Source organism: Triticum urartu, chromosome 5A, assembly GCF_056163025.1.
Source record: "Triticum urartu cultivar PI428250 chromosome 5A, HENAU_Tu73, whole genome shotgun sequence".
Classification (NCBI taxonomy): domain Eukaryota; kingdom Viridiplantae; phylum Streptophyta; class Magnoliopsida; order Poales; family Poaceae; genus Triticum; species Triticum urartu.
Genome location: NC_141877.1, coordinates 635,415,232 through 635,487,320, shown reverse-complemented (window position 1 = coordinate 635,487,320; position 72,089 = coordinate 635,415,232). Strand labels below are relative to the sequence as shown.

The window sequence follows — 72,089 nt, the reverse complement described above, 5'->3', positions numbered from 1 at the left end:
GCCACTTGGAAAATCTCGGTCCATTCCGAGAAAGTTTAACACCCACACAAGAAAAAAGACAAAAGGGGGCGCCGGAGAACGTAGGAGGGTCGGATCGCAAAACGGACAATGGAAAAAATGGTCGGATACATGAGACGAACATGTATGCAAATGCGATGCATATGATGACATGATATAAAATGCAGAGCATGGACAAAAAGCAAAATAAAGACAAAACCCAACCACGAGGGAATATCATAACTTAGAGCCGAAAATGGCAAGAATTAAAGTACAAATATGATAAGTTACATCCGGAATGTTATGCACACACATTGAGGGAGAGGGAGAGGCAGGGACGAAGCGAGCGATGTCGTGCTCGCACAGTCAAGAGATAATGTAATATACATTTTTGTGAAAATCTAGAGATGGTACTCAGTGTCTGTCAAATATTTAGCCACGTTGTTTCCTGTGGATGTCAAAGTTTTCGAGGGATCAGCATCTAAAACAAGGGCCTGATCTCAGCGTGCGGTCGCAAGTCGATGCGGCGCCGGCTGCCACTTTGCTTCTTTGGCGATGACAAGGCCCCGTCCGTCCTCCAGCTCCTGCATTGGATGGGTGTAAGTTTATATGCCGGTATCTTTTTTAGATCTTTTACGGTACATCAAAACAATATGAGCCGTCCATTCTCGATCATTCAATGGACTGGATCGATTAATACTACCGAACAAGATGAGCAGTATTTTTTGATTAAGGGGTAAAATCGGAAGACAAACAAAACAAATACCAAATCAGTACAGGCAAAATCGATCAGACGCGCTTGTGTTTTCTTCTCGACACTGTTCATCCATTCCAAGACTTTTGGCGCATGCCCGATCCGTGAGTACTTTCCAATATATACAGTGAAGATGCGATTCCTTGCCGGTCGGTGCCTTCTGCCGAGGAGGTCACCACGTACAAAGCTAGCTAGCCAAGCTAGCCTCCTTGATTGATCGATATACATGAGCAGCCGATTGCTTCCCGGCGATCACGTGTCGTACACACAAACCAGTGGCTGCACGCACACAATGCCAATCTAATATCGTTGGAACACTGGACAGATGGATAACGGTGGCGGCAGCCGGCCGGCACCCCGACCGGCGACCGCAACGAAGAGGACGGGCAACGGTGGCCACGCCAAATGAGCGAGCACGCAGGGAGTAAATGACGGACGAGTCCTACCGTACTGTATAGACGGATGCCGCACATGACCGACGACGGCAACGTCGTGGTCCGGCGAGTTTGGTCATGACGAGGGATGCTACAAATAACCTAGAAAATGACAAAACTACCCATCTAATAAACGGCTACGATGATTTAATACTACTTGATCTTAAGAGTAGTATGATGTACCGTAAAAAATATTTATTTATTTTACATGTGTATCTTACCGGTCAACATGTGACTTCCGCCTACAAATAACCTGCACACACTCCATGTCCTGTGCATGGCGATTCTCACCTGGTGGCGTACGTCGTAAAAAAAAGCCATTCCTGTTGTTGACAGCAAGGCTTTCCGTTGGTTTCTGTGGAGAGCAAATCATATCTCATATCTGGCGAGAGCAAAGGCGCTAGCTGACGGGCGTGACGCGGAGAGGTCCCGGGCGCTACAAGGCTCCCTTTGTCCTTTGCTCCCACCACCCACTCATTTCTATGACTCACCATACCAGCACTTATCATCGATGCAAATGTGTTGCTCATACGCACAAATCTGTAGTTTTCATCTTTGATTTCCTTTGCTAGCTTCTACGGCCTCGCAATTATATTTGGGCACGTTTGGCTGCTCATGCATGCTCCATGCTGTGCTGAAATCAGTGGTATGTATAATCTAACAATGACATGCATGATCGAGGACTTATCACATGTGTTGCTATGCGCTTAGAGACAAAGGGGAAGAGTTTACAGTGGAAACAAGATGTGCTAGCTGGGGCTGGGGCTGGGGCTAATATGGACCATCCCCTGTGGCTACGGTTTTCTCACCGCCGCGGCTTACTAAACATGGTATTTTTGTGTTTTTGATAAAATGCCTTAAATGAAGTATGTTGTAGTTTTTTTCTTCTTTTTTTTCTTTTTTTGCGGGAAGAGTATGTTGCTAGGTGTTGGCGTAACCAGGAGTGCTCTGCTGTCCGTGTCTCTGTCATTGCCCCGCTGCTCCGAGATTCTATATAACTTGCCTTGGATTCTTGGCCTGTTTTCGTATATAGCAGAACCATATCTTCCTCTCTAACGTGAGCACAAACGTACGGCTCTTCTTGCTCTGCAGTCTGCATGCACACACACCAAGAGCTCAAGTAAGCATTAGAAGTTGTCCTTAGTAATTCTGTTTCAGTTGGAAGGCTACCTTACTTTGTTTGCTCGCCTGCGCATGCAATGCATATGCAGGAAACAGCTAGCTAGTGTGGTAATCAATGGCGCTATCGGCTGCTGCTCCCGGCCAGCAGGAACCGCCGTCAGGGAAGCAGTTGAGCTACCAGCTCGCCGCTGCTGTGAGGAGCATCAACTGGACTTACGCCATTTTCTGGTCCATGTCCACCGGCCTGCGCCCACCTGGGTAATAAACCAGCTACATAGTACCTATTTATACACATCCATACAGAGTACATTCATGTATACATAGCTGGTCACAAGTTTGTACTTTCTTGCGTGAAGCAAATTCGAAAAGTTCCTACTTTTCATGTCCGAAACCTGTCGGTTTGTTTTTGTAGAGTTCTGACATGGAAGAACGGGTTCTATAACGGCGAGGTAAAGACTAGGAAGATCATTAGCTCCACCACGACGGAGCTTACCGCCGACGACCTCGTCCTACAGAGAAGCGAGCAACTGAGGGAGCTCTACCAGTCGCTCTTGTCCGGCAAGGCGGACCACCGTGCCAAGCGTCCCGCCGCCTCGCTGTCGCCGGAGGATCTCGGGGAAGCCGAGTGGTACTACACGCTAAGCATGACTTATGCCTTCCAGCCTGGTCAAGGGTACGTACGTATGCAACTACTCCTATATGCACAAGAGAAAAGTTTTTTCTACTATACGCGCGCCCTAGCTAGTTTAATTGTATTGGAGATGCGTGCATTCAGTTTTGCAGATACATGGTGAAACATTACGGTACACTCTTAATAAGACTAAAAAGAAACCTGACGAACCTACATAAAAACACGACGATACAACTTCCTTTTACTCCGACATGCTGTAAATTTTGGACCCGCCTAGAACAGGAAGAAAAACCGACGAAACATTACTCTAAACAAGTCAAGTTAGTCTCTTGTACTTCTTTTGACTGTAGAGTGAAAATGCTTCAATATGGAATATATACTATGTATATAGGCATATTTTAGAGGTCACTTATTTTGCTTCGCATGTAGTTCGTATTGGAATCTCTAAAAAGACTTATATTTAGAAACAGAGGGAGCACTTACTTAGTTACATTCAGGTTGCCAGGCAAGAGCTTTGCGAGCAATCAACATGTTTGGTTATACAACGCTCAATACGCAGACACCAAAACTTTCCAGCGCGCTCTCTTAGCAAAGGTATCGTACATATTTATCTCAAGCTATGTATACATCTTTCGGCCGTTAACTAACATCATGATGCTTGTCCACGCTACCGGACGGTTAAATCAGACCGCGCCTATTCAGGTCAGCACATTACCTCTTTATTACTTCACATGCTTCGATCGCCATATATGCATCTGTCATACATTTTTCTTAAGTACGTGTGTGCCTTCTAGATCTCTGATCTCCAGCTGGATCACATTTTTCAGACAGTTGTTTGCATTCCCTTCATGGGTGGCGTGCTCGAGCTCGGGACATTGGATTTGGTGAGGGCATTTCATTTTTGCTTTAAGTTTTGTGTGTGAATATTTTCACTTTATTTTTTGAGTAACTATCAACATATTATTTCCTTTAGTTTTGCCGACGGGTGCACGCAAACTTTTTTATTAGTGACGGTTTCAATTTCCCGTACTCCCCACCCCTCCCAAATTAGCTTGTATAGTTTTTTCTTTCAAAATCAATTTTTATAATCAAGTTTATAGAGAAAAACATTAACAGTATTAATATTAAATAGTATTATATAAACCCAAAATCCTACATCTACTAACAGCTACGAACGTGCCCCCCCCCCCTCCGCTGAATTTCAGGTTGGGGGGGGGGGGGGCTCCTTCTTCCTCCATCTCCAATCACAAGTTGCCATCTGCATAATCACGCAAGACTTATGTAGACTCCTTCGTAAGTGTAGCATTGCTCTATATAAAAATATATTTTGCACATGACATGATTAGTTGAGGGTCAAAAATTACACTATCTAAATCTGGATGATTCCATCAATGTGGGTGTCAGTTTGAGACTAGAATATGACGGGACACTAGGCTCGAATGAAGGGTTGTTGTTAGCTTTGTAGGAGCGACAGGGTCATCACAGGTATGTGACTCACTTCACCTGTCAATGATGATACCTCAAGTGGATGATGTTTGAAAGCTCGTATGCAATATATCTTACTACCGTATATCAAGCACATTGATGTTTTTACCCGTCAGCAAACACAGATCAACACCTGCCTATAACATACTACTTCCTCTGCAAACAAATATAAGACCGTTTAGATCACTACTCTAGGGAGTACATGTTTTTCTCCCCATGCATATGAGATACATGTTATTCTGAAATATCATGACACTTGTCAACAATTATCCTTCACAGGTACTTTACTTTGTAGAGTATTACTAAGGTTCATTTTTTTCATGTCATGACCGGTGTAAAAAATATTTATGTGTTTTGTGCACAAGGTTAAGAAAGCTACCTCGTCAATTGTAGGACACAATTCCCCCCTTTATCCACATTAATGAAGTGCTACTAACAAAGATATATCAATGGATTTGCTAGGTATTGGAGGATCCGAACATGGTGAACCAGATTGGCACATCTTTCTGGGAGCTACCCTTTTTGGCATGCTCGGAGTCTGAGCTGCCAAGCTCCAATCCATCAACAGACGAAGCAGGGAATGGGGAGGTAGACATCGTCGTGTTAGAAGACCTCGATCACAATGTCGCCAAGGGGATGATCTCTGAGCTTGGGGAGGTCGAGTGCATGTCCGACGTCAACCTTGATCATGTCACCGAGGAGGTGGACGAGTTCTATGGCCTCATCGAGGAGTTGGATGTGCGTTCTCTTGAGGACAACTGGGTCATGGAAAGGTCATTTGAGTACATGTCTTCCTTGGAAATGGCACCAGACATGGACACACGGAGCATTGATGATGCCATCATCACTTTAAGTAGCTTTGTTAAAGGCTCCCGTCCATCCTGCTTTACGGTGTGGAAGAGGTCATCTGACTGTGAAGACGTGGTTGCGCGGGTCACCGGGGAGTCACAAAAGTTGTTGAAGAAAGCTATAGCCGGCGGTGCATGGACAGCGAGACCTCAAGAAAGTAACATCAAGACGCATGTCCTGTCGGAAAGGAGGCGCCGAGAGAAGCTCAATGATATGTTCCTAGTTCTCAAGTCAATGGTCCCGTCCATTAACAAGGTAGTAATATCTAACACCCATTTCTTGTTAGCAAATTACATACATTGTTTTTCATAGCTTTATTTTTTCTGGTTTCCAGATGGACAAAGCATCCATCCTAGCTGAAACTATAACCTATCTCAGAGAGCTAGAACAAAGGGTAGAAGAGCTAGAAACTAGCAGGGCACTGTCATCGCACCCAAATGAAGCAATGGGACGGGGGCTCCATGAGGTTGTCGGCAGGAAGAAGATCAAGCTATCAACTGGATCAAAGAGGAAGGTGCTAGAGACGGAGAGGGAGGACAATGATTGCCCAAGCAACATTGTTAATGTGACCGTGATGGACAAGGAGGTGCTCTTGGAGGTGCAGTGCCGATGGAAGGAGTTGTTGATGACACGGGTGTTCGACGCTATCAAGAGCCTCCGCCTGGACATCGTCTCTGTGCACGCATCCACACCGGAAGGTCTTCTTGATCTCAAGATACGAGCTACTCAGCAGGCCTCGATCGCACCAACTTCTAAGGTTGGTCCGATAATATAGATAATGCAGTGTTAATTAAGGCTCCATGTTATTGTTTTATTTACCAATCATTGTTGGATTATTGCAGCTTGCAGTAGGTTCTGCTGCCATTGCACCTGGGATGATCACTGAAGCGCTTCAGAAAGCTATATGCATCCGCTGAAATAATTAATATCAACAACATGACCTAACATTGGTACTTATATTCCCAGCTAATCTTTATGCCATGTGGACACAGTTGTTGGTCCTTGAAGGGCAAGGGTTTGCGGTACAAGTATTTCTTATAGTGAAGAACCAATCTTATCAATCTGATGGAGCACTTGTCTACAGTCCATGAACGTCACCTACACACAATTAGATAACTTCTTCTTGGTCCAAAACTTAGAAAGTGAGATTGTGAGTCTCACTAGCCTTGCCAGTTACAAGGATTAACAAATAGTGTGGTTGGAATTGATGATTGAAAGAAAGTAAACAAAATGGTTCAGATTGTAAAAACAAAAAAAAACAAAAAAAAGAGTTTGATCGAGGTTGTGATTATGAGGAATAAAGGACCGGGATCCATAACTTCACTAGTGGCATCTCTCTAGAAAACATAGCATAGGTGTTGTGAACAAGTTACAATTGTGCAATTAAATTGAAGTTTTTGTAATTGATTATATATGGAATTATTGCAGACAGGCATTCCGTCCTTGTATCATAGACTCTTATCCAATTACATCTATATCTAAAACTCCACCGAGACAACTATCCATCATGCATATCCAAGTATTAAGTAAACCAGAGCATTTTCACTAAGCAAACTGAGATACTATAGTGAATTTATTCTCTTTACCTCTAGCTCATCACCGAGACAACTGAGAAACTATCTTTATATCCTAAGACCTTTTCTACTTTCAGCAGTGGGGTAGATTAGTTGCAAGGTTAAACCCAACTAACATATGCAAGCCCCTCTTGGACATAATTCATCTAAACATGACTGGTGCTAGATTAGTAAATTAGATAGTATATGTGTCCATAAAACATGCAACAAAGCACTCATAAGAATTCATTATAAATCATATATAGATATGATCATAAAGTAACAGTACATCACACCACAACAAATACACCAATAGTTACATAAGATGGATCACAATCATGTTAGGCAGCTCAAGTGATCTTTGTATAGAAGAACATGAGAGAGAAGATGTCATCGAGCTACTGTTATGGATGCATAGTCCAAGAAGGACTACTCACACATGGACATGGTGGAAGCAAGGTTGATGAACATACCTCTGGCGACGATTCCCCCGTCTGGCGGAGTACCGAATAAGTCCTCCACGTTGGAGTGTCACAGAAAAGGAGGTCGCGGCGGTATAAAAAATCCTTGATAAATAAAAATAGGGGTTTTGAAGCATTACAAATGGAGATAAAGAAAGAGGCAGTGGAGAGTCACTCTGTGGGACCCACGGGCCTCCACCTCGCACCCTAGCCATATGCCACGAGTCAGGGCTGTGTGGGGCTCACAAGGTCCTTCCCTTCTAGATCTTGTGGGCTTTGGCTTCATCCTGATCCAAAACTTCGTGAAGTATTTTGTCTTATTTTTTCTATCCATGAAATAATGTTTTATGAAAATTAAAAACATGTAGAAAATAACTAGCACTAGGCAATGGTTTAATAGATTAGTACAATATATTCTTTAGAAGCATGCCAAAATTATGCAATAATGATATAAAATTAGAATGATCATAGCAAAAGTTATAGATATATTTGAGACGTATCAACACCCCAAGGTTAGTCCCCGCTTGTCCTTGACTAGTTAGATGATAAACAAATAAGTTTCGATTGTGAATCCTACCTCAACATGAACACGGTTATGTGATGGAGTCTCATAGTATGTTAACCCATTAGAATAGCGGTGCTCAACAATTGTATATAGTTTATAGTATTGTATATAATTTATAGTTGATAGCAATCATGAAACATTAGGACATAAACATAAACATGCCCTTACTTTTCCTGAAGCAAGGCTTTAAAATTAACACTCTAGTTACCAAAGGTTCAGAAAGAATGTCAATATTATATTGGGAACTCAACATTACTAATATCTTTCTCGTTATCTAATGGCAATCATATCATAAACCAACCCTAGGCCGACCAAGTCACAACAATCACACAATCTTTCTGCATTATCCACATAACACCCGTGTAATATGTGAGCGTGAGTATAGGCGGAAAGGAGAATAATGATGAGGGTTAATGAGAAGTAAAAAAGGAATATAATCTTGCATAATTGATTGTACGACATGATGGTGGGAGCCATATGATTGTACGACATGATGGAGATAGCAACAATTATAGTGCAAGTACATGGTGGTGACAATTTTCGCAGCGATGGACCTTAATGCAAAAAAAAAAAACCTTATGTGTAGAAGGAGTGCCCCGTGAAGAAAAGATGAAAAACAGGCCATGGCAGAAAGGTTCTGCTAGACAACAAAAGGGTTGCCATGGCAACGTTTTCTGCTACCACGATAGAGTTTTAGAAATTGATGCCATAGCAGCAAAAACGGTTGCCACATCACATGTATTTTGAATTGTATATGATTTTAATCCCTTTTATGCACCATGCTTGATATGCGATAGTCATGTTTTATACGGGGATCCCTCACACAGAAATATCAAGTAGTTAGTGTCCTCCCAAGTGTAGCACCGTCTGGAATATATGTCATTTTGACATGTGCCATGTAACACGGGTACGATAGACTTCTTGTGTATGAAGTGGGTGCCAACGGTTTGCGCAATAAGGCACTTGCTTGTCTTAATGAGCACACAAGATGGTCTTGAGTTCAGAACTTGTCCATCAAAAGATGAAGAAGTGTCACATGAGATGTGATCGATAAGTTGGCCCACTGGTCTAATTCTTCGTCATGAGCGATATAACATCAATGACAAAGAATTGAGCCACAAGTTTTGAATCACTTAAAATCAATTATGAGGAGTGTTGCTTTTAGTGGAAGCACACTCTAAAATTAAATTGCTAATTAAAGTGTAATTAATTATGAATAATGTCCAAGTGAATTTGCATGTTTCATTGTAGATAAGATGGCGCACAACACCACCTTTAACTTAGTTCGGATGCTTGAGAAAGAGAAGTTAATTGTATCTAGCAGTAACTATGCATACTGAGACTGTAGCCCAAGAATTGTCCTTAGCAGCGCTCAGAAAGATTATAGTCTAGAAGTAGATCTTCCAGAAGCTTCGGGCACTGAAGCCACGGAGGATGACAGAAATGTGGATTAGACCGATATTCATGATGTTACCACGGTACAATGTATAATTCTTACTTGTATTGACCCAGAGCTGGAGAAAGTTTTGAGAATTTTAGCACCTTCGATATGATCGTAGGGCTGAATGCTATATACTATACAAGTCGCGAAGACTGACAAGGAATGAGGTGCAGATGTGTGTTGGGAACAGTATTCAAGTTGCTGCTCAAGCCGTCAGCATTATGCCCTTACATCTTCCTTCAAAATTCATATTAGGGATGAATAATTTTTATTTGGTTCCAACATTATGTGGAAACATTATATCAGGATCTTTTTTGTTACGTGATGGATATTACTTTAGAACAGATAACAACGGTTATTCCACATATTTGAAGAATATGTTTTATGGTTTTGCACCCATTAAGAATGGGTTGTTCATTAGATCTTGAATGCATTAATGTCGTCTTTACGTTGATGCTAAATGTCTTCAAAAGATCGATGAGACAAAAACCAAATTTTTGTTGCAGTGTCATCTTGGCCATATTTGAAAGAAACACATGAAGAAGCTCCGTAATGATTGAGTATTGTAGTCTTTGATTTTGAATTTGACAATTTTGAGGCTTATCTAATGGAAAAAATGACTAAGACACTGTTCACCCGCCATGCGTGACGGGCAAGGGACTTGTTCGAAATAATAAATACTGTTGTATCGGCCCAATGAGTATACTAGCGCGTGGTGGATATCTCTATGTCATAACTTTTATGATGACCTAGATATCACTAAAAATGGATGGCTTTTAGTGACAGTTCACTTGTGTCATGGAAAACCAATTTTCTTCATCGAAAGTGCATGGTGACGGTTTCCGATCGTCATGCTGTCTGTCACAAAAAATCTTGGTGGTATAACTTTTTTATCACGTTAGTATACCACCTTCACATCATGGTAAGGGATAGTAGAGAGACTGCAGAAGGGATCAAGAAAGGAAAGTAAAAAGTTAATGAATTGTTAATGTTGGTTGTTAGAAAGACCATGAGAGTGCTCATCTGATCTCATCTGGTCACAGTAGGCATCAATTTCCTACTATTCCAAGCCGAGGCCGGTCACCAATTTGTCTCCACAGTCTGTCGACCAGAGAGGATTCAATCAGACTGCGATGACCTGATTGGAACTGACACGGTTGGAGTATGATGAGAGACGCATCCAAAGGAGGCCATGGGTCCCATGACGTTAGGTTCCAGCGGCACGAGGGTCAAGCATTGGTAAGGGGAGCTATGTGCCACCGCCATCGTGGGTTCCTCTGCAAGCTAGTGAATGCGCAACACACGCTAGGACCTCATGGCATTCACGCGAATAACCTAAGCCATCTTCGGCCATTAGGACCCATCAACATGCATGGGGCATCAACGGTAGGTGAGGGAAGGCCAGTTGCGGCGCTGGCCTTACTATCACCAGTCGATGTTGAAGGCAGCCTGAGTGTGCCAAGTGCACGACCTTGACGATGGTGCACGTGGTAGCGGCTGCCGAGCGCTCCATGTAATGTCCCACATGAACCATGTGGTGGGACAAATTCGCTCCCTAGCAAAACTCCATGAGGTGTTTAAGGGACAAAACTATTGCTCAATTTCTTTTGTGGAGAAGTCGAACAACCATGAGATTGTGTTTGCCTTTTTGCAAGGAGATTATGCGAGAGATTAAGTGGCCGCTGATTTCAGGAAGAAGATTAAGACTACAAATATGTAGATGGACTTCTTGTGCTTGCGGGACTAAATAGAAGATGAGCCACATAGTGATATGGTTGGTAACTGAAGGCAAGAAAAATAATTTTATAGGGAGAGATAGAAGCAAAGAGACCTGTACCAAACTGTAGTTGTTAGTGAGGTGACCGAATTGATGAGGTTGACAGACTGCATATTTAGAAAATAGTGGTAGCGGGCATAATCTCTTATGTATAAATGATTCGTTCATCTAGTGCCATAAAAAAGGTTTTTGTTTCAGAGACCAAAAACATATGAAATCTACACAGACCTCACCATATAATCCGCGGTGCTTGGCCTCAGCAAACAACTAAGAAATTCTCAAGCGACTAGGAATTCACAAAACCATAGTTTGTATGAAATTACCCAATGGTTTGTATGTCGAAGATATAAATGTTAGGCATGGTAAAAGAAAACTTGCATATGTATGCTACCACAAAAAGTGGTAAGTGTATTTTTTGGTCCTTGAAGAACTATTGACATGGTGTAACTTCCTTCCTTGTTTGCCTTTGGTGTACGCTTCATCTCTAACTTCCAATATTGTGTAATTTTGATTCCTGAAAGTGGTCAACCAGGGTCAATACCAATTTTGTGCTAAGCTGGTGTTGTCGTAATGGAACTTTGGCAACGTAATTTATCCTAGGTGGTACCAATACCATACAGGAAATTTCTCACCAAATGTCCTATATAGACCCAAGTGTCATTGAGGATCTCTCTCTCTCTCTCTCTCTCTCTCTCTCTGATTGTCTGTCCAATATCTGGCTATCAACATTTTGGAGGACCAGTATCCAAAACAAAGGCCGTATTCAACCAGTGATAAGCCCCTGATCTCACCTTGAGTTCACTTGTCGTTGCTCCGGCGATGATAAGGCCCCATCCGTCCTCCAGCACCACCGCCTGTCCCACTTTTTTTTTGTCCGTGCTCTCTGATGGATTTCTTACGCCTACCTACAACGTACGTTCAAAGAAAATACAAGAAAGAAAGAAAATAAACACATATTTTTGGTAGTATAAAAGACAAGTGTTGTTGTGGTCCATGAAATACTAGCATCATCGTCGGAAAACGAGTGTTACTGTTACCCACGCTGTCACTTGGTGGCGTACGTCGTAAAAAAGCCATTTCTGTTGTTGACAGCAAGGCTTTCCGTTTCTGTGGAGAGCAAACGCAGCGGTACCAGCCGGATCGTGATTCTCTATTTGTCTTTTGCCTCCCACCAGACTCGTTTCTTCGATGACTCACCACCATACACCCCAATTATTATCGATGCATATTATTGCTTACAGATCCGTCGTTTTTCATTGGAATTTTATGCAGTGTGTCCTCAGTCCTCACATGCATGCTGTGCTGAAATCAGTAAAATATTCTAAACAAATCCACGACTTATGAGCCTGGCCTCACGTATGTGTACTTACTGTACTTAGAGACGAAGGAGAAAAGTTTACGATGGAAACAAGAGGTTATGTGGCCTGGCTACGGTTTTCTTACTGCTGGGGCTTACTAAAAATGGTGTTTTCGTGTTTCCAAGTAAGAGTGTATATGTTGCTGTTGGTGTAACCAGCAAGCAGGAGCGCTTTGCTGTCTGTGTCCCTGTCAATTCATTTGCCCGGCTGCTCCAAGATCTATCTATACAACACATGCATGCCTTGGATTCTTGGCCCGTATACATATTTGCATATATAGCTGCTCCAACTTCCTCTCCAAAGGCAAATTGTCAATTGGTCTGCGCACACACAGTATAAAAATATTTCTACTGTGCTTGAGCAGAGTATACAGTACTTCTTTGGACAAACATTTCTACTGTACACAGTAGAGAAGGAGAGGGAGAGAGAGAGAGAGAGAGAGAGAGAGAGAGAGAGGGAGGGGCCACGTTAGTGACATCGTGTACCTGACGAGTGTCTAGCCGCCCTGTTTCTTGTGGCTGTCAAAGTTATCTCATCATGTGGTCACCGGCGATGATCCGTCCTCCAGCACCACCGCCTGCCCCACTAATTGGTATTTTGTCTGCGCCTCTATGGATCATTCAAGCGTCACCGTCAGAAAACGAGTGTTACTGTTACCCAGACTGTCACTTCCTTGTCTGTGCATCAGTGCATGGGATTCTCACCTGGTGGTCATGGACATCCTTGTGGCGCATCTTGCAGACCAGAGTTCAACTCCTGTCGAAGGCGAATTTTCATGATCACATCGGGTGAGCTTCTTCTTAAAAAAAGGTACCGTCTTAGGTGCTAGTGCCCATGAATCTCTACTCCTAATGGAGCAGTTGGTAGTCTCCGCCGGTCAATTTTCGTCCCACCTCCCCTGGTTTTTTTTGGTACTTCGTCCCACCTCCGGCTTTCCACCGTTCCCCCGCATCTTACCTCCCAACCGATAAAAAAAACGTCAAGATACAACTACGCCCATTCTGAACCGCGCCGGTTCACAGCTAGAAAAAACCCCTACAACGATCAATCACGGTTAACCTACGAAATGACGGGCTGATCGATCTGATCGTCTTGACCTCGATCCCATTGCGAGCCGCGGTCATTCGTCCCCGCCCCTCAAACCCTTCGCCGCCGTCACAAACCCTGAAACCCTTGTCCGCCGCCACAAGCGCTCATACCCTAGGTCTCTTTCACAGCGTGCAGTCTTATCCCGCGACGACGCCGTCCGGGTGCAAAGACAGGCTCACGTCCCCGATCCGTCGCTCTTCAGCGGACCTGCGTGCGATCCAGTCGCCGCCGGAGTGGCCATTGCAAAATCAGGTGTCAGGTGTGGCGTTTACATATTCCTACCTTTACAATTACTACTCTTACAAATCTGCATCTCTGATCGGTTCCGTGGATCCAGTCGCCGCCGGAGTGGCGATTGCAAAATCAGGTGTCAGGTGTGGCGTTTACATATTCCTACCTTTACAATTACTACTTTTACAAATCTGCATCTCTGATCGGTTCCGTGGTCGTACTGGCATTGTGATCTCGGTTCAACATCCTCAACTGTGCCATACCTCTTGCTCTCATTTTATCAGCCCTAAATTGAATCATCTCGTTGCAAGGAACTCAGTTTTCGTGCACATAACTGACAGGAGTTTGGGCCTGGTGCCGGCCCCAGGGTGGGGTGTCATCATCAGCAGCATCTGGAGGTTAGTTGACACAAACATAAGGTAGGTAAGAGGCTTGACTCTAATTGGTGACATGCAAAAGTTAAGGTTTCTATGCCAACAGGAAATAGTCAGATGGTTGAAAATGATTGAGTGCAGGTAGATGCTGGATGAACAAAATCGTTCAGAGTGGGAAATAATGTCATCCTCCCATATGAACTACCGTTTTGAATGGGAAATGTTTGTCACTATTTGACAGCCATACCTGTTTATCACTATTTGACAGCCCCAAATGCTTGCAGGTGGTGAATCATCAAGTGGCAACAGGCATCGGTGACGGTGTCATCGAGTTTGCATCTCACAACTGCAGAGGATCTCCATTTTCCATCCTCGAAACATCATCACATGCAAAAAGTGTCACAAACATAAGGTAGTTATAACACTTTAATCTAATAGGTTCCATGCAATAGTAAACAATCTAGGTTTCTATGCCATCTGAAAAAAGTCAAGGGTCTTATGCCAATGTGAGCATCAGGTGGTTGAAATTGATTTAGTCCAAATACGACTCCGTAACCAACAATCCATGTTACATTGATGGGAGACCATAATTGTTTTTGCATAGCTAACATTAATTTCCCATCAGAATTCACTTGCCTTTTCGAACTACTAGCAAAACCACCGTTTTTTATATATTTGGTCCAGTATGTGCACACAACCTGTTCTGGTGCCAATTAAATATACTCATGCCAGCTTACAGTATATTCTCATTGCCAATACAGCAGTTAAGTGATGTATAGCAATTAATTTCATAGGTACACATGGGTAATTCAAGAAGCAGGGCGGTTGAAAAGCATTATGCATTAATTATGTGAATACGAAAAGTGCACATAACTCATGCGTAGCAGATTATGATAGGTTAAAGCATGCCCGTAGAATTAACTTCAACAGTTATCACGCTATGAAAGCTTGCGAATGTTCGTTAACACATGTGTAGTACTTTCTCATGGAAATGCTGCATACCTGTAGAAATGTCCTCTTCTGGTAGCTGATCAACCGCCCTGCTTCTTGAATTACCCATGTGTACCTATGAAATTAATTGCTATACATCAGTTAACTGCTGTATTGGCAATGAGAATATACTGTAAGCTGGCATGAATAGGTACATGCTGGATGAATAAAATCGTTCAGAGTGGGAAATAATGCAATCCTCCCATATGAACCACCGTTTTGAATGGGAAATGTTTGTCACTATTTGACAGCCATACCTGTTTATCACTATTTGACAGTATGTGCACACAGGTGGTGAATCATCAAGTGGCAACAGACATCGGGGACGGTGTCATCGAGTTTGCATCTCACAACTTCAGAAGATCTCCATTTTCCATCCTCAAAACAGCATCACATGCAAAAAGTGACACAAACATAAGGCAGTTATAACACTTTAATCTAATAGGTTCCATGCAATAGTAAACAATCTAGCAGTCTATGCCATCTGAAAAAAGTCAAGTGTCTTATGCCAATGTGAGCATCAGGTGGTTGAAATTGATTTAGTCCAAATACGACTCCGTAACCAACATTCCATGTTACATTGATGGGAGACCATAATTGTATTTGCATAGCTAACATTAATTTCCCATCAGAATTCACTTGCCTTTTCGAACTACTAGCAAAACCACCGTTTTTTATATATCTGGTCCAGTATGTGCACACAACCTGTTTTGGTGCTAATTAAATATACTCATGCCAGCTTACAGTATATTCTCATTGCCAATACAGCATTTAACTGATGTATAGCAATTAATTTCATAGGTACACATGGGTAATTCAAGAAGCAGGGCGGTTGATCAGCTACCAGAAGAGGACGTTTCTACAGGTATGCATCATTTCTATGAGAAATTACTACACATGTGTTAACGAACATTCGCAAGCTTTCATAGCGTGATAACTGTTGAAGTTAAATCTACGGGCATGCTTTAACCTATCATAATCTGCTACGCATGAGTTATGTGCACTTTTCGTATTCACATAATTAATGCATAATGCTTTTCAGTCCTTACAAGATGTACAATAGTTGAAGATAACAATGCAAGCATCTTACCCATAGCGGAGACTGGTGTGGACAATTCAGCTACTGTTACAAGTATAGAGCTTGTGTGACTATTGTTGGGAATGTTGCCATGTAGATACGACGTTTATAACATTGTCCTTATATTCATGTTGGTTGTCATCCTACAGATGGAGAGCATAAAGAGGATTCATTCACAGCTCCGAATACCAATGATTTGGATTTTAGTTTAGATGAATATGGTACTCTCTCAGCCTCATTACAAATGTCAAGATTGTTATAACCATATTTTTGTAGTGTATATTTCATTGATTTTTTGTTATTTACTGGGTATCACTATACAGGTGGAACAAGTTCACCACGGATTAAAGACCTTCATGATGGTTCGTTGTTGGGTTCCAACCATCTAATTCCTGATAGTCACCCTACTATTGGTCATTTTCATTAACAACATGTGCCTATGCTGCATATATTGGTGTTCTACAGAGGGTGAACCTCCAAACGAATATATCAACGGTGGGACAAATCTATCAGGTACTCCCACGGATGCTTGTCTAACATCGAATATGACCTTATGTACAGATGTTGTGAAAAAGCATTACCATCTTTCTGTTTGATATTTTTGACATGCTGCAGACGAAATCAGATGCGGGAATCAAAGTCATATATCAAAGGAACCTGACAACACACAAATGCTTTCAGCTAAGGATATAAAAAAAATCCAAGATGTCGTGTTACAAATAGAGGATCAACAGCGCTGCTTGTCGAAATCTGGTAATTTGTGAAGGCATTTAACTTGTGGACATGTTTTCAGGTATTTTGCTATATGCAATGGCTGTTTTTATTCACTAACTACCGTATGTTTAATATGCGTTGTAGACCCTAAGGAACTTAACAAAGCCTTGAGGCGGGAAACTTATCGCATTAGCAAAAAACAGGGTTTGAAAATACAACAAGTCGATGGCCACATCATTCAACGTCGTGCCCTAGGTGATATCACGAATGTTCGTCAACCTAAGCTTGTGACATCAGGTACATCAGGTAGTCATTGTTTATCTATTTGTATGCGTGGCTTCCCCTTGGTATACCATCGTATAATACTGACCCATCGTTCTGAATCAGATGACTTCAATGTCATAAAAGATAATGCTGCACTAACGGAAGAAGAACGCAAAAGAGCCCATAGAAACGCCCTGAGGAGAGCTTCTTATCGTAGGAAAAAAGAACTTGCTCTTGAAGAAGATAAACTCCGCGCCATTAATTTGTCTGGTAAGAATCAAGTGTTCTAACCATTACCAATTAATTTTTGTGTAACATTTATTAACCATGTTCAACCAGACAACGCAACTAGCTCTGCCTATACAACATTATTATCGCATCCTGATTCAGCATATACTGCTACATCGACAGAGACATATGGTCTGGTTAACGACAATGATCAAAATGGTAATTGACTTCTTAATAATGGATTCATCAATGTGGGAATATTATTTTTTACTTTCTACATTTAAAGTATGGTTTTAATGACACCAGACATTGACGAGAATATACTTGAAGAAACATGTCTGGTAACCGAGGAAGATCGCAAAAGAGATCATATAAATGCACTTAGGAGGGCAGCTTATCGGAGGAGAAAGGATAAGTTAGAATCAAGTGAAAATCTACGGATGCTATCTAATTCAGGTAAATATTTATGTTACTAATTCACGGCGTTTAAGAACATAACTTAATGTAGTCGATGCAAATACCCTAGCGTCATATGCTTGATCTTAATGCAAATTTATCATTGTTGGGTCCGAGAAGAATGTTCTGGTATTCATTTCTCACTAAAACAATATTTTCCAATTACAATATTACTGCCTCACTAATGATGCTTGCACACATTATTTTAAAAATTCCACGGCTGATATCCCTAAATATACAGACACATTCCACGATGATGCAACATTACCCCCTCCGTCATTAGACGCGTCCGGTGTTACCCATGACAACGAGGGATCTAAGAGGATACAGAGAAACTCTCGTAGCCGAGCATTTTATCACAAGAAAAATGAGGAACTAACGGTTGATGATAGAGATGATTTGAATGAAAAGATACGAGGGAAGCGCGTGCAGCGCCGCAAAAGCAGGTCGGATATTGAGAAGGGGCAGTCAAGTGCTCAAAGGAAGGCCTGTTATGCTAAAAGGAAAAATACCCCGTGCAAAGAATCTCTCGCACTCCCTCGTCCAGACATTACTAACTCAACAGCTGATAGTCTCGCGATCCCCCTCTCTCGGGCTGCCGACGATGATTCATCGGATGGCGACCCTCCCCAGTCATGCCGAATTATGGTGTTTGCACCCCTGGTATGTAATCGATTTTCTTCTGTTCTGATGCAACTTCTCAGCAACCTTATACTGACCAAATCAGGTCTTTGTCCCTGACTGTTCAACTATAATGCAGACGACATCAATGTGTTCCCAGAGCCCATCATGGGCGATGAGCCGACACCAGCCGAAATGATGGATGAGGAGTACTACTTGTATCGTGACCAAGGTATGGTCAAGTCTGTTTTAGGAAGGCTAGGATCTTCATTGTAGTTGTATATATATGTCAATATTATTTTCATGATCATGTTTCAACGAATGCCTATAGGATCCGATAATGACGCATTCGAGGATGACGAGGAAGCTAGCATGACGTCTTTTATATCTGGCGAGGTTGATCCATTAGACTGTGTGTACACAAACATACCAGACCACACCCACATCCTGAAGCTCGACACAAACTGCAAACACTGCAAGGCCATAAAGTTTGTTTCTGAGACTGACGGATTCTGCTGTCGCAATGGACAGATCGAGCTTAAACAACCGGAACCAATCCCAGAGCTTATGAGGCTATGGTCCAGCATGGATGCAGATTCCAGACATTTTCGTGAGAACATACGGTTCTTCAATGGGCATTTCGCCTTCACAACCCTTGGCGTCAGCCTTGATGAGAACTACACGAACATGAAGTCTGGGGTATACACATTCCGGGTACACGGAACCATCTATCACAATGTGCATTCGTTCGGGCCTAGCTCACGTCCAGAACATCTGCAGTTGTACTTCTATGATGACTACCCAACCATAACCCATCGTAAGGCGGCCACAAATCAATTAGATCAAGAGGTCGTGAAGAAGTTAGTAGACATACTTAAAGAGAACCCTTACTCCCAGCAATTTAGGAGTTTGGGTGCACACAAGGGGAACCTTGATGATTATAGGATAGACCTAAACACCGATAAGAGGCTTGATCAAAGAAAATATAATAGACCTTTGTCATCTGAGGTTGCTACAATTTGGGTTGAGGGCAGCGACCTGGCAAAAAGGTTTGACCGTAGGATAACACTTTATGGTAACAACAACGAAAGGCATAGCATACACGTGTCATCCGGAGCATATGACCCGTTGTCTTATCCCCTATTCTATCCAAGGGGCGAACTAGGTTGGCATCCGAACTACCTAAACGTAATGTTCCTTGGGAGGCTGTACTACATCCTCAACTTGTCCAAGATGATGATGAGGATGCAGGTATGACATCTGTGTACCTTTTTGTTTCAATACATGAATTATTTCTAAAGGTAAGCATTGTTTTGATCATATACTATCGTGTGCAGAGGGAAATAGCAGGTTGTGCGTCTCCGTCAGAGACTACTACTGTTATATGCTGCAGACACAGCCTGCAATCTTCAATCCCATACTCTGTGGAGCACGACTGCTGCAACAATGGGCTGTTGACATGTACGTTAAGATTGAGAGCTGTCGATTGAGGTGGTACAGGAAGAACCAGACGCAGATTTGTGCCGACTTGTATAAAGGAGTGGTTGATGCCATCACTTCAGGGGAGACACGGGCAAGCGCTGTTGGGGTTAGAATAGTGCTCCCTGGTACATACCCTGGTGGCGACCGCGACATGAAGAAGAGACATATGGATGCCATGGCAATTGTCCATACATACGGGAAGCCAGACATCTTCCTCACCATGACTTGCAATCCTAAATGGGACGAGATAACAAACGAGTTGCTGCCTGGTCAGACGGCGCAAGACCGACCTGATATTGTGGCTCGTGTGTTCTATGGCAAACTAGAGCACATGAAGTACATGTTGTTCAAGAAGCATATCCTGGGTGTTGTAGTTGCTTACGTATACGTAGTCGAGTTCCAAAAAAGGGGCCTCCCCCACGCACATTTTTTGTTGATCATGGACTCAACATATAAGCTTATCGTCCCGGAACAGTATGACCGACTCATTTCCGCGGAGCTCCCAGACAAGCATAAGTATCCGGAATTGTATGCAATGGTGGTAAAGCATATGATGCACGGACCATGTGGTGCTCTCAACCCGAAGAATGTTTGCATGCAAGAAAACGGTTGCAAGTGCAGATATCCACGGGCGTTCAATGAGAACACAGCACAGGGGAAGGACTCATACCCAGTGTATCGACGGAGAGACGATGGAAGACGTGCTAAGGTCAGAGGGAAGATGCTGGACAACAGATGGGTTGTGCCTTATAACCCATACCTACTGCGGATGTTCAATTGCCACATCAACGTTGAGGTCTGCTCTAGCATTAAGGCTGTGAAATATCTTTACAAGTACATTTACAAGGGCCATGATAAGGCTTCTTTCAGCATCGATCAGCCCGACGCTGATGGTAACATTGATGAGATCAAGAGGTACATTGACGCTAGGTGGGTCACACCTCCGGAGGCTATGTGGAGGATATTTGGCTTCCCACTTTGCGCCAATTACCCGCCTGTCTTGCAGTTGCCCCTTCATCTCCCTAATATGCACAGGGTTGCGTTCAATGCGCAGGCTGACTTGAAGAATGTTGTAGCCTCCGAAAATGCTTCAAAATCCATGTTAATGGAGTATTTCAAGGCTAACCTGGAACACCCTTGGGCTAGGCATATATTGTACAAGGATTTTCCCGGAAGCTTTACGTGGCAGAAGAAAATTAAGTATTGGAAGCCACAGGTCGAGCGTTTTCAAATTGGGCGCATAGTGTCTGCCAATCCTGCCGAGGGGGAGCGATACTACCTGCGGGTGTTGCTTAACCATGTTACGGGCAAAACATCCTTCGACGACTTGCTCACCGTGGATGGCGTGCTATGTGGGAGCTTTAGAGAGGCTGCTGAAAGGTTGGGACTCATCGAGGCAGACAACACGCTCGACGACTGTCTTAATGAGGCTGAGCAGTGGGCGATGCCATGTTCACTTAGGAGGCTCTTCGCAACCATCTTGGTTCACTGCGAGCCAGGCGATGTGCGTGGATTATGGGATCGGCACTTCGAGGCTATGTCGGATGACTATCGTCGATCACGCACGTCCACTGACGAGGTGGAGCAGATGGTGTTGCTTGACATTAGGGGAGTGTTGCAGTCAATGGGTAAAGACATTGTTGATTTCGCTCTTCCAAACATAGATGATGCGTTTGACCCTACAGAGGGCGAGGCAAGAGAGGTTATCGAGGAATCAACCATTGAGTTTGACATGGATGACACAAAATTGGCATCTTCACTCAACATGGAGCAGAGGGCCGCATACGATGAGATACTAGGGGCTGTTGAACGCGGTGATGGGGGTGTTTTCTTTGTTGATGGCCCTGGAGGTACAGGTAAGACCTTCCTATATAGGGCGATGCTTGCCAAGGTGAGAAGTCAGGGCAAGATTGGTATTGCTACCGCGACGTCCGGCATCGCCGCTTCTATCATGCCTGGCGGTAGGACTGCCCACTCCAGGTTCAAGATCCCATTGAGTTGCGAGGATGGAGCCTCGTGCAGCTTCACCAAGCAGAGTGGGACCGCCAAGCTGCTACGGATGGCCTCCTTGATCATATGGGACGAGGCCAGCATGACAAAGCAACAAGCGGTTGAGGCATTGGATAATAGCATGCGCGACAGGGAATACGCGACCGACCCTTTGGAGGAAAGACTGTTGTTTTTGGCGGGGACTTTAGGCAGGTTCTTCCGGTCGTCAGAAGGGGGTCGCGGGGCCAGATAATTGATGCAACCCTCCGAAGCTCTCATCTATGGAAGGGCATGCGTCAGCTTCGGCTCATCACCAACATGAGGGCTCATAATGACACGTGGTTTGCCGATTACTTGCTAAGGGTCGGCAATGGCACTGAGGAAGTTGATGATCAAGGCAACATAGTACTCCCTGAAGATATTTGTCTGCTGTCTACAGGCGAGGTTGACGACCTGGATAAGCTTATTGAGCATGTATTTCCGAGTCTAGAGGACAACATGGCTGATTTGAGTTACATGACATCTCGAGCAATCCTTTCCACAACTAACGACAATGTAGACAAAATAAACATCCGCATGATAGAGCGTTTTCATGGAGATGAAGTAATCTACCATAGTTTTGATAGTGCGGAGGATGACCCATATGGGTACTATGCTCAGGAGTTTCTTAATGGATTGACTCCTAACGGGCTTCCTCCGCATGCTCTAAAACTAAAGCTGAACTGCCCTATGATACTTCTAAGGAACATTGATCCAGCTAATGGGCTTTGTAATGGCACTAGGCTTGTTGTTAGAGGTTTTGAGAGGAACACCATTGATGCAGAAATCGTGATTGGACAACACGCTGGCAGGAGGGTCTTCTTTCCTCGAATACCTCTCTGCCCATCTGAAAATGATATGTTTCCGTTCAAGTTTAAGAGAAAACAATTTCCTATAAGGCTTAGCTTTTCTATGACCATTAACAAGGCTCAAGGGCAGACCATCCCGATTGTTGGTGTCTACCTACCCAATCCCGTGTTCTCACATGGTCAGCTCTATGTTGCTTTGTCTCGAGCCACCGTGAAGAGAAACATAAAGATACTCATTCAGAAGGAGAAGCCGAAGGAGAAGACCAACAAGCATAAGGACAATCCAAAAAAGCGTAAAAGAACTAGCGTGTCCATACTGACCTCGATGAAGAACATCGTCTACAAGGAAGTCCTTACAGGTTGAAGACCCGTTAATATCAAGGCAGGTTTTGTAATGACAGAGCAATTACTCATGCGATTGTCTAGACATGATGTAATTTGTTTTTCTACATGTATTTTTTAATATGTTATTTTGATAGCTGGAGGTATATTCGATCATCGCAAGATACGCACTGCAGTTCAATAATCAGCCATCATATTGTCACCATCATCGCTGTTATGTTTTTTCTACTATTGTTGTTTTTATGTCAGTGTACATGTCACACAGCATACTATTTAGTGTGTTAGCTGTAATCCAGATTTAATGATTGGCCTGCTAAATTCATTGCACATGCAAAGGGTCTTTTTTAATTAAGGCAAGTTATCGTACCTGTTCTTATTTATTTTGGTTATTTGATACTATGCTTGACTGTAAATTTACATATTATTCTGATATGTCACAACTAAAAGATTCAGAACGGTTTGAATTATAAGACCAACACACGAATAAGGGAAGTTTGTCCAACTTTTGAAATTATATTTTGCATATGTACTTTTAATAATTAATAAAGTGCGTGTAATCCCATTTTCTAATAAGTTTAAATACCCATTAGACTCTGTAGTTTGTGGCAATGCAAATGTCTGTTTGCTGAAGTGTGCAATTTTTGTCAAAAGTTATATTACCAGTACTTTCACCCAGCTATACTAATTAACTAACATTTCAATTCAAGTTACATATTATCCTTTAGGAATCTCTTTATAGCTTTTGATGAGAGCATGCACTAGATTTATATGGAGCTCCAAGTCCATGATAAATAATTAAACCGCAGCAACATGAAACTATGAAAGAAATTATTATAGTTATTTATATAAAGCCTAAAGGATAACATTGGAGGACTTTTTGATGGATTTTTTATGTTGCTAATACTTTGTGACCTGTTATTTAGCATGCAGGTTATTTTTTATTGGCATGTTTAAAACATAGCCTCAAACCAAAATTATAAATAAATTAATTTTACAAGACGCAGACTTATTAATATATATCCAAAATATAAGATGCCGATGTCTAGATATAATTTCTGGAAACAAATAATATATTATCGGCATACTTAGTATTAATTACGGCATGTGATCATATCCGGTCTTTACAAAATGGCATGTTTAATATTTTTCATTGTAATCTAATACTTGGTTGATCACGCAGAATCACAAACATGATTCCAGTGAATATATAGTAATTGTAATCATATGAGTGAAGGAAATATGCCCTAGAGGCAATAATAAAGTTATTATTTATTTCCTTATAATCATGATAAATGTTTATTATTCATGCTAGAAGTGTATTAACCGGAAACGTAATACATGTGTGAATACATAGACAAACAAAGTGTCACTAGTATGCCTCTACTTGACTAGCTCGTTAATCAAAGATGGTTATGTTTCCTAACCATGAACAATGAGTTGTTATTTGATTAACGAGGTCACATCATTAGTTGAATGATCTGATTGACATGACCCATTCCATTCTTAGCACCCGATCGTTTAGTATGTTGCTATTGCTTTTCTTCATGACTTATACATGTTCCTATGACTATGAGATTATGCAACTCCCATTTGCCGGAGGAACACTTTGGGTGCTACCAAACGTCACAACGTAACTGGGTGATTATAAAGGAGCATTACAGGTGTCTCCAAAGGTAGATGTTGGGTTGGCGTATTTCGAGATTAGGATTTGTCACTCCGATTGTCGGAGAGGTATCTCTGGGCCCTCTCGGTAATACACATCACATAAGCCTTGCAAGCATTACAACTAATATGTTAGTTGTGAGATGATGTATTACGGGACGAGTAAAGAGACTTGCCAGTAAAGAGATTGAACTAGGTATTGGATACCGACGATTGAATCTCGGACAAGTAACATACCGATGACAAAGGGAACAACGTATGTTGTTATGCGGTCTGACCGATAAAGATCTTCGTAGAATATGTAGGAGCCAATATGGGCATCCAAGTCCCGCTATTGGTTATTGACCGGAGACGTATCTCGGTCATGTCTACATTGTTCTCGAACCCGTAGGGTCCGCACGCTTAAGGTTACGATGAAGTTATATTATGAGTTTATACATTTTGATGTACCGAAGGTTGTTCGGAGTCCCGGATGTGATCACGGACATGACGAGGAGTCTCGAAATGGTCGAGACGTAAAGATTGATATATTGGAAGCCTATGTTTGGATATCGGAAGTGTTCCGGGTGAAATCGGGATTTTACTGGAATACCGGGAGGGTTACCGGAACCCCCCGGGAGCTATATGGGCCATAGTGGGCCTTAGTGGAAAAGAGAAGGGGCTGCCCTAGATGGGCTGCGCGCCTCCCCCTTCCCCTAGTCCTATTAGGACTAGGAGAGGTGGCCGGCCCCTCCTCCTCTTTTCCCCCTCCGAGGAATCCTAGTTGGACAAGGATTGGGGGGGGGGGAATCCTACTCCCAGAGGGAGTAGGACTCTCCTGCGCCCTCCTCCTTGGCCGGCCAGCCCTCCCCCTTGGCTCCTTTATATACGGAGGCAGGGGACACCTCTAGACACACAAGTTGATCCACGTGATCTATTCCTTAGCCGTGTGCGGTGCCCCCTGCCACCATATTCCTCGATAATACTGTAGCGGAGTTTAGGCGAAGCCCTGCTGCTGTAGTTCATCAAGATCGTCACCACGCTGTCGTGCTGACTGAACTCTTCCCCGACACTTTGCTGGATCGGAGTCCGGGGATCGTCATCGAGCTGAACGTGTGCTCGAACTCGGAGGTACCGTAGTTTCGGTGCTTGATCGGTTGGATCGTGAAGACGTACGACTACTTCCTCTACGTCGTGTCAGCGCTTCCGCAGTCGGTCTGCGTTGGGTACGTAGACAACACTCTCCCATCTTGTTGCTATGCATCACATGATCTTGCGTGTGCGTAGGAAATTTTTTGAAGTTACTACGTTCCCCAACAGTGGCATCCGAGCCTAGGTTATTTATGTTGATGTTATATGCACGAGTAGAACACAAGTGAGTTGTGGACGATACAAGTCATACTTCCTACCAGCATGTCATACTTTGGTTCGGCGGTATTGTTGGACGAGACGACCCGGACCAACCTTACGCGTACGCTTACGCGAGACCGGTTCCCTCGACGTGCTTTGCACATAGATGGCTTGCGGGCGACTGTCTCTCCAACTTTAGTTGAACCAAGTATGGCTACGCCCGGTCCTTGCGAAGGTTAAAACGGAGTCTATTTGACAAACTATCATTGTGGTTTTGATGCGTAGGTGAGATTGGTTCTTGCTTAAAGCCCGTAGCAGCCACGTAAAACTTGCAACAACAAAGTAGAGGACGTCTAACTTGTTTTTGCAGGGCATGTTGTGATGTGATATGGTCAAGGCATGATGCTAAATTTTATTGTATGAGATGATCATGTTTTGTAACCAAGTTATCGGCAACTGGCAGGAGCCATATGGTTGTCGCTTTATTGTATGCAATGCAATCGCGATGTAATGCTTTACTTTATTACTAAGCGGTAGTGATAGTCGTAGAAGCATAAGATTGGCGAGACGACAACGATGCTACGATGGAGATCAAGGTGTCGCGCCGGTGACGATGGTGATCATGACGGTGCTTCGGAGATGGAGATCACAGGCACAAGAAGATGATGGCCATATCATATCACTTATATTGATTGCATGTGATGTTTATCTTTTATGCATCTTATCTTGCTTTGATTGACGGTAGCATTATAAGATGATCTCTCACTAAATTATCAAGAAGTGTTCTCCCTGAGTATGCACCGTTGCGAAAGTTCTTCGTGCTGAGACACCACGTGATGATCGGGTGTGATAGGCTCTACGTTCAAATACAACGGGTGCAAAACAGTTGCGCACGCGGAATACTCAGGTTATACTTGACGAGCCAAGCATATACAGATATGGCCTCGGAACACGGAGACCGAAAGGTCGAGCGTGAATCATATAGTAGATATGATCAACATAATGATGTTCACCGATGAAACTACTCCATCTCACGTGATGATCGGACATGGTTTAGTTGATTTGGATCACGTGATCACTTAGAAGATTAGAGGGATGTCTATCTAAGTGGGAGTTCTTAAGTAATATGATTAATTGAACTTAAATTTATCATGAACTTAGTACCTGATAGTATCTTGCTTTTTTATGTTGATTGTAGATAGATGGCTCGTGCTGTTGTTCCGTTGAATTTTAATGCGTTCCTTGAGAAAGCAAAGTTGAAAGATGATGGTAGCAATTACACGGACTGGGTCCGTAACTTGAGGATTATCCTCATTGCTGCACAGAAGAATTACGTTCTGGAAGCACCGCTCGGTGCCAGGCCTGCTGCTGGAGCAACACCAGATGTTATGAACGTCTGGCAGAGCAAAGCTGATGACTACTCGATAGTTCAGTGTGCCATGCTTTACGGCTTAGAATCGGGACTTCAACGACGTTTTGAACGTCATGGAGCATATGAGATGTTCCAGGAGTTGAAGTTGATATTTCAAGCAAATACCCGGATTGAGAGATATGAAGTCTCCAATAAGTTCTATAGCTGCAAGATGGAGGAGAACAGTTCTGTCAGTGAGCATATACTCAAAATGTCTGGGTATAATAATCACTTGATTCAATTGGGAGTTAATCTTCCAGATGATTGCGTCATTGACAGAATTCTCCAATCACTGCCACCAAGCTACAAGAGCTTCGTGATGAACTATAATATGCAAGGGATGAACAAGACTATTCCCGAGCTCTTCGCGATGCTGAAAGCTGCGGAGGTAGAAATCAAGAAAGAGCATCAAGTGTTGATGGTCAACAAGACCACTAGTTTCAAGAAAAAGGGCAAAGGAAAGAAGAAGGGGAACTTCAAGAAGAACGGCAAGCCAGTTGCTGCTCAAGAGAAGAAACCCAAGTCTGGACCTAAGCCTGAAACTGAGTGCTTCTACTGCAAGCAGACTGGTCACTGGAAGCGGAACTGCCCCAAGTATTTGGCGGATAAGAAGGATGGCAAGGTGAACAAAGGTATATGTGATATACATGTTATTGATGTGTACCTTACTAATGCTCGCAGTAGCACCTGGGTATTTGATACTGGTTCTGTTGCTAATATTTGCAACTCGAAACAAGGGCTACGGATTAAGCGAAGATTGGCTAAGGACGAGGTGACGATGCGCGTGGGAAACGGTTCCAAAGTCGATGTGATCGCGGTCGGCACGCTACCTCTACATCTACCTTCGGGATTAATATTAGACATAAATAATTGTTATTTGGTGCCAGTGTTAAGCATGAACATTATATCTGGATCTTTTTTGATGCGAGACGGTTATTCATTTAAATCAGAGAATAATGGTTGTTCTATTTATATGAATAATATCTTTTTTGGTCACGCACCCTTGAAGAGTGGTCTATTCTTATTGAATCTCGAGAGTAGTGATACACATATTCATAATGTTGAAGCCAAAAGATGCAGAGTTGATAATGATGGTGCAACTTATTTGTGGCACTGCCGTTTAGGTCATATCGGTGTAAAGCGCATGAAGAAACTCCATACTGATGGACTTTTGGAACCACTTGATTATGAATCACTTGGTACTTGCGAACCGTGCCTCATGGGCAAGATGACTAAAACACCGTTCTCCGGTACTATGGAGAGAGCAACGAATTTGTTGGAAATCATACATACAGATGTATGTGGTCCGATGAATATTGAGGCTCGTGGCGGATATCGTTATTTTCTCACCTTCACAGATGATTTAAGCAGATATGGTTATATCTACTTAATGAAACATAAGTATGAAACATTTGAAAAGTTTAAAGAATTTCAGAGTGAAATGGAAAATCATCGTAACAAGAAAATAAAGTTTCTACGATCTGATCGTGGAGGAGAATATTTGAGTTACGAGTTTGGTGTACATTTGAAAAATTGTGGAATAGTTTCGCAACTCACGCCACCCGGAACACCACAGCGTAATGGTGTGTCCGAACGTCGTAATCGTACTTTACTAGATATGGTGCGATCTATGATGTCTCTTACTGATTTACCGCTATCATTTTGGGGATACGCTCTAGAGACGGCCGCATTCACATTAAACAGGGCACCATCAAAATCCGTTGAGGCGACGCCTTATGAACTATGATTTGGCAAGAAACCAAAGTTGTCGTTTCTGAAAGTTTGGGGATGCGATGCTTATGTGAAAAAGCTTCAACCTGATAAGCTCGAACCCAAATCGGAGAAATGTGTCTTCATAGGATATCCAAAGGAAACTATTGGATACACCTTCTATCACAGATCCGAAGGCAAGACTTTTGTTGCTAAATTCGGAAACTTTCTTGAGAAGGAGTTTCTCTCGAAAGAAGTGAGTGGGAGGAAAGTAGAACTTGACGAGGTAACTGTACCTGCTCCCTTGTTGGAAAGTAGTACATCACAGAAAACTGTTTCTGCGACACCTACACCAATAAGTGAGGAAGTTAATGATAATGATCATGAAACTTCAGAACAAGATACTACTGAACCTCGTAGATCAACGAGAGTAAGATCCGCACCAGAGTGGTACGGTAATCCAGTTCTGGAAGTCATGCTACTAGATCATAATGAACCTACGAACTATGAAGAAGCGATGGTGAGCCCAGATTCCGCAAAGTGGCTTGAAGCCATGAAATCTGAGATGGGATCCATGTATGAGAACAAAGTATGGACTTTGGTTGACTTGCGACGATGATCGGCAAGCAATTGAGAATAAATGGATCTTCAAGAAGAAGACTGACGCTGATGGTAATGTTACTATCTACAAAGCTCGGCTTGTCACGAAAGGTTTTCGACAAGTTCAAGGGGTTGACTACGATGAGACTTTCTCACCCGTAGCGATGCTTAAGTCTGTCCGAATCATGTTAGCGATTGCCGCATTTTATGATTATGAAATTTGGCAGATAGGATGTCAAAACTGCATTCCTGTATGGATTTCTGCAAGAAGAGTTGTATATGATGCAACCGGAAGGTTTTGTCGATCCAAAGGGAGCTAACAAAGTGTGCAAGCTCCAGCGATCCATTTATGGACTGGTGCAAGCCTCTCGGAGTTGGAATAAACGCTTTGATAGTGTGATCAAAGCATTTGGTTTTATACAGACTTTCGGAGAAGCCTGTATTTACAAGAAAGTGAGTGGGAGCTCTGTAGCATTTCTAATATTATATGTGGATGACATATTGCTGATTGGAAATGATATAGAATTTCTGGATAGCATAAAGGGATACTTGAATAAAAGTTTTTCAATGAAAGACCTCGGTGAAGCTGCTTACATATTAGGCATTAAGATCTATAGAGATAGATCAAGACGCTTAATTGGACTTTCACAAAGCACATACCTTGACAAGATTTTGAAGAAATTCAAAATGGATCAAGCAAAGAAAGGATTCTTGCCTGTGTTACAAGATGTGAAGTTGAGTAAGACTCAATGCCCGACCACTGCAGAAGATAGAGAGAATATGAAAGATGTTCCCTATGCATCAGCCATAGGCTCTATCATGTATGCAATGCTGTGTACCAGACCTGATGTGTGCCTTGCTATAAGTTTAGCAGGGAGGTACCAAAGTAATCCAGGAGTGGATCACTGGACAGCGGTCAAGAACATCCTGAAATACCTGAAAAGGACTAAGGATATGCTTCTCGTATATGGAGGTGACAAAGAGCTCACCGTAAAAGGTTACGTTGATGCAAGCTTTGACACTGATCCGGACGATTCTAAATCGCAAACCGGATACGTGTTTACATTAAACGGTGGAGCTGTCAGTTGGTGCAGTTCTAAACAAAGCGTCGTAGCGGGATCTACATGTGAAGCGGAGTACATAGCTGCTTCAAAAGCAGCGAACGAAGGAGTCTGGATGAAGGAGTTCATATCCGATCTAGGTGTCATACCTAGTGCATCGGGTCCAATGAAAATCTTTTGTGACAATACTGGTGCAATTGCCTTGGCAAAGGAATCCAGAATTCACAAAAGGACCAAACACATCAAGAGACGCTTCAATTCCATCCGGGATCTAGTCCAGGTGGGAGACATAGAGATTTGCAAGATACATACAGATCTGATTGTTGCAGACCCGTTGACTAAGCCTCTTCCACGAGCAAAACATGATCAGCACCAAGGCTCCATGGGTGTTAGAATCATTACAGTGTTTATTATTTATTTCCTAGAGGCAATAATAAAGTTATTATTTATTTCCTTATAATCATGATAAATGTTTATTATTCATGCTAGAATTGTATTAACCGGAAACGTAATACATGTGTGAATACATAGACAAACAAAGTGTCACTAGTATGCCTCTACTTGACTAGCTCGTTAATCAAAGATGGTTATGTTTCCTAACCATGAATAATGAGTTGTTATTTGATTAACGAGGTCACATCATTAGTTGAATGATCTGATTGACATGACCCATTCCATTAGCTTAGCACCCGATCGTTTAGTATGTTGCTATTGCTTTTCTTCATGACTTATACATGTTCCTATGACTATGAGATTATGCAAATCCCGTTTGCCGGAGGAACACTTTGGGTGCTACCAAACGTCACAACATAACTGGGTGATTATAAAGGAGCATTACAGGTGTCTCCAAAGGTAGATGTTGGGTTGGCGTATTTCGAGATTAGGATTTGTCACTCCGATTGTCGGAGAGGTATCTCTGGGCCCTCTCGGTAATACACATCACATAAGCCTTGCAAGCATTACAACTAATATGTTAGTTGTGAGATGATGTATTACGGAACGAGTAAAGAGACTTGCCGGTAACGAGATTGAACTAGGTATTGGATACCGACGATTGAATCTCGGGCAAGTAACATACCGATGACAAAGGGAACAACGTATGTTGTTATGCGGTCTGACCGATAAAGATCTTCGTAGAATATGTAGGAGCCAATATGGGCATCCAGGTCCCACTATTGGTTATTGACCGGAGACGTATCTCGGTCATGTCTACATTGTTCTCGAACCCGTAGGGTCCGCACGCTTAAGGTTACGATGACAGTTATATTATGAGTTTATGCATTTTGATGTACCGAAGGTTGTTCGGAGTCCCGGATGTGATCACGGACATGACGAGGAGTCTCGAAATGGTCGAGACGTAAAGATTGATATATTGGAAGCCTATGTTTGGATATCGGAAGTGTTCCGGGTGAAATCGGAATTTTACCGGAATACCGGGAGGGTTACCGGAACCCCCCGGGAGCTATATGGGCCATAGTGGGCCTTAGTGGAAAAGAGAAGGGGCTGCCCTAGATGGGCTGCGCGCCTCCCCCTTCCCCTAGTCCTATTAGGACTAGGAGAGGTGGCCGGCCCCTCCTCCTCTTTTCCCCCTCCGAGGAATCCTAGTTGGACAAGGATTGAGGGGGGGAATCCTACTCCCAGAGGGAGTAGGACTCTCCTGCGCCCTCCTCCTTGGCCGGCCAGCCCTCCCCCTTGGCTCCTTTATATACGGAGGCAGGGGACACCTCTAGACACACAAGTTGATCACGTGATCTATTCCTTAGCCGTGTGCGGTGCCCCCTGCCACCATATTCCTCGATAATACTGTAGCGGAGTTTAGGCGAAGCCCTGCTGCTGTAGTTCATCAAGATCGTCACCACGCCGTCGTGCTGACTGAACTCTTCCCCGACACTTTGCTGGATCGGAGTCCGGGGATCGTCATCGAGCTGAACGTGTGCTCGAACTCGGAGGTACCGTAGTTTCGGTGCTTGATCGGTTGGATTGTGAAGACGTAGGACTACTTCCTCTACGTCGTGTCAGCGCTTCCGCAGTCGGTCTGCGTTGGGTACGTAGACAACACTCTCCCATCTCGTTGCTATGCATCACATGATCTTGCGTGTGCGTAGGAAATTTTTTGAAATTACTACGTTCCCCAACAATGAGTTGATTCATTTTTTGATTTTGTAATTATTGTTTCCTTATAAACATCTATAAAATCCTTCACCCTTTAAACAGCCAAACCCAAACCATACCACTCTTGCACCCTTGCCACTACACCTATCTTTGACATGTCATCATCCAACAGCATCGATGGTGCTGATGATCATCAAAAAGAACAAGAAGATAAGAAGGAGCTGCACCCTGATGAAGAACCGAGCAGAGATGGGAATGTTGGTGAGGGATCTGCACCGAGATGTAAGAAACTAAAGAAGAATGAGCATATCCTGCCTGTGCAATTCCCATCCATGCTTTCGTCGAACCATTTTGCTAACCTAATCCGACGTCGTGAGGTGCATCACATCCCTCATGCACATCTCCCCTCAGGCTGGGATATCCAGCGTAACGCAGGGTCAAGTGCAGCGAGGAAAGATGTTTGGGGATCCAACAACTATGAGATTCTACAGGCAAAGAAGCATACTAGCATGTTGGTGCAGGTTTTGATTGAACACATAAATCTTCTGACGAAGTTGGTCGAGAAGCTTATTCAAGAGAGGGACAAGAAGCCAGGACCAGCTGACAAGGACGAAGCATAAGCAAATTTACAGTAATGTTGACATGATAGATTGTTTCTTTTATCATCCCGTGTAACCCTTCGGACTTAAACAATAATAAAGTTTGCTTTTCAGTTCATTTATGGATGCTACGTGTGTCCTAACTATGCTCAATGACAATCTGATTTTCCCTTAATTCTTATTTATAATTCCCTAATTACGCTCTAATTTCTTAAACTAATTATACACGACGATAGCCTGACCAAAAAAACAGCTTAATTTCATAATATAATTTGTCACGCTAACTCTTAGCCAAAAGTCATAATTGCAGGCATGCACACTATCTCTCCCGTCTCTCTATCGGCACCTTCATTTGTACCTTCATTTGTCATTTAGACAGTCGTGATGAAAAATAATAAACTGGTTTCTCCCGTTGTGCAATTATATTATTTGATATAGATGATGATTGTAAAGTTATGTGTTAGGCATGATATATCATTTGTCCCATAGCTACGCATGGGCAGATACCTATATCAAAATTTTATATATCATCAAGTTAATGAAAAAAATAAATATATTATATTTAATTAATATATTTATGTGAATATAAGAAAGGTTAATAAATATCCATAAAAATGAAAGTATGTTTATCAAAGGCAAGTGATAAATCACATGCGTTTTCATAGGCAAGTGATCATAATTTTAATCGTACCGAATATCATGGACCGATTTTGTTATGTACGTTTCCTTGCTTAATACATCCCGATTTAATAGGTTGCCGAATATTACATATCTGAATATAGATATTTCACCCATGGGGGCCTAGCCAGCCAAAATCGGATTTTCATCACTTTTTCATTTTCCCGCCGCCCACCATGCTTATATAAATAACCCCCGTTGCCCACTAATTGTCTGTACAGCAAAAGTCATCTCCTCCACGACGACCATGGTGATCTCATACGGATCGATCACATCTAAGAGGGTGGTGGCGCCGGCGCCAGCTCCTGTCACCAGTACACTCATCTCCCCTCCGATGAACAAGCAAGATATAATAATCTTTTCGTACGTCTATTTGCCATCACTATATAACGGTTTTTTCTATTTAAATCATCACCATTGTTTTGCAACTTGTTCTTTTATCTAAAAAGATGGATCACATGGGATACACTATAACATATTAATAGGCTTGGCCATCAAAACATCTATTGTCGGCTTGTTTTCATCTTGTATATTTGTTAAAACCAGATGTAGCAAGCACTAACACAATCACATGAGTATATTACTATTTTATTAGCATTCATTTATATAGTTCCATAAGTTATTAGATTCATGGTGTGGCTGTAATCTCATTGGGGTTGTTTCTTATAACCACTGGGTACTGCATGTTTTAAAATCCATATTTATCCCATGTGCAATAGTACTGATTGCAAAGAATGCACCTGGACAGAACATGAATAATATGTATAAATTTCACATGATTAGTGTTTGGCCACTAGAATGTTATGCTGCTTGTCTGCTAAATTTTGTGATCCACATGGAAATGCATTTTACCTGATCCTTTTGTTTTTTTATACGCACAGGAACATCAATTTTCATCACGTCCAAATGGAACACATTTATCATAATTGCTGGATTATTCAAGCTAGGGTCATGTGGAAGGCTCACATCAAAGAGAATGGAATGGGAAACTTGTACCTTCAGTGCATACTACTCGATCGGCATGTAAGAATACTTTATAGCCCATATATTGTAAATACAATTTTGATATACATGTTTATTTTCTCATTGTTGTTATGTGTCATGATAATATGCTAGGGAACAAAGATGGAAGCGATTGCATACAACAACCAGGCAATCCGTTTCAACATCGTTCTAGAAACCGGTAGGACCTATGATTTCAATCGCGTCGGTTTTAACCCCACAGAAATGCCAGATGGTCATTTCTGGTACCTAGCCATGGACTTTGTCGCCACGCTAAGTTCTACGACCGAGGTTACGATGTCGGCGCAGCAGATAACGTCGACAATTTGCCCACCGTGCTTTCCACAGTTCACAGAAATATTTGAGCTACGGGACAAAACCATCACGGATTTAGTTTGTTGATTGTGCATATTAGTCCGTACAACTCAGAGTCTCATTGTGATTTAAATTTTGCAGATGTGGTTGCTATCCCTGCCTATGTTGGTCAGATAGAATTTAAGTGGGATGCAATATATAGGCGCCGCGTCCCTTCTCTCGAGATTGGCCTCATGAACTTTCAGTAAGCGCCAATTATAATATGAGTTTATCATGTGCTTATTTATGCAATTCTATTTCTGCAATGATACTCACATTTGTATTTGTTTATAGACGGCAGATAATTTTCTTACGTGTACGTGAAGAACACGTTGGGCCTAACTTCTGGCATTTGCAATGCACTGACAACCTGTTCGAGAAGTTTGCTGTAACTTATATACAGGTAAATCAGAGGCATCGTTGCTTGCAAACTATGAGGGAGAGCACATTCTTCTTCTCTCCCAACATTAATTATGATCATCATTATCTACAAGGTAGGGTATGCGTTCTATTTTTAAGTTGTTTTCAATAGAATTTTTCTGTAATACTATGTCACTATATATAACACTTATTGTTTTCGTAGATATCCATGAAGCCAGTCTGACGACACTTGATGAAACACGTGCGTACGTCAATCGTGTTGTTCAAGGTAGGAACAATGGACGTCAGAAGTATCATAGCTGCAATTAGATCATCCTTGAGGGTTTTAGACGACTGACTATGTACTGATGCATAATCAAATGTCGCGAATAAATTGCTTCTACAGTTTTGTTATGGATTGAATTGAGAATTATCATTTTGGCATTATGATTAATGTATTATACATATGTATACTTTCATATTACGCAGTGATCAATATTTCGTCTTACGCTGTCGTCTTTTTCCCGTCTCTCCCCCACCATTTCTTTTTTCACACAAGCCAGGAAAGGTAACATCACACGCACGCAGCTGTTAGTTTATTCGAAAAACTGACTTCGTCCTCTTCCCCTCGTGCTATCCCAACACAGGCATGATCCTGGGATAACAACACGCGCACCGACGCCTCCGCCGATGCATGTTTGGCCCCAACTGCCCGAGTCCTCTGGTCCATGTTCTCCTTCTCTCATCCCTCCTTCGTTTATGCCTAATCGGTCCTAACACGATGGTGCGCGCATGACGCGCATGTAAAGATTATGTTCCAGTTGGAATATATATCAAACAATAGTTGCTTCATTTGTTCATTTATGACTTTTTTTTCTCCTGACTATGAGCATTATAGTTTATTACTTGATCTTTAAAGTTTTGCGCGAATAAAAGGCCAATGTTAGGTGTTTCATGCACTATTATATTGTGACAAGACTCAGTATTGTTTTATTTTTTGATCAAGTAAGCTATACACAATATATCTTCCCCGTTGCCACGCACAGGCGCCTATGCATTTTATCATGACGGTTACAGTTTTTTTATGGCAACTTGTAAGTATGGAAGGATATGGGCCACCTTCCGATTACATGATAATGATTACTTAAAGTTTTCAATACGATGTAGTATCCAATCTAACGGTGTGGCCTAACATAGTCGGATTTGATTATAAGGAAAGTTATATCCTGCTTTTTTCGATCTGGAAACGAGACGTATATAATATAGACATGCACGGATGGAATGATATGGGGCACCTTCCATCTGCCTTAAGGTACCATGTGTTGTGACACTTAATGCATCCGATGCTGAGAATCAGGCGTAATTAATAGTTTGCTTATTATTTGGCTTTCAAAAACGGAAGTTGCTTCCCCTTGGTTATTATTTGGCTTTGTTGATGGCCCGAAACTATAAATGTGAAGGGATAAGAAGTATAGAAACCTTGGTAAAAAGAATATTCCCTTAAACCCTCCACTAGAAGCCAGGAAGCATCGAACTGGAATCACGAAGAGGTCATAGGCTGGTTTAGGTCAGCATCCAAAATGAGGGAGCTGGAACTATATGGGTTTGAATACTTTTTTTGTTTTGGATTTATTAAACATTTGTTTTACGACGCATCATATAACTCGAAATATCAGGCTAATTATTACAGTAAAGGCTTGAACTACATAATTGGCAATACGAACTATATATACCTAACACATCAATGCCTACTTGTCAACATCAGCGTTAAAAGAAAAATCACTTGTCGTAAATCTATGGGTGATGGTTAGGGATAACGAAGCAAAGGATAACATTCCAGAGCAAGTTAGAGCAGCGTTGAGATTTATTGGTGGCTAAGGAGGACTTCTGCATCGATAAATACCTTATAATAAAATGATGTTTAGTTGCTTTCTAGGAAATATCTGTTTCAATGCCCGTGCTGATCAGATGATCAGTTGAAATTTTGTCTTATATTTATGTTGGTTGGTATCCACTAGCTATATATTGATGTTGGCATCCCCTAGCTTTGTTGGTTATATATCTATCCTTCCGTCCATCTAAATTTTACGGGAAGAAGGCCATATTAGTTTGGACCAGGTTTGGTGCTCCAGGTGCACCGGAATACTTTTGTGTTAAGACCATGATAGGTTCACAACGTACTCATAGACCGGCAGGTGATGTTTAGTATGAGATCTTTTAGTATGAGAGGCGGCATGAGTAGACCATGCACATATTGATCTTTAGTATGAGATGGAATGGTGCGGGCACCTACTCGGCTGCTTCGGCTTACGCGATTATGTGTGAGGGATGGGTGCAATTTCAGCTTGCGGACGCGATATGGAAAAGCGGGGCACCTCTCTCATGCAAGCTACTTATGTGGTTGGCCGTCCAATATAGGAACTGGACGTCGGATAGGCGAGTTCGACACGGTTTGCAGGATACGATATCTTCATGCTTTTTGTGTGATCAGGAGCAGGACACGGTGGATCACATCCTTGCACAATGCGTCTATGCCAGACAGGTCTGGTTCGAATGCTTTTCCAAGGTAGGGATGCCTCTGCAGCTGATACCCAATGGGCATGAAAAGGTGCAAGATTGGTGGGTGGCATCGAGTGAGAGGATGCCCAAGACACACCGAAAGGACTTCGACTCTTTTGTCATGTTGATTTGCTGGAGTATATGGAAGCAACGGAATGGTAGAGTTTTAGTTAGGAATAATCTGTCTAATGAGCAATAACTGGCCGGGAACATTTTCATGGAGCGCCACCTGTGGGCTCTAGCTAGAGGGAGTGGAGTTCTACATTTTTGTGAATAGTAGCCTAGGAGGGTTTTTAGGAGATGGCAGGCACGTCGTGGGCGATGTCTACAGCCATGTAAATCTTGTACATATTGTTTGTCCCCTTCTTTAAAGCTAAGGGGTGCCTTTCGCGTGCTCTCGATAAAAATCTTTAGTAGGAGAGCCACAATATGTCCTTGTGTTTAAGTGGGGCATGGCAGACCATCTGGGCTTTTTCGTCACACTAAAGTTCTAAAGCCTAATCTCGTATCATATAACTTCATACATACACGCATTGTTATACGATACGATGTATACACTCATTTTTTTCAGTGAAGTATTTAAGTGAACAAATAAATTAATTACAATTTCATCGTTATTGTGCACGTCGTTAATTTTCTTTTGCAGTAGCTAATCTCGTATCGTATAACTTCATCCATACACGCACTGTTATATGATACGATGTATACTTTAAACCAGCAATCGAATGGTCATAGGGCACGTACCTTCAATTGTCACCAATCTTCAAGTTCACACAGGATCCATAGTTCTCTGTCTTGCTCAAGATGTTTCTGATAAAGCAATGATTATCTTGTATGTGTTCCTGAATACAGTAGACAAAATTAGTCCCCGCCAAATTGTTTTCTTATTGACTACATAGAGTACAAGTCTGTCCCAGGATGTTCCGACAATTATTATTCTTTACCAACATTTTCCAATTATATTTGGTGAGGAAGAAAATTATTATAAAGTTACCCTAAGGGAGTCACATCTCATTCGAATATGATATAATTCAAAATATAATGTGTTCTATGTATGAACTATATTTAAACAGAATAGACATACGTGGTAAGTAAAATTGGAGCTAATATACAATTGGAGCAACATACCTATTTCCACTTGCTTAGGTACTGTCACTATGTAGCCCTCCACACCCCGAACAACTTCCCTTTGAAAAATGCTGGCAAAAGATGTCAATGTTTTAAATCCAAAGGAAACAATGTAGAAAGAAAAGAGACGATGAAATTGTGTTACTCATACTTTGGCAGCACGAGTGGATAAGTAAAGTTTTTCCAATCTCTGATGTAGTTTAACTTCTTACTCGTCTGTGAATGCATTATCAGAATTTAACTAGCCACCAGCCCCAAAGTGCTTAAACACTTCCTGCAACGGTATATACATGTTACAATATTATTTTACTCATACGAAAATTGGGAATTTATATGTTTTGATGCCACTGGCAGGGATATATATTAATTTTGTTATTATTTAAGTAGATACAATGTAAAATGTGTGGCCAGTTAAAGGTAATCTTGGCATGCAAATCAATGATAAGTTGATTAATTAATGAATACAATAACAATTTACCTATTTAGAAAGTTATAATTATTGACATCTTTTCTAATATATTAACAGGTTGGCATTTGATCTCGAAAGGAAATAGATCTGCACCATACAGTAATATATGGTGGGACTATAACAAGCCATGATTTCCTACCCAGTTATCCGGCGCATGGCCTATCTATATATGTTAACCTATGCCATCCCTCCTCCCCCTCCTTTCTCTCCCTTCGCCCATCACAGATAGCAAAAGATCAAATTAGCCAGTCCTAGAGGAAAAATTCCAGAGGAGGATCAAGAAGGCGAGTTCATCTAGGTATGAAGATTTCTTGATCTGTATCTTCTCAAAAAGTATAATCGTTATTTTATTATGATCATGTCCTATTAGGTGAGCTACAACTGAAGAAAAATAGATTCATCATATATTCTAGACTGCATAGGCAAGCAAACTATTTTCATAGCCAAGCAAACTTCCACCAGAAAAACCCATCCTTTGGCAAAGATTACCAAAATAATTATTGTCATTAGATGACTCTAAGGACTTGTAGTGTCTCTAACTCATGAAGATATGGTCACATCATTGACCTATGTTATTAGATGACTCTAATGTACAAGTGAAGATAAATAATATTATTTGGCATTAGATGCCTTATTGACTTGTAAGCACAATGCAAATTTCAGACATGAAGCTCACCACACACATGTACATATGTACTAAAAAACGAAACATGACAAAGCAGTAGACAAGAAGTTTTTATGGCAAACAGTAGACACTGAGTTTTGATAGCAAGCAGTAGATAAGAAGTTTTTAGGTCAAGTAGTTTTACTTATAATTTGCCTTGACAACTCTATCCCCTCACCTCACATAATTGATATATATATATATATATGTGGTTCCTCAAAAATGAGTTGACATGTATGCCCAACTTGATTGTAAGTGTCCAGGATTTCCTTGTAGCACCAAAAACATAGCTCAATATATATTGAATCCAACAACACTGAAGCTAAGCAAACTATTTTCAGAAACAATACCTTGACTATCAAAAGTTGGCACATCGATGAGCTTTCAACAAAGTTTTCTTCTAGCAACTACTCCTACTGCACAATAAAGTTTAGTCAAAATCAATGTGAGTAAATGAGCGTATCATACCTATGTACATAAAATGCATACATATTGTGCTGCTTTTACTTACTTTGATTGCTTGGTTGTGTGGGTTGTTCTGCTTACTTTGCACTGCCAAGAAGCAGCCTGTCCAATAAGCATAGTCTCCAAGTTGTCTCCAAGTTCACGAACAAAAGTGCATGAAACCACAAAAAACATCAACAACATGAAGAAATTAGTTTAAGCTCAACTCCAACAAATATAGTTTTCATCTTCTAGCTGACCATATAATAGTACAATATATCACAACAAGAAGAAGCAAAAGTGACTTTATTAAACATGTTTAAACTACCTTTAGCTTATCATGGTTAAATACCATGATCCCAGTTCAGCCCAATTTGTGTATAGTTAGCACAAATTCAATATGGGGTGGTAAGACACAAAATTCTTTCCAGTAATTGAAAGAAAGATCTAATAGTGACTATTTCATGATTAAAATGACAGCTTCATAACCAGATGACTATTGACATCATAGCATTGTCTGCTATTTATTTTATTATATTTCCATAAAGTGCAGCTGGAATAAATGGGTCTCCTAATAACATTAAGAAACCAAAATTACTAAGTAAAAAAACTGGGCCATAACTTGTGCACTAGCCCAAGCCCAGCTATCATTAAAAGATTGGTGATGTTAGCTTAACTAAAACCAAAAGCAATATATAAATAATACTGTAGGATTTAAGCAAGGCACATTGTTGTGGACTCGAACCAATCCACTTGTTTGTATGAAATCCAGAGAAGATTGTTTCAGAAAAGTATAAATAATACTGTAGGATTTAAGCAAGGTGCACTATCAATTCATAAACAGTACCCAGATGCCTACTAAAATTAAACTGGATCAACAAATCATCCAACAAAAATCCCTGAACATTACACCTTTTCATCATTCGCCAATTCAATTATGAAAAAACAAATCATCAATCAATGATATGAAATAGTAGCACTATGCTGATGGAGCAAGTGCAAAAGATACCCGACACTCCACACGGCAACACTCGATCTGTTGTCTCAAATCCCTCTCTCTTCTCCTAAAGCTAACTTTCTAGCAGTACACGATCACGTAGCTAGCCCTAAACTACAGCAAACCGCGGACCTACGGCCATTAGTGGGGACGGAGGACGGGGGAGGGGCCGTTTGTCTCACCTTGCCACGGAAGTGGGGATGGGTTGCGGAAGACGGCGGAGTGGTAGACCACCGTGACTGCACCTCGTGGTGTTGCTTCTTGCCGGCGATGAAGACGACAGGATGCACCACTTTGGCCATGGCTTGGCCATCGGGGAGCTGCCTCGAAACAGAAGGCGAGGAGGAGATCAGGCCAGGGATTCCACAAATGGAAGAAGTAGAGGAGGAAATGGTTCGGACGCGCGTACCGTAGCTAATGTCGTTGCAGATCGATGCACCCCGCCTCGGTTCGACCTTGACATCGCCGGAGACCAGCAACGTGGCGGATCTGAACGGACCGCCACCGGATCCAGCACCCGCGCATGCGCGATGAAGCTCTATGCATGCGCCCCCTCAGCCGCACACGGCTCGCCGGAGACGCAGCTGTCGCCGGGCGGAGGCTTGGTGGTTGCGTTCTCGGCGAGGTGCGCGGTGATGCGTCAGGGGTGAGGTAAGAGGGCGATAGGTTGCCACTGATTGGAGAGGAGAGGGCCTGGTGCGGCGGTCACCGGGCGGAGCCGCGCGGACGCCAGCCCGTGGACGCACGCGGCGACGCGGCGGCGGAGGGGAAACTGGGGCGACGGGGGAGTGAGTGGAGGGGAGAGGAGCGAGTGGAGGGGAGTGGAGCGGAGGGATTGGATAAGGTGGGCGGCGGGGTAGGTGGAGAGGCGGGGAGGTGGGCCGACGGGCGGGTCGGTGGAACGCCAAGCGCGGCCGCAGCGGGGGAGGTGGGCCGTCGCGCGGCGGGCGGCTGGGCACGCAAAGGCTTCGTCCCGACTCGGCCGGCCCAAAATATTTTCCTTTTTATTTTATTTTTCTTTCTTTTCTGCTTCATCACCTTATTTCTCTCTTGAAAACATGAATGCTTTTGAAAGTAGATAGCAAAAATGAAAAAGCAAAAAAAATTTCCAAACCTATTTTTTTATGAATTTTGAGAAAAAACTTTTTAACAAATAAAAAATTTATAAATTTGAAAGGTTTTTTGACCACAAAGAGTTTATAAATATTTCAAAAACATTGGAAAATGACACCCTTATTTTTTAAAATGAACAATTTCGGAAGTGTGAATAGTTCTTTAGAAGCACAAACATTTTTTGAATATTAAGAACAAACTTTGAAAATCGTAACCTTTTTAAAAAGTCCATAATATTTTCATAAACGTGAACAAGTTTTTAAGATATTAACATTGTATTGAATTTGAGAACTAATTTCAATAAAAAATAACTATTTTTTAAAATCCAGGCCAATTTTTGAAAAGTCAGAACCTTTATAGGTAAATCCATAAAAAATTTCTAAAAAGCAATTAAATTTTTTCGAATTTGAGGAAGAATTTTTGAAAATACCTAACATTTTTTGATAATATACATCAGTTTTATTTAAAAAACAATAACACCTGCATAATTTGAAAAAAACATTATGAAAAATCAAAATATCAAGAACATTTATGTAAAAAGCAAAAATATTTTTCAAATATCATGAACATTTTTTGAAAACTATGAAAAAAAATTAGGAACATGGCGTATGACATTTATTTAAACAACATATATTTCTAATAATATGAAATTGGTTTTATTTTTTGCATACCAATAAGTTGTGTTACAAATATTTTTTATTAGGAAATATAATATAAAATAAATTTGGCTTCTCATAATATTTATTTAAACAACATTTTTGCATACGAATAAGTTGTGTTACATATAATTATAATAATATCAAAATGGTTTATTATATACTACATATAATAATATGATGCAGTAGGAAATATCATTTATATTTCATCATATATAATTCATCATGGTATTCTTGTTATTAATGCTGGGATGATTTTGTTTGTAATTTTTTTTTGTACCTCACAAAATGATATTAAACAAAAAATCGTAATTATTGATTTGTAAATAAACAAAATTCTATATATATAAACCTGGTTCATGAAAATAAATATTTTTATGCTTGTTACATATATTAAGGGTATCACAAAAAAATATAGATGAAACAAATAAAGTTTGTTAATGTTGGGTTGTTTGTTTTAGTTTTTGTTTGTCAATTTTCCATAGCCTATCATTTAATTTAAAATAGTTTAAGCAATTTTAAACGCCTACTAACTTATATGAACATTATAGATTGTTGTTTTCCCCGAATTGTTCTGCTTGTAAAATGATTTAACAAGCATTTTTTTCTAATATAACCAAATGCTTTTCTTATTATCAGATAAAACAATTGTTTTGTATTATATATTATATATAGTTTTATGATGTAGTAAAAAATATTAAATATATTTTAGCATAGATATAAATTGATGGGTTCCGACATACGCATGGATGCAACGATGACAGACCGCACTGAAACACCGCGAGAAGAGGTGCATATAGCTAACCTTACTCTGTATCTATGTTATATACGATAACATGAATGGTGTATTTATATTTTTGTTTTTTCAGGATATAGTATACATGGATATGGACTCTGGAGATGCACGGAAAGAATCCATTGAGGGTTCAGATGCAATGTCGCTGCAAGGGGCCGGAAATTCACAATATAATCACGTCGAAGAGGTTATATCTCATAATAAACCAAAAAAGGATGCTAATTTACATGTTATCCCACAAGGTATTTTTTTATATTATTATCAACATTTATTTGTGATATTGTCTTTTGTATTCAACTAATTTGGCTTTTATTGTTTAATAAGCTAGCTCACTTTTTTATGAATTTCATAGACTATGTTTGTACCCCTAGAGATATTACAGTCATCAAATCAATCAAGTCTGCCCCTAAGAATACCCAGTTTGTGGACATTGGAGATGCCATGTTAGCAACTGACGATTTGGAATGCCTTATTAAAAATGACATGTTCTTACATGATGGTGTAAGACCAATTGCACAATCTTTGTAATTAGTTGATTATATATAATATCATAATGTATAAATATAATTTAAATATTGTTTGCAGGTGATAAATGCTTACATATATTGCATGCTTACTCATGAGAATTTACAAGACAGGGCGGGTGAAAAGGTACACATTATTAGCACGTTTGTATCCGGCCAGATAAAAGAAGACGGGGAAAGAGACATAGACCCATCAAAATATCGTCGCATCGTGCGTCATGTTAATAGTTATCTACAACAAGATATGGTTAGTTTTTGTCTCGTAATCCATGCATATAATTATGGATTGTTTTTATTTAGTTCATATGTTTAATGATTTATTAATAACTATATCTAATTGTGACTGTGACTTGTATCTTATTTACACCAGTTGTTCATTCCGATTAACATGCCGGGCTACCATTGGTATCTAGCAGTTGCCACCGCCAAACAACGAGAGATCCAAGTATTGGACTCACTTGGTGAGAATGTCAAACGCAATGACCTTTCTACTACAGTAACTATCTATTTCTTTTCTCATCTTAGCATTTATTTTGTTTGACTTTATCCTTAACATTTCTCGTATATACATAAAAGTTATTAGGGCTCGAGAAATGGCTGAAACTTGCAGAGCATAGTCCGGAGTTTATCAAAGGTCATAAGTGGCCTGATCTCAATGTTACAAAATGGACGATTGTAGAGCAAATTCAGGAGGCAATACAAACCGATGGGTAAGCAGTTGTTTCAATACTTTGTTTTTAGATTCATCTGTGTGATATTCTAAAGCATTATTTTATAATAATATTATAGCGTATCATGTGGATTGTTTATGCTAAATTATATGGAATACTGGACACCACATGGAGACCAGTTTACGCATGTATTTAGGTTTTATACATTATCTCATAATGTTTTATCAAAATATCTTATAAATTGTTTTCAAATTTTTTTTGTAGGAGGATATGAAACATTTTCGACAAAAATTAGCAATTATTTTACTCGATTCAGAGCTTAATAAGTTAAAAGGATGTCCCGTGTACCATCAACCTCTTAGCGAAGAAACTTGTCTGCTCCATGCTAATTCTGATCTTGAGATCCTGGATAATCCATCTGACGTTGTCGAAGAGAAACGTCCCGCCCCAATCACTATCATTCCCACGGACCAACGCGAAATACTTGCCGGCCTCTGTAGCTACATCATGTCGATCAATGATGCTGGATGTTTGGAGTAAGTATCATGTATCAATATTTAATATGCGGATGTATATTATTGTTCTTCTTACCATCCAAATTACAGGAAGGTGTGGGTCCAGAGCTCCACACCCGATCCAATGAGCTTAAGTCTTAAGAAACTTCAGTGCATACTTAACATGGAGCAGCCCATGGACAATGATTGCTTCAACACCGCCGTGCTTATGCTGGCATGTGACGAGGGAGTATTGTTCACAGACCCTCCTATACACTACATGAATCTACGATTTTGTGTAAGTTACCATAACTCTTCATTCTATGTGCCATTAGTATCAACATGTTGAAACAATATTTTTTTTCTTCTACTTAGTCCATGCTGCTAGATTCAACACGAGGTCAGAAGTTTTGTGAGAAGGAAACTATCCAGACGTTGGCAACATTATTTGATAGCTGGTCTGGGATGGAGACCGACATCTCATCTTGCAATAAGGTAAATAAAATATTTTGACCATTGTTATCATGGTTTGTTTTTGTTTCTAATAGCTCCACTTGTAGATTTATCTTCCCTATGCATCCATCGGCCGATACATCCTGTACATCATCGACAAAGAGGCACGTCGTCTACATATTATGGATCCTATTCAATCATCACAATTGTCAGAGGATAAAAACTTGAGGCATTCACTGAAATTAAAAAGTTTTTCAAGAGATTTCAAAGAAGCACTCGAAATAAAGTTGCCTGGGTGGAATTGGGTGGAATTCTGATATATCTAAATGGCATCGTTTGTTTTCGGCCGGTGTTCCAACGAGTATAGACGGGTAATGAATTCATAATAAGAATATTTACTTTTCGTATCATTATATTATTTATAATATTAATTGAAAGTTTTCCAGGAATGTGTCTGGCTATTTTGTTTTTCATTTTATGCTCTGGTGGAATGGTAAAGAATTGGTCAAGCCGGTTTGCGCGGTGAGTATTGTGGGTTACATGTTTTAAGACCTTCTCTGTGATTTTTTCATACTAACTACATTTATTTTTTCTGCAGGATGGGTATGAATTGAGGAAGCAATTTTTATTATACTTGTTAAAACATCGCGGGAATGAAGCTAGAGGAAACTTTCCTGATATTGTGAAAGAATTTCTTAAGCGCATCATCTAGATATTATTTTTTTTGTAATAGATGTTAAGTTGTAACATCACTCAGCTTGTTACATTGCAATAATGGACTTCAGTTTGTGTTATATTGTTTGTATGTGTGCATTTTAACATGTAACTCTGATAAACTATTTCAAGAGCCCGTGGCAACGCACGGGCACTCTACTAGTCTCATATATTTTTTACCTGGTGGTTATAAAATGCCATTCTTCCCGTTGTTGACAGCAAGGCATTCCATTTCTGTCGAGAGCAAATCATACCGTTTCTGGCGAGAGCAAGGCGCCAGCAGACATGCCCTGATTTGGAAAGGCCATTTTCCTTGATGACGATGCAAAAGAATCTTTCATCGATGCAAATGCTGATAAATCCATCGTTTTCGACATGGGCGAGTGTGTGTGTCGTCGTATGCCCATGCTGACTGCTGTGCTGAAATCAGTACCAGCTAGTGTAATCTAAACAGATCCAAGACTTACGTAGTGTGGCCTCACGTGTGTGTGTACTTTGAGATAAGACGACAGTTTACGATAGAAACAAAGAGGTGCTAGCTGGGGCTAATATGGACCACCCTTTGTGGCTCACCAACGGTGGTGTTTTTGTGTCTCTCATAAAATGCCTTAATAGTAGGAAAGTATATATGTGTTGGAGCTGCAATCTCGCGGCACCTATTCTTCTCTCTTCTTCTTCTCTCCAACACACACCATGAGAAAAACTTCACCAGGAGAAAACTAGCTTTGCCTTGTTCTCCGATGAGGACGCATAGGCTACAGTTTTCCTTCAGCCCTCAGGGCCATTTTCTCATTACTCAATACGACATAATATATACACAAGGACCTAGGCACACATGCCATGGAGTAAAATGCATGAAATCACCACTTGAGCGTCATAACTTTCGGAAGACCACCACTTTACAAAATGTGACACTTTGCAGCGAATCGAAAAATTGACGGTGGCCAAAAACACTAGTGGTAAATGCTAAGTGGTTTGATGACGTCCCTAATCAGCCGGACCCACCTGTCAGGCTGAGTTGGCAAAAAAATGCCACATAGACAAATTGGACTTGGTCTTCTTCTTCTTCCTCCTTCCTCACTTTCTCGGATCTGGACAACAGCTTTCCGCCGGCCATGACCGTGGCCTCTGCGTGCTGCCCGTGGTGCCTCACGTCTCCCCTACTCTCCTCCCCATCGGCCCCTGCTACCTCCCCGTCGGCTAGCCTCCTGCCTCGCCGACGCCGGGTCGAGGTGGTGCTCCAAGAGAAGCTCGGGCTCTCATTGCGGATTTGAATCGGGGGAGAGAAGAGACGTCATCAGCTCCTCACGCCGTCCGCAGACGCCCACACTGCACCCACGACGGCACCGCCAAAGCCGCGTCTGCCCAACCCGTGTCGGAGACGCGGACGCGTCGCTGCAGGGCCTAGCCGACCCAGCACCACCACCCTTCACCCCACCATTCACGCCAGGTGCGTGCAGGTGCTAAAGATATTGCAGGAGAAGAGCGCCCACGGCGTCGCCTTGAGGTTGGGCCCCGTGGCCCCGGACCCGGCCGGCGCCGCGGCGGATCATTTCGTCCTGCCCCGCGTGCGAGCAAGCGCAGCAGTAGCACAAGCAACTCCATGTATATGCCAGTGGAGGCGGGCCGGCTCGCGGGGAGACAGAATTTAGAACTTGCTATCCTCTTGCCTAATAGGCAAAGATTGACCTCGGGGGGGATGGGGAAGGTAGTCGCTGGAGACCACCATATCTCCAATCTGAAGAGGCAAGGGATGCAGAGGATTTTTCTTTTACCCAGAGAGCAGAGCTGGAAGAAGACGTGGCATGTTTTTTGCATTTTGTGGCACGCCAACTCAGCCTGACAGGTGGGTCTGGACGATTAGTGACATCATCAAACAACTTAGCATTTACCATTAGTGTTTTTTGCCACTGTTATTTTTTTGTGTGGTGCAAAGCGAGACGTTTTGTAAATTGATGGTTTTCCAAGAGCTATGACACTAAAGCGGTGGTTTTATACATTTTACTCCATGCCATGGGCACTTCGCACCACTAAGCCCACCTCCTCAACTAGCATGTTCTAAATGGCCACTCTTGTAGCTAGCTAACCAACTAACACATACATGCAGCGAACCACTCAATGCATGCACTAATTACCTACACTACCCAGCCATGCACATGCACACATCCAGCTAACTAACTTGCCAGATCACCCAGCTCCTCCTGGTCGTGCAGGCCGTCACGCTCCAGCTTCATCCGGTCTTGCTGTTTCTCACGGAGTTGCTGAATTACACAACAACATTGGCATCTTACCGGGCTCGCTGCATCGCACGGCAACTTGGCATCTCGCCTCTTTCACACGTACAACTAAACCTTCATCGGCTCACGACTTGCGTACATGAACACATAACTAAGTGCAAGACTCAAAACAAACTAAATATGCAAATACACAAATCAAGATTAAAGCTAACAATATGTTGTTGGTGGTGTAATAGTGGCTTGGTGTTTATGACCCTCTCATTGCTCCTCTGCTCCCACCTCCAAGATGGATATAATATGCCTTGGATTCTTTGCCTGTTTTCATGTACTGCAGATCCATCTTTCTCTCCAAAGACAAGTACGGGCGTATGTAGCAGATCCCTCAGATTTGAGGAGCAAAAGTGATATTTGAGCCAAAAACAGCCAACTAGCAGATCCCCTAAACCCAAAACTGTGGCAACTAGAAAGACTTGGCGTTGAGCTAGATGTCCTGTGTCCACTATGCCACCGTCAGGCAGAAGATGGGGGTCATCTATTCCTGCGTTGTAAGGAGGTCAAGATCAGGTGGCGTTACTGTGGTCTTGAGTACACCAGGCAACAGCTCCTGCTATGCGACACCCCTTCTGAAGTGCTAGCGGCAGTTTTCAAGCTTCCCAAGGAAATTAAGTTGCGTACAATCTGCCTGCTATGGTCCTGATGGTCGGAGCGTAATAATGCAAACCATCAGAAGAGACGCCTCGACGCAGAGGGATTTAGTGCTCGAGTGGGATATCTGATGAAGGAGTGGATGGAGTTCTTGGTCGGCAAGGAGAAACAAGACCCAACCCCAATCCCATCTCCCAGATGGATCGCTCCCCCGCCGAATATCATTAAGATTAACGTAGATGCGGCGTTCCAGCCTGACAAAGGAGAGGGTGGATGGAGTCTAGTAGCTCGGGACAACTCTGGAGAGTTTATTTCGGCAACGGAAGGCAAGCTTCTGAATCTGAGTAGCGCGCTCCATGGGGAGGCTGAAGCGCTATTGAAGGCCATCCAGACTGCTGAATCATTTGGGATGGGACGTGTGCACTATGAGACTGATTGCCAGACTCTCGAGCTTGCCATGAATGCCACAACTCAGGACCGTAGTGCTCTTGGTGTGCTCTTCCGTGAAGCCAAGTACCTCCTGCAGTTGGGCTTTATTGATCACAAAGTCTTGTTCTGTCCTAGGGCATGTAATCTCTCAGCTCATTTGCTTGCTGCTGTAGGTTCGAAAGCTCGCCAGGGAGCCAGCTTGTGTGGCATCCAGAGCCACCTGTTGATGTAACCCGTGCTATGGCCACCGATTTGGTCGGTCCAGTGTAATTTGGGAATGCAAGGCGTTCCTTATCAAAAAAAACTATGGCAACTCGACTAAGGTTTAGCTCTGTTTCAACTGCAAGCTATAGCTTATTTCCCCACTCTTAGCTACCTTATTTTGTTTTAGAAAAAAGTATACTTTTCGTCCATCAATTTTTGGCGGAGTCTACATTTAGTACCTCAACTCTGATACCAGACAAATTGCATCCTAAACTTTTGAAACCGGACAGGTTTCGTCCTTCGAATCATTCAAAGCAGTATCGGTGATGACATGGCATGGTTTTGACAAATTACACAATTAAAAAAAATCTCTTCTCTCATCTCTCTCTTCCCCTCTCCGTCACAGCTCGTTGGCAGCACAAAGCCATCGCCGAGCTTAGCACCCCTCCGCCACCCCTGCGCCTCGCCGGCTGGCCAGGCCGCGCGTGTGACCTGCTGCTCCCGTGCACCTTCACGCAGCCGCGCACATGGTTCCACGCGCGCACACGGGTCTGTTCCTACTCCCCCGAAGCCGAGCCAGAGCACATCATCTGTCGTTCGCATGGCGATCGGCCTATCCCCGACAAGCCACCATGTATGGGTGCTCCTCCTCCACCATAGATGCAATTATGCGCCAGTAATCGAACCTAACTGCCCCTAATTGAGGTATTCAACCCCATCTTACTCGGCTCCGACCAAGGACCACAGCCGTTGATTCGCCGCCATTGGAGCGCCCCAGCCTCTCCATGCCATTCCCATAGCTCAGTAGCTACCTCCCCGGTCCTTTTATCTCTCCTTCTGTGCCTCCCCGAGCTCAGTAGCTACCTCCCCGCACAGCGCCGCCGTGCTGCTCCAATGCACGAGCTCGCCACCGTCGCTCTGGCGACCATATGGTTGGGCGTAGCCTCACTTAGCCACGAGAGAGCAAGGGGAAGCCTCCCAGACCCTCCTCACATGCTCCCGTGGCCTCCCAGCGTGTCTCTGCTGCAGTTTTTAGTCACCGGCGGCTAAATCTGGCGAGGCTGACACAACAGGATTAGTCTAGGCCCAGCCCCATAGCATTAGGATTAGTGCAAGTTTTAACCCTCCTGTTAGATAGTCACTGAACCGTGGGCCCCTTTGCTAATCCAATCCAATTAAATCAAAACCAGGCCACGTCATCACCAAATACTGCCTTGGATTATTCGGAGGACCAAACTTGTCCGGTTTTAAAAGTTTAGGATGCAACTTGTCTGGTTTCGAAGTTAAGGGACTAAATTTAGACTTCACCAAGAGTTGAGGAACGAAAAACAAACTTTTCTCTTTGTTTTATTGACCTTGCTTCACCTTGTGAGCACTCGTTGTGCATGCAACGCAATGTATATGCAGGAAACAGCTCGCTAGTACTCCCTCCGTTCCTAAATATTTGTCTTTCTAGAGGTTTCAAATGGTGACTACATACGAAGCAAAATGAGTGAATCTACACTCTCTACACTCTAAAATATGTCTATATACATCCGTATGTGGTGACAATTTGAAATTTCTAGAAAGACAAATATTTAAAAACGGAGGGAGTATGTGGTAATCAATGGCGCTATCAGCTGCTCCTCCCGGTCAGGAACTGATGCCATTTTCTAGTCTATCTCCACCAGCCTACCCCCGCCTGGGTAAAAAAAAGAAAAAAAACACACGAATCATCGCGTAAAATCAACAACATAGGACTTACATGTACAATATTTATGGCACATCTAGATGTGCTTTAGCAAAACTGAGAGAATTATTATATATGAAGTGCGTAATATATACACTTTATTTTGCAGGGAAGTACATAATATATATTGCTAGTGACAAGTTTGCAATTTCTTTAACCAAATTCGGAATGTTTGTACTTCCCATATATAATTGGTGTTTGGAACCGTCGGTTTGTTTTGTAGAGTTCTGACAGTGGAAGTACGGATTCTATAACGGCGAGGAAGATCATTAGCTCGACCACGACGGAGCTTACCGTTGACGACCTCGTCCTGCCGAGAAGCAAGCAGCTGATGCCCGGCAAGGCATCCCGCCGCCTCACTGCCGCCGGAGAATCTCAGGGAAGCCGAGTGGTATACTACACTACACGCTAAGCATGACTGACGCCTTCCGGCCTGGTCAAGGGGTACGTACACAACTACTCCCTCACTGGTCGAAATAAGGCGTAAAAATTTTGTGCGATGTCAAAAGGTGCAAACTTAGACCAAATTTATAGCAAAAACTGTCAATTATGACAATACTTGATGCAGAAGCTTTCCTACTATGTACAGTCGAAATGTTTGTCCAAATGAGTACTGTTTTTTTGTGCGGGGGAAATGAGTACTGTATTTTCGATAAAGGGCGCTTTTATTAACTCATAATATAGTATCAAGTGGATACAGCATAATGAGCGAACCCGACCTTTGCATAGCTAAGATGCACACAGTTTTAACGAAGAGTCTAGCAAATATATATATAAAAAAACAACAAGTTGGCAACAGTAAAGCCACATGAGTCCAAAACTATGCCAATGTCGACGGAGGAGGTGGGCCGATCTGGAGATTATGTTGCCATCCATGTTGGGTAAAAACCTCCCTAGCCACCCGCTCCAACCACATACACACCGCCTTGAACAGCGATTGATACTCCGCTCGTTGTAGCTTAGACCACATACGAAGCCAGTGCGTACAACGGTAAATAACCTGTATAAAAGAAGAGGTTTTGCCATTAAAAACACAATCTTTTCTATATAGCCAAAACGACCATAATAAGGCAGACGCTCCCACCTGTATTAGCGTACTAAATATATTTGGTATTCCATCAAGCCAATGACCATATATATTGGCAACACTTGTTGGCGGATACAAATTGGACGCTATTTGAATGACTGACCATATAGAACGCGCGAACTTGCACTGAAAGAAGAGGTGTTTAATTGTCTCGTCATGAGTACAAAAGCTACACTTCTTACTTTCTTGCCAGTTGCGTCGAGCGAGGTTGTCTTTTGTTAGCGCAACTCCTCTCCGAAGATACCACATGAAAATCTTATTTTTAGTGGCGTCTTTGATTTCCATATTAGTTTATTATTCTCCAATGGAACCTCTGAGTGCGAGAGTGCATGGTACATAGAGTCAATTGTGTAGGATCCAGATGTAGTGAGATTCCAGCGAAACACATCCCTCCTTTGTGTCAAGTTAACCGAATCCAAACGAGATAGAAGATGTTGCCATGACGTAAGGCGGAGGCCAATCAAATCCCTCCTAAATGATACATTCGGCGGGGAGGAGCTGAGCACGTACGCAAGAGTATCATTTTTATCGCGTACAATTCGGTACAAGGCTGGATACTGTTCCTGAAGAGTGGTGTTTCCTAGCCACCTGTCCTCCCAGAAACGTATCTCGGAGCCGTCCTTTATCGTGAATGATCCAAAGCAGAATAGATGTTTCTTTACCGCCATCAGACCAGACCAAAAATGTGAGTCATCATGTTTCCAATATGCCTCGGACAATGCTTTTTGGCCTAGATACTTATTGCGCAACAGGGTTTGCCAAACACCATCCTCGGTAAGTAGCTTGAACATCCATTTATTGAGCAAGGCATCATTCTTAACCTGGAGGTCCTGAACACCTAAACCTCCCTGGTCTTTTGGTCGACAAACCACATTCCATTTGGTTAGCCTATACTTTTTATTTTCACTGTCTCCTTGCCAAAAGAATCTAGGTCTGAAGTAATCTCGTCTTTGCAGAACCCCTTTGGGAATTTGGAAAAATGAGAGCACGTAGAGAACCATATTTGTGAGAACAAAATTGATCAAAACTAGTCGCCCTCCAACAGTGAGCAACTTGCCTTTCCAACCGCTCAACCGTTTCTCCAATCGCTCTTTAACATGTTTCCACTCTGCATTAGTGAGACACCGATAATGAATCGGAATTCTCAAATATTTAATCGGGAATTGGCCTTCTGCACAACCGAAAAAGTCAGCATATTGTGCAGCCGCCTCCTTGGCTTCTCCGAAACAGAACAATTCACTTTTATGGAAGTTAATTTTCAGACCTGACATTTGCTCAAAAGCTGAAAGCAATAGTTTCATATTTTTAGCCTCATCTAGGTCATGTTTCATTAAAATAATTATATCGTCGGCATATTGCAAGATAGAGAGTTCGCCATCCAGAAGATGTGGCACTACTCCTGCAATTTGACCGTCCTGTTTGGCGCGTTTGATCAAAGTAGCCAACATGCCAGCAACAATGTTAAATAACATTGGAGACACTGGGTCACCCTGCCGTAATCCCTTTTTCGTCTGGAAGTAATGACCTACATCATCATTGACTTCTATAGACACACTACCTCCAGTAACGAAATTTTGGACCCATTCGCGCCATTTATCTAAGAAACCTTTCATTCTTAGGGTCTGTTGGAGAAATGACCATTTGACTTTGTCGTATGCCTTTTCAAAGTCGATTTTAAATACTACTCAACTCATGTTCTTCCGGTGCATCTCGTGGACGGTCTCGTGAAGGATTACTACTCCATCAAGTATATTTCGTCCTTGCATGAAAGCTGTTTGGGATGGCTGAACAACATGATCGGCGACCGCGTTGAGCCTATTAGTCGCAAATTTGGTGAAGATTTTGAAGTTGACATTAAGGAGGCAGATCGGTCTGAACTGTTGAATCTGTTCAGCCTCCTTAGTCTTTGGCAACAAAACAATCCCGCCAAAATTAAGCCTAGATAGGTCTAGTTGGCCGGCATGAAAAAATTGAACAACTCCATTAGGTCAGTCTTGATGACATCCCAGAAGTTCTGATAGAACTCCACGGGGAAACCATCAGAGGCCTGGAGTTTTGTTATGTTCCATTTGGAACACCGTAGCTCGCACCTCCTCGTCAAAGAAAGGTGCCGTCAGGATATCATTCTCTTCTTCTGTGACTTGTGGAATGTTATCTGTTTGGGTCTCATCTAGAGTGAAGTTCCCTTCCTCTGGAGCTCCAAACAGACACTTGTTGTATTTGGTTATATAACACTTGAGCTCCGCCTGACCCTCGATCCGTCCCTTATCCTATTGGATGCTAAAAATACACTTCTTCCTATGTCGCCCATTGGTGGCCATTTGAAAATATCGTGTATTGTTGTCTCCCTCCAAAATGAATTGGGCACCTGATCTTCGATACCACTTGATTTCCTCTTCTTGCAACAGACGTGCAATCTGCTCATTGGATTGATTTTTCATATCAATCTCCTATTGAGACAAAATGCGAGTCTCTGCTATTTTGTTGAGGTCATCTATAATAGTGGAAAGGCGTTGCTTTTCTTTTTTATACATACCACTTGTGTGTTTGGACCATCCAGTTAGGAACCGCTTCATGGCTCGAATTTTGAAGTTCCATCTTTGAATTGGTGTGCGACCAACGGCAGGCCTCTCCCATAAATTCTTAACTATATCCGCAAAACCATCCCAATGTAACCATCCCAATTCAAATTTGAATGGACGGCGAACAGTGGGAGAGGTAGTAGAGTTAGAATCAAGAATGATGGGTGCATGGTCCGAAAGTGACTCAATACGCTCTAGGGCACGCACTGTTACCATAGGGAATTTTAATTCCCATCCGGTATCCATGAGTACCCGATCGAGTTTCTCGTATGTCGGCATTGGACGGTTGTTGGCCCAAGTGAATTGTCGCCCCGACATACTAGCTTCTTGAAGATTCAAACTGTCAATTACAACGTTGAATAAGAAAGGCCAGTGTGTGTCAGAACGATCATTATTTTTCTCTTCCTCGTATCTAAGGATATTGAAGTCACATCCAATAAGCATTGGATGGGGGTTATCCTTAGCCAAGTTCATCAATTCCCGAAGGAAAGCGGATTTATTCTCATCTTGGACAGCCCCATAGACTGCGACCAGGCTCCATGTATAATTGTCAGCTCTATTTCATAGGTGGAATTTGATGTGAAACTCACCAACTGAAAAAGCTAACAAGTCCATGGTTGTGGTCTGTATCCCAAGTAACATTCCTCCGGACCTTCCACGTGGTGGTAAGCAATGCCATGTGTAGTCCAAATCACCTGATAGGTGATCAAAGACATGTGCACGAAAGTCACATTTACCTGCCTCGGAAATTGCCACAAAATCTAACCCATGGTCATGCACACAGTCACCGAAGTGTTTATGTTTAGCCAAGTCTGAAACCTCTGCTATTCCAAAACATGCCTCTCATGTGAAAACTCAGGTCAGGTTGGATACCTTCGCTTTCTTGGGCGGTTTTTGTTTCTTTTTTGAGGAGTGGGATTTTGATTTACGCGAGGACGCGGTGAAGTCATCAAACATGGACCCAAGTCGTGCGTCATCTAATCCGACCTCAGTTACCGCACCAAGTGGGAGAGAAGCGGACCGTCATAAGCAGCCGTCGGTTCCTCCTTCTCTGTTTCGGGGTATGGTAGGGGGCTCGAACACTTTGGAGAAACCTTTAATCGGTCTATCTCCATGTGTTTAAGCACCACCATCGAAATGCACACATCATTGTCATATTTTATAATTTTAAGTCCAACATTATTTAAACTAGAAGAAATACGAGAATCAGAAAATGAAAGAAATGATTTATTGCAAGGTGTACTTGTAGGAGGGTCGAGGTTACGCTCCGCCGGACGCCGCATCGCCTTGGAGAGCGAGCACTCATCTGTGGCCGAGGACCCGTCAGCAGAGGTGAAGTGACGACCACTGCGTCATAATGGAGTATCCGTCAGCTTGGTTGGAGTAGAATGGAGCGCCGGCTGCAGCGTTGGAGAAGACGGAGCCGATCCCAACGGTGCAGCAGCTCCTGGCTCTATTAGAACGTCAACAACGGGTGACGAGGATAGCTCCATGTTGCGCCCCGTGGCTGGACCAAGTGTCACCGCAGCAGCTAGATCACGGCTCGGCGCGCTCTGCAGCGAGGGCGACGACGCAGGTGATTGCAGAACCTTTGCCTGAGCAGTCATGGGCTGTACTGGGCGTCCATCGCCGGTAGTTGTTGACGAGTCCAACTCAGCGACAGCGGCACCCTATAGCGTCGGTTGCACAGAGCCATGCAACCCCACGGGTGAGTTCTTGTTGGCTGATACAGTTGCATCTATGCAAGCATGCACGTCGGTGCGTGGAGATTCCACGGCCGCCACTCGCGGCTTCCTGAGCAAAGGCAGCTCATTCTGCAGAAGAGGTTGGTGCAGCGGTGTACCAAGGTTGACGGATACCCGAGGCGGCGCCGGCAACGACGACGGCGACGTGTAACCTGCAACAATCTCGCCAAGCATGTTCGAAGGCCCTATAGTGATGCAGTTCAGACAACGGCACGGCGAGAGATGCAGTCAGCATAGGAACTGGAGTGCTCGAGCTCGAGTTCGGAGGAGGATTCACACTCGCAGACTTTCCTTTCTTTGCTTTTTTGCTAACATCACCATCGTTAATTTCATCATATACTTGGCTCAAGCACAGAGAAATATTTTTCTACTATACACGCTAAATCTAGTTATTTGCATACTCTTTTTCAACAAAGAGGCGAGATATAGCTTCCGTATATGGATTCAGGGGTGGTGCAAGAACTATAAACATATGGAGAGTATAATTTATGTCTAAATTTTGTATTATTTCCTGAATTTATGCATGCTACACAGTCTTAAATGGTTTTACTCGTATGTAAAGGTTTTGCTCAAAAGTTGTGTAGTACTCTTTTGACTACAATCTTAAATTATCTCACCACACCGTTCCATACGAGACTCATGCATTTAGTTTTACTCCTACATGGTGAAATATTACGATACACTCTAAGACAAAAAGAAACCCAACGAAACTAGATACAAATTTGGCTATGCATACGGTGTAAAAATTCGGATACACTCTACAAAAAGAAGAGAAAGCCCGACAAAACATTATTCTAAATCAAGACAAACTTTCACAAAGCTGAAAAACTAGGCATGAATCTCCGAAATGACAATGGATAGTGAATCTCCACAGGCTAGCTGGCATGCATGGTAGAAAATCCAGCACAGCCTCTAGTATGTTGCCAGACAGCTGGTCTCCTACAATTTTTTCGGTTGATTGTGGAGTATGGAAGGGACATTGGCCAAACTTTATTAGATAGGGGAGAAGGGAACACCAAGCCTTACAGTCTAGGCGTTCTAGAACTGAAAACCCAACGAAATACAACACCGAAGACAGCTCAGTGAACCCAGTGGCCAGGGTGGGGCCCCTGGTCGTGTGGCGGCCGCACTACCCTCCATGACATGCGAGATCTGAGGTCTCCGACGATGGTGGGAGCAGTGGCGGCCGTGGATCTGATCCCCAGCCAGATCCATCGTCGGTCTTGCCTATGGCCGGCCAGCGGCGCGTTTTGTGGCCGGTGAGGGTTGTTGGTTCCTGCCGCCATACCGATGGCGGCACACGTCTTCATGGCAAGGCTCCGCACGGTCCCAGCCAGCTACGAGATCGGGGCGACACGACCTCCAGTTAAATTGCACCTACCGCGGTCATGGCGGACGATGGCGGCATCTCTGACGTCGTGGCCTTCTCGAGACATCATCGTTGCAGGCTGCATCAACACAATCGGGATGTTCTGAGGGAAACCCTAGATCTGGGTCTCCCGGATCAGAGGGTGATGGCACCTTCGATGTCGTTGTGCCTCATGGGGGCATCATTTTGGAGCAGGAGCTGACCGGAGGGGACAAGAGGAGGAGCGATGTTACATCCATCGCAAGGTCGACGACGGGACTTGGCGGCATGGTCCAGCGGAGTGTCGCCGACGGGCACGTGTGGTTGGATGCGCGCAGGCTGGTGGCGTTGTCTGGCGTCGTGGTGACGTCGGTGGAAGATGGGATTGACAAGATCTATGCAATGATCCCATCTAAAGATGGGATGGCGGAAGATGGCGGCAGCGGATCCTAGAATGTGCGCATGCGGTGCGCATTATGGAACGCCTAGACCGGTGGGGGGCTTCCTTAGCTCACTGGATTAGATGGTGTCCGTTGATGCGGTTAGAACACATCTTTATACTTGTAGGTGTAGTGACTTTGTTCGTCTCAAAAGTGGCTTTGGGTTGATGTTTGTATTCATTTTCTCAGACTCTAGTGAATAAATTAATAAAGTGGTTGCATGCATCATTTTGCTGTAGAGGTCGGGGGTAATCATCCTTTTAAAAAAAGAGTTCAACTCACATTAAACCCCGAGATCACTCGTGGCCCTCCAGACTCCAATATCCTCCCTGACCTGGTCCAAAACCCGGTCTGCACTGTAAGTTTGGGGAATTTGCCACACAATGGTGGTTTCCATGTTATCTCATATATAGATGAATTACAAGAGATATACAAGGAATATAACCAAAACATATCCTAACCATAATGGCCTGATTACATGCTATACGTGAGGCACAAGGTATGGTAAAAGGATCAACCAATATCATCAGATATTTGGTTGCCTAACACTCCCCCGCAGTCACAACGGGAGATTCTCGGACGCTGAGACTGGAGCGGAAATCCAAGAATAGTGGTGATGGCAGCCCCTTGGTGAAGATGTCGGCGAACTGTCGAGAAGAAGGTACATGGAGGACGCGGATGTGGCCCAAGGCGACACGGTCCCGCACGAAGTGAAGATCAATCTCGATATGCTTCGTGCGTTGGTGTTGTACCGGGTTTGTCGACATGTACACGGCGCTCACATTGTCGCAGAAGACAACAGTGGCTCGGGGAAGGGGACGCCGAAGCTCCTCGAGGAGTTGTCGTATCCAGCTGGTCTCGGCAACGGCGTTGGCGACGGCTCGGTACTCTGCTTCAGCACTGGAGCGTGAGACCCTGCGTTGCCGTTTGGAGGACCATGACACAAGGTTGTCACCATAGAAGACACAGTAGCCGGATGTGGAGCGACGAGTGTCGGGGCAGCCAGCCCAGTCGGCGTCAGTGTAGGCAACCAACGTGTCAGTAGCCGACGGGGCGAGACAAAGGCCATGATGGAGAGTACCTTTAACATACCGAAGTACCCGTTTGACCAAGGAGAGATGTTGGTCACGAGGATCATGCATATGCAAGAAAATTTGTTGTACGGCGTATGCGACGTCCGGACGAGTAAATGTCAGATACTGTAGAGCACCGACGAGGCTGTGGTACTATGTTGGATCAGTAACAGGAGACCCGGCAAAGGCGGCCAATTTGGGAGCTGTGTCCATAGGAGTCGGTGAAGGCTTGCAGGCAGACATGCCCGCGTGCTCCAGTATCTCCGCAGCATACTTGGCCCGGGATAGAAACATCCCGACCGAGTTACGTGTCACGGCTATGCCGAGGAAGTAGTGCAGTTCACCCATATCGGTCATGGCAAACTCGGAACTGAGGGCGGTGATGATGCGCTCGAGGAGTATAGTCGAGGAAGCTGTCAAGATGATGTCGTCGACATAGAGTAGAAGGAATGATGTACCAAACATGCTGTGAAGTACGAATAACGACGTGTCGGACTTGGAGCATTTGAAGCCGAGGGTCGCTATATAGGTAGCAAACTGTTGGTACCACGCCCGCGGAGCTTGCTTCAAGCCGTAGAGAGATTGGTTGAGACGACACACATAATCGGGGCGGGACGAGTCGATGAAGCCTGTAGGTTGTCGATAGTAAACAACCTCATTTAATGTGCCATGCAAGAAAACATTCTTGACGTCAAGTTGTCGTATCTTCCAATCGTGGGAGAGCGCGATGAGAGAATTATACGTATAGTTGCTGGCTTGATGACGGGGCTGAAAGTTTCATCAAAATCTACGCCAAGCTCCTGAGAGAAACCACGGAGGACCCACCGTGCCTTGTGGCGATCAAGAGTACCGTCTTGCTTGAATTTGTGACGAAAAATCCATTTACCGGAGACGATATTCGTATTGGAAGGAGGACGCACAAGATCCCATGTATTGTTGGTGATGAGAGCAGTGTACTCCGCTGTCATAGCCGCAAGCCAGTTTGGATCTTTGAGAGCACCCCGGACGGACTTAGGGACGGGTGAGGACGTGCCGAGCGTATCAACATCGAGGTTGAGACGGTCCCGCGGCCCGATGTCCTTGCCAGCACGGCGGCGCGTGACCATGGAGTGACTCGGAGGGGCCGCCTTAACAACAGCGCGAGTGCGAGCACGCGCCTGTGCTGGCGCCTCAGCAGAAGCCGGCTCGGGCGGTGGTGAAGCAGGCTCGGAGGCTGCGTTGGCGTCGCTGAATCCGACTCGGAGTCAGAGCTCGAAGGCGACACAGGGCCAGACGGTGGCATAGAGCTCGACGGTGACGCGGCCGATGTGCCGGACATGGCGCTGCGTGACGTGGAGTGGTGCACCGGCGAAGCGAAGGAGACACATGGTCGCGTACGTGCGAGGTGCCATCCGAGCTGAAACTTGGACCAGGTGGCCCAACATGCATGCGTGGCCCAGCATGCATGGGAAGAGGCCATACGATAGGATCATCCATGTCCGCTGGAGACATGGTCGTTGGTTGAGGATTTCCCTGGAGAAAATTAAAAAAAGGGGTAACAGTTTCCGTTGCAGCGAACGGAAAATTAGTTTCATCAAAAATAACGTGGCGGGAAATTATGATGCGACGTGTTTTGATATCCATGCAACGATATCCTTTGTGGTTGGACGTGTAACCAAGAAAGATACACAGTACAGAACAGGGAGATAATTTATGTGGCATAGAAGAAGCAATGTTAGGATAACAAAGACAACCAAATGTGCGTAAATGAGTGTAAGTAGGAGTGATTAGGAAAAGTGCAAAAAGGGGGCAGGGAGCCGAAATGGCTTTAGTGGGTAGTCTGTTGAGGAGATATGTGGCAGCATGGAGAGCTTCGATCCAAAATTTAGGAGGCATGCTGGCTTGAAATAAGAACGTGCGAACAATATCATTAACAGTGCGAATGATGCGTTCAGCTTTACCGTTCTGTTGGGAGGTATATGGACACGAGAACCGTAATGTGAAACCATGCGTAGAGGCGAGGTCATGAAGAGTGTGGTTGTCGAATTCTCGTCCATTGTCGCATTGGATGGCCTGTAGAGGGAGTGAGAATTGTGTAGCTACAAAAGCCCGAAAGGATGACAATATACTAAATGCCTCTGATTTGCGCCGTAAAGGAAAAGTCCACAAATAATGAGAGAAATCATCCAGAATGATAAAAAAATATTTATAGCCAGAAATACTAACAAGTAGTGATGTCCAAAGATCTCAATGAATTAATTCGAAAGGACGAGATGTATGACTAGTATAAGAAGCAAATGGCAATCGTACATGTCGTCGGAGTTGACAAGCATGACACAGACTGGGGTTCTTTATTACTTTATTGCATGGGAGTAAAGATGACGATGCGAGCCGACATAGAGTATCATGACCCGGGTGGCCGAGGCGACGGTGCCAGAGATCAGAGTCAGGTGTGGAGGCGGCGAGTGCGTGCGGCGGGGAGGAGTACGAGTAGAGATCACCCATACTATTGCACCTGAGAATCGCGGCTCTGGTTTGAAGATCCTTCACAAAAAAACCCCAAGGGTCAAACTCAACTGAACAAAGATTATTTGTAGTGAGCTGACGGACAGAAATTAAATTTTTAACAATGTCAGGAGTGACAAGGACATCACATAAATGAACAGGATGAGCGGGATTAGAGGATGCGAGAGACATGTGGCCAGAGTGGGTGACGGGGAGAAGAGAACCGTCACCTACGACTACATGTTTATGTAAAGGACGGGAAGTAAGGTTGTTGAGAGTACCGACATCAGATGACATATGTGCCGCAGCACCAGTATCCATGTACCAGTCCGTCGGAGCTTGGAGGCTCATGGTGTTGAAGTGGTTGGTGAGCACCGATGGATCCCAAGATGGCAGCACCAGTATCCATGTACCAGTCCGTCGGAGCTTGGAGGCTCATGGTGTTGAAGTGGTTGGTGAGCGCCGATGGATCCCAAGATGGAGTGGAGGAGGACCCTGGTGTAGGGGCGCTGGCGTAGTTGGTTGTCGCGGAAGAGGGCGTTGATGCGAGTCCAGACGGTGTAGGCCGTGGTGGCGTCTTGCATGACCATGTCGAGGGTGTCGAAGGCGATGGAGCCGTAGAGCCAGCTAAGGACGGTGGAGTCTAGGCGAAGCCATTCCTCATCACCGGCAGGAGGAGTTGCCGTGTCAAGGTGGTCGGCGAGGGCGTACTTGGTGACGACAACACGGAAGAGAGTGCGCCACTTGGGAGTTATTTACCCAAAACCATCATATTATGGGCTAGGGTAACAGATCAGTACCACATTTGAGGCAGGGCACATAAAACCACCAACAATAGGGCTAATCTGTAACGCCGAGCACTGATAGTCGAATTTACTCATGAAAACAGCGAAACTGACAGGTAGGGCCCATATGTCGGGACGATGTGGCACGCCTATCTGGACAATTTGTTGAGGTGGACATAGGTCCCATCTGTCATCCTCACGCACCTCCTCCTTCCTCCTCTCTGTCTTTTTTCTCTCTTCAACCAGCGAACACAGAGGACCTCGCGCCTCGCCAGTGGCCATGCTCAAGCTGGACCCATGCCTCCGCCGCCATGGTCAGCCGCCACAGTCGTCCCCGCCGGCAGCCCAACGCCTAACGAGACGCCGCATCCCCCGCCATCAACCTCCTCCTCTCGTCCAGGCCGCTCCGGCGATGCGCGCCTCGCCCCGAGCAGCACCACTCGGGTCGCTTGCCTTGCCGGCCGCCGCTCGCTCCGGATGTGGACGCCCGCGACCCTGCTGCCCTGGATCTGGTGCCCAGGACCCGTACGGCGTCTGCATCGGCCGCCGGCGTCCACACCCCACGGAGCCCACAGTAGCTCCTCCCCGATCCGCGGTCGCCGCCGGCCACCATTCTCTTGGCCAGAGACCACCCCAAGCCCCACCACCTTGTTTGGGAGCTCTGGAATGCCTCCCTGAGCAACCCTACTGGAGTTCTTGGACCCGGATGTCCAAAATTGGCCACGCCACGGTCGTCTTCTCCACGTCCGACCACCAACGTGCCTCGATCTCCTGCTCCGGTGAATCCCTGCGCCTCGCATCTAGTCCCTAGGCTTTCGACACGTCCTCTTGATGCCTTCGCCGCCAACACCGGCAAGCTGCGAGTCCCCAAGTCGTCTTCCTCGCCTCACCATGCTTCGTCGGCCGCTGCCGCTCACGAGGACGTTGCTCTAGTGCTACCTCGCCGCGTCCGAGCACGCATACGTGCTGAAGGTGAGCCCCTCGCCCCTTCCCCGCGCCATGGCGTGTTGTGCCTTCTTCAGTGACCAGAGGATGAACGCACGGAAGGTGCTCGATGGAATGCCTGATAGAAAGAATGTTGTGAAGAATATGACCCTCTAGTCATTGACAGGTGGGGCCCAAGTCTCATTTGCCACACCAGTCGGTCAAAGTTTTTGGTCTTCGCCACGTCAGCCCGACAAGCAGGGCCAACCTGTCAGTTTCACTGTTTTCGTGAGCTTATCGGAGAATTAGTGCTCGGAGTTATAGGTTAGGCGCAGAGTTGGTGGTTTTTTGTGAAGGAAATATGCCCTAGAGGCAATAATAATGTTATTATTTTATTTCCTTATATCATGATAAATCTTTATTATTCATGCTAGAATTGTATTATCCGGAAACATAATACTTGTGTGAATACATAGACAAACCAAACGTCACTAGTATGCCTCTACTTGACTAGCTCGTTAATCGAAGATGGTTATGTTTCCTAACCATAGACATGTGTTATCATTTGATTAATGGGATCACATCATTAGGAGAATAATGTGATTGACATGACCCATTCCATTAGCTTAGCACCCGATCGTTTAGTATGTTGCTATTGCTTTCTTCATGACTTATACATGTTCCTGTGACTATGAGATTATGCAACTCCCGCTTACCGGAGGAACACTTTGTGTGCTACCAAACGTCACAACGTAACTAGGTGATTATAAAGGAGCTCTACAGGTGTCTCCAAAGGTGAATGTTGGGTTGGCGTATTTCGAGATTAGGATTTGTCACTCCGATTGTCGGAGAGGTATCTCTGGGCCCTCTCGGTAATGCACATCACATAAGCCTTGCAAGCATTACAACTAATGAGTTAGTTGCAAGATGATGTATTACGAAACGAGTAAAGGGACTTGCCGGTAACGAGATTGAACTAGGTATTGAGATACCGACGATCGAATCTCGGGCAAGTAACATACCGATGACAAAGGGAACAGCGTATGTTGTTATGCGGTCTGACCGATAAAGATCTTCGTAGAATATGTAGGAGCCAATATGAGCATCCAGGTTCCGCTATTGGTTATTGACCGGAGACGTGTCTCGGTCATGTCTACATTGTTCTCGAACCCATAGGGTCCGCACGCTTAAGGTTTCGATGACAGTTATATTATGAGTTTATGAGTTTTGATGTACCGAAGTTAGTTCGAAGTCCCGGATGTGATCACGGACATGACAAGGAGTCTCGAAATGGTCGAGACATAAAGATTGATATATTGGACGGCTATATTCAGACACCGGAAGTGTTCCGGGTGATTTCGGAGAAAACCGGAGAACCGGAGGGTTACCGGAACCACCTCGGGAGAAGTAATGGGCCATATGGGCCTTATGGAGAAAGAGAGGGGCAGCCAAAGGTGGGCTGCGCGCCTCCTCCCCCCTGGTCCGAATTGGACTAGGAGAGGGGGGGCGGCGCCCCCCTTTCCTTCTCCTTCCCCACTTCCTTCCCCCTCCTAGTAGGAGTCCTACTCCTACTAGGAGGAGGACTCCTCATTGGCGCGCCTATAGGGCCGGTCGGCCTCCTCCCCTTGCTCCTTTATATACAGGGGCAGGGGGCACCCCTAGACACACAAGTTGATCCACGTGATCATATTCTTAGCCGTGTGCGGTGCCCCCTTCCACCATAATCCTCACTAATATTGTAGCAGTGCTTAGGCGAAGCCCTGCGACGGTAGTACATCAAGATCGTCACCACGTCGTCGTGCTGACAGAACTCTTCCCCGACACTTTGCTGGATCAGAGTCCGGGGATCGTCATCGAGCTGAACGTGTGCTAAAACTCGGAGGTGCCGTACTTTCGGTGCTTGATCGGTCGGACCGTGAAGACGTACGACTACATCAACCGTGTTGTGCTAACGCTTCCGTTGTCGGTCTACAAGGGTACGTAGATCAAACTCTCCCCTCTCGTTACTATGCATCACCATGATCTTGCGTGTGCGCAGGAATTTTTTTTGAAATTACTATGTTCCCCAACAGTGGCATCCGAGCCTAGGTTTTATGTGTTGATGTTATATGCACGAGTAGAACACAAGTGAGTTATGGGCGATATAAGTCATACTGCTTACCAGCATGTCATACTTTGGTTCGGCGGTATTGTTGGACGAAGCGGCCCGGACCGACATTACGCGTACGCTTACGCGAGACCAGTTCTCCCGACGTGCTTTGCACAAAGGTGGCTAGCGGGTGACAGTTTCTTCAACTTTAGTTGAACCAAGTGTGGCTACGTCCGGTCCTTGCGAAGGTTAAAACAACACCAACTTGACAAACTATCGTTGTGGTTTTGATGCGTAGGTAAGATTGGTTCTTGCTTAAGCCCGTAGCAGCCACGTAAAACTTGCAACAACAAAGTAGAGGACGTCTAACTTGTTTTTGCAGGGCATGTTGTGATGTGATATGGTCAAGACAAGATGCTAAATTTTATTGTATGAGATGATCATGTTTTGTAACCAAGTTATCGGCAACTGGCAGGAGCCATATGGTTGTCGCTTTATTGTATGCAATGCAATTGTGCTGTAATGCTTTACTTTATCACTAAGCAGTAGCGATAGTCGTGGAAGCATAAGATTGGCGAGACGACAACGATGCTGCGATGGTGATCAAGGTGTCATGCCGCTGACGATGGTGATCACGACGGTGCTTCGAAGATGGAGATCACAAGCACAAGATGATGATGGCCATATCATATCACTTATATCGATTGCATGTGATGTTTATCTTTTATGCATCTTATCTTGCTTTGATTGACGGTAGCATTTTAAGATGATCTCTCACTAATTATCAAGAAGTGTTCTCCCTGAGTATGCACCGTTGCGAAAGTTCTTCGTGCTGAGACACCACGTGATGATCGGGTGTGATAAGCTCTACGTTCAAATACAACGGGTGCAAAACAGTTGCACACGCAGAATACTCAGGTTATACTTGACGAGCCAAGCATATACAGATATGGCCTCGGAACACGGAGACCGAAAGGTCGAGCGTGAATCATATAGTAGATATGATCAACATAGCGATGTTCACCAATGAAACTACTCCATCTCACGTGATGATCGGACATGGTTTAATTGATTTGGATCACGTAATCACTTAGAGGATTAGAGGGATGCCTATCTAAGTGGGAGTTCTTTAGTAATATGATTAATTGAACCTAAATTTATCATGAACTTAGTACCTAATAGTATCTTGCTTGTCTATGTTTGATTGTAGATAGATGGCCCGTGCTGTTGTTCCGTTGAATTTTAATGCGTTCCTTGAGAAAGCAAAGTTGAAAGATGATGGTAGCAATTACACGGACTGGGTCCGTAACTTGAGGATTATCCTCATTGCTGCACAGAAGAATTACGTCCTGGAAGCACCGCTGGGTGCCAGGCCTGCTGCAGGAGCAACACCAGATGTTATGAACGTCTGGCAGAGCAAAGCTAATGACTACTCGATAGTTCAGTGTGCCATGCTTTACGGCTTAGAATCGGGACTTCAACGACGTTTTGAACGTCATGGAGCATATGAGATGTTCCAGGAGTTGAAGTTAATATTTCAAGCAAATGCCCGGATTGAGAGATATGAAGTCTCCAATAAGTTCTATAGCTGCAAGATGGAGGAGAACAGTTCTGTCAGTGAGCATATACTCAAAATGTCTGGGTATAATAATCACTTGATTCAATTGGGAGTTAATCTTCCAGATGATTGCGTCATTGACAGAATTCTCCAATCACTGCCACCAAGCTACAAGAGCTTCGTGATGAACTATAATATGCAAGGGATGAACAAGACTATTCCCGAGCTCTTCGCGATGCTGAAAGCTGCGGAGGTAGAAATCAAGAAAGAGCATCAAGTGTTGATGGTCAACAAGACCACTAGTTTCAAGAAAAAGGGCAAAGGAAAGAAGAAGGGGAACTTCAAGAAGAACGGCAAGCCAGTTGCTGCTCAAGAGAAGAAACCCAAGTCTGGACCTAAGCCTGAAACTGAGTGCTTCTACTGCAAGCAGACTGGTCACTGGAAGCGGAACTGCCCCAAGTATTTGGCGGATAAGAAGGATGGCAAGGTGAACAAAGGTATATGTGATATACATGTTATTGATGTGTACCTTACTAATGCTCGCAGTAGCACCTGGGTATTTGATACTGGTTCTGTTGCTAATATTTGCAACTCGAAACAAGGGCTACGGATTAAGCGAAGATTGGCTAAGGACGAGGTGACGATGCGCGTGGGAAACGGTTCCAAAGTCGATGTGATCGCGGTCGGCACGCTACCTCTACATCTACCTTCGGGATTAATATTAGACCTAAATAATTGTTATTTGGTGCCAGCGTTAAGCATGAACATTATATCTGGATCTTGTTTGATGCGAGACGGTTATTCATTTAAATCAGAGAATAATGGTTGTTCTATTTATATGAGTAATATCTTTTATGGTCACGCACCCTTGAAGAGTGGTCTATTCTTATTGAATCTCGAGAGTAGTGATACACATATTCATAATGTTGAAGCCAAAAGATGCAGAGTTGATAATGATGGTGCAACTTATTTGTGGCACTGCCGTTTGGGTCATATCGGTGTAAAGCGTATGAAGAAACTCCATACTGATGGGCTTTTGGAACCACTTGATTATGAATCACTTGGTACTTGCGAACCGTGCCTTATGGGTAAGATGACAAAAACACCGTTCTCCGGTACTATGGAGAGAGCAACAAATTTGTTAGAAATCATACATACAGATGTATGTGGTCCGATGAATGTTGAGGCTCCTGGCGGATATCGTTATTTTCTCACCTTCACAGATGACTTAAGCAGATATGGGTATATCTACTTAATGAAACATAAGTCTGAAACATTTGAAAAGTTCAAAGAATTTCAGAGTGAAGTTGAAAATCATCGTAACAAGAAAATAAAATTCCTACGATCTGATCGTGGAGGAGAATATTTGAGTTACGAGTTTGGTGTACGTTTGAAACAATTTGGTAGTACATCATAATCCTCGATAATCCTCGATAATATTGTAGCAGTGCTTAGGCGAAGCCCTGCGACGGTAGTACATCAAGATCGTCACCACGCCGTCGTGCTGACGAAACTCTTCCCCGACACTTTGCTGGATCGGAGTCCGGGGATCGTCATCGAGCTGAACGTGTGCTAAAACTCGGAGGTGCCGTACTTTCGGTGCTTGATCGGTCGTGCCGTGAAGACGTACGACTACATCAACCGCGTTGTGCTAACGCTTCCGCTGTCGGTCTACAAGGGTACGTAGATCACACTCTCCCCTCTCGTTGCTATGCATCACCATGATCTTGCGTGTGCGTAGGAAATTTTTTAAAATTACTATGTTCCCCAACATTTTGTGCCCTGACTCAAATGTGGTACCAAGTTGTTACCCTAGCCCATAATGTGGTGGTTTTGGATAAATAACTCGCCACTTGGAGTAGCTGGAGACCTTGAAATCGAGGATGACAGGGACGAGCGCCTTGACACTCTGGATCGCCGTGGCATGTGCCCAGAGACCAGCAAGGGGGTTTGGTTCGGGAGCCATTCTTGCCGAGGAGGGGCGCGAGGAGGGTCGCGTCGGCATGCGTGGAGGAGGAGGAGGAGGAGGCGGTGGCGGCGATGGAGTAGAGGATGCCAGGAGGAAGGTGCGGAAGCGATCAGATGTGATCGTAGGCTGATACCATGTAAGTTTGGGGAATTTGCCACACAATGGTGGTTTCCATGTTATCTCATATATAGATGAATTACAAGAGATATACAAGGAATATAACCAAAACATATCATAACCATAATGGCCTGATTACATGCTATACGTGAGGCACAAGATATGGTAAAAGGATCAACCAATATCATCAGATATTTGGTTGCCTAACATGCACTACTAGCAATCTGATCAAAGATCCTGGCATTACGCGTTTTTCAAATATTGCAAAATGGTGTCGAAGTTACTATGCGCTTTCTTAGGGACTTCGCTCCTGGCCTTTAATCACCAGTCTTCGGTGTTGCTGAAATTGTCGTCATGCCTGATGAACAACTCCCAGTCGAAAGCTTGAAGAACCGCCACAAATGTTGCGTGAAGCGGCCAGTGCACAAAGAGATGAGTGCAATCTTCTGGTTCCACAAGACAGAGAGGGCATGTGGTATTAGATGGCCATCCTGGGCGTTGAAGATTATCAGAAGTGAGACACCGTTGGTGCACCACTGACCACCTGAAAAACTTGCATCGAGGCGGCGCTTTGGACTTCCAAATAGGCTTGTTGCAAGCAAAACAAATGCTAGCCATGAAGAACATTTTATACACGCTTTTTGCAGAGAACTGACTATCCTCGGTCACTCTACACACCAGACGATCGCTGGTGTCTGGCAAGAGATGAGCGCCATCCCCCCCTTTTCGAAAAAAAAGAGATGAGCGCCATGCGCGATGTCCCAAACAATTGCGCAATTGCCTGAACCGAAAGTCCTCCTCTGATATCCCTGATCCAGCGACAGTTATGCAAACCCTCACTAGCCTAAAGGCCCAAATCTCTAAGAAAGGAGAACAAGGCCAGAGCTATGGCAGTGATCGATCGGGGATCTAATGTCCGATCGGCCGGTGACGGATGACATCGACGTTCTC

General features: G+C 43.6%; 2 protein-coding genes and 1 long non-coding RNA gene across 18 annotated transcripts; 2 read left to right on the top strand and 1 right to left on the bottom strand.

Annotated features, from left to right (window-relative positions):
- Positions 1-2,150: 2,150 nt before the first annotated feature.
- On the top strand, positions 2,151-6,595 carry LOC125511268 (anthocyanin regulatory R-S protein). Of its 4 annotated transcripts, none has more exons than XM_087522144.1 (9): positions 2,151-2,305; positions 2,397-2,565; positions 2,720-2,980; positions 3,436-3,532; positions 3,626-3,640; positions 3,766-3,822; positions 4,886-5,527; positions 5,607-6,029; positions 6,115-6,595. In XM_087522144.1, the coding sequence occupies exons 2-9, from the start codon at positions 2,423-2,425 to the stop codon at positions 6,187-6,189; spliced, it is 1,713 nt and encodes a 570-aa protein (XP_087378270.1). In that variant the 5' UTR covers positions 2,151-2,305; positions 2,397-2,422; the 3' UTR covers positions 6,190-6,595. The 4 variants fall into 4 exon arrangements, with proteins under 4 accessions (XP_087378270.1, XP_087378269.1, XP_087378267.1 ...); XM_087522143.1 differs by having other exon boundaries at positions 3,733-3,822; XM_087522141.1 differs by having other exon boundaries at positions 3,436-3,640.
- A 7,091-nt stretch (positions 6,596-13,686) lies between these two features.
- LOC147973603 (uncharacterized) lies at positions 13,687-43,088 on the bottom strand. 13 transcript variants are annotated; one of them, XR_015602980.1, is made up of 11 exons: positions 42,682-43,088; positions 41,343-42,592; positions 41,182-41,247; positions 39,850-39,972; positions 39,699-39,769; positions 39,315-39,412; positions 16,202-16,846; positions 15,369-15,489; positions 15,124-15,187; positions 14,369-14,492; positions 13,687-14,139 (listed from the first exon to the last, which is right to left on the bottom strand). It is a non-coding gene; the product is annotated as an uncharacterized LOC147973603 (long non-coding RNA). The 13 variants fall into 13 exon arrangements; XR_015602978.1 differs by adding an exon at positions 41,010-41,100 and having other exon boundaries at positions 13,688-14,139; positions 15,369-16,846; XR_015602986.1 differs by adding an exon at positions 41,010-41,100 and having other exon boundaries at positions 13,688-14,139; positions 15,369-16,846; positions 41,182-41,244.
- Positions 43,089-46,302: 3,214 nt separating this feature from the next.
- On the top strand, positions 46,303-47,593 carry LOC147973602 (uncharacterized). Its single transcript, XM_087524734.1, has 6 exons — positions 46,303-46,568; positions 46,638-46,824; positions 46,902-47,021; positions 47,087-47,143; positions 47,426-47,472; positions 47,578-47,593. Exons 1-6 carry the CDS (start codon positions 46,303-46,305, stop codon positions 47,591-47,593), a joined length of 693 nt encoding a protein of 230 aa, XP_087380860.1.
- Positions 47,594-72,089: the final 24,496 nt, after the last annotated feature.

Coding starts and splice junctions, on each gene's coding strand:
- LOC125511268 (XM_087522141.1), top strand. CDS start 2,423: ATGGCGCTATCGGCTGCTGCTCCCGGCCAGCAGGAACCGCCGTCAGGG. Junction 5,528..5,606: donor TGGTCCCGTCCATTAACAAG/GTAGTAATATCT, acceptor TCTGGTTTCCAG/ATGGACAAAGCATCCATCCT. Junction 6,030..6,114: donor CGATCGCACCAACTTCTAAG/GTTGGTCCGATA, acceptor GGATTATTGCAG/CTTGCAGTAGGTTCTGCTGC.
- LOC147973602 (XM_087524734.1), top strand. CDS start 46,303: ATGAAACATTTTCGACAAAAATTAGCAATTATTTTACTCGATTCAGAG. Junction 47,022..47,086: donor ACATCTCATCTTGCAATAAG/GTAAATAAAATA, acceptor CTCCACTTGTAG/ATTTATCTTCCCTATGCATC. Junction 47,144..47,425: donor TGTACATCATCGACAAAGAG/GCACGTCGTCTA, acceptor AAAGTTTTCCAG/GAATGTGTCTGGCTATTTTG.